At 34.0% G+C, this 68199-nt stretch overlaps 2 protein-coding genes and 1 pseudogene across 3 annotated transcripts; all 3 read right to left on the reverse strand.

The window, feature by feature from the left end:
- Nucleotides 1-4164: 4164 nt before the first annotated feature.
- On the reverse strand, nt 4165-10905 carry LOC116121687 (annotated as a pseudogene).
- A 25708-nt stretch (nt 10906-36613) lies between these two features.
- LOC116121692 (F-box protein SKIP23-like) lies at nt 36614-46643 on the reverse strand. Of its 2 annotated transcripts, none has more exons than XM_031407628.1 (2): nt 45741-46643; nt 36614-36668 (listed from the first exon to the last, which is right to left on the reverse strand). In XM_031407628.1, the coding sequence occupies exon 1, from the start codon at nt 46563-46565 to the stop codon at nt 45771-45773; it is 795 nt and encodes a 264-aa protein (XP_031263488.1). In that variant the 5' UTR covers nt 46566-46643; the 3' UTR covers nt 36614-36668; nt 45741-45770. The 2 variants fall into 2 exon arrangements, with proteins under 2 accessions (XP_031263488.1, XP_031263489.1); XM_031407629.1 differs by lacking the exon at nt 36614-36668 and having other exon boundaries at nt 45733-45903; nt 46032-46643.
- Nucleotides 46644-60003: 13360 nt separating this feature from the next.
- Nucleotides 60004-60627, reverse strand: LOC116121610. Its single transcript, XM_031407549.1, has one exon. It carries the CDS (start codon nt 60568-60570, stop codon nt 60265-60267), a length of 306 nt encoding a protein of 101 aa, XP_031263409.1. The 5' UTR covers nt 60571-60627; the 3' UTR covers nt 60004-60264.
- Between the last annotated feature and the right edge of the window lie 7572 nt (nt 60628-68199).

Below are 68199 nucleotides of genomic sequence, written 5' to 3' on the forward strand. Positions count from 1 at the left end.
TCCACCTCAATTAACCTCTAATAGGGGTGATCACTAGATGTTTACTCGACTATTAACTTCAAGACTTTAAAAGATTAGTTGAAGTACGCACAAGTTAGTTCAGACACCCTATATATATGTTGGCCATGGAGGTAAGGGCAGAAATTAATTTTAAGGGGTAAGTTAAAAATAATGTAATATAAAATAAGAAAAAGCAAACAAACGGATCAAATTAAGAAATATTAATTCAAATATAGGGAGGTTAAAGCAAAAAATCAAACTAAACTAATGAAAAATAAATTTTTGAGTGGGGTCACCAACCCCCACTCATCATAACGTGGGTCCACCCATGCATGGAAGCAAAATAACGAAGAACAAGGATAAAGAATTTACTTACAATGTTCGAGAAGGGTTCTAACGAGGCTAGCTGTGTCTGGTTCTTAGAAAATTTTTCAAAAGAAGAAAAGAAATAAGAAAAGTTAAAATAAAAACCTTGCTCTAGTTTTGAAATAGATAATAAGAAGTGCGGTAAAGACTCATAAAGGGAAGCCACTCTTGGACCGTTGGATGATCACTTGTTCTACTCATCCTACGGCCCCTGACATCCCAAGCTATATATGTTTTCTTTGCTGTCAATCAAGGACTTGGAGCTGGAGGGAGGTGAGTGATACATTTCAAAATATGAGGGGAGGTGTAATTTTCAAAATAAAAAGGATCTGCATAACAATTTCAAAATGAAAAGGTGAATCATAATTTTTGAAATCCCTGTAATTGGTTTCTCTTCATAACTAATTATTTAGTCGGTTATTTTCACTAAATATTCCTGCAGTTTACAAAAATTAATTATTGTTAATTAAATGCATCGAATGAACTCTTGTGCTTGACAGCATCTCCTGATCTCATCACCACTCTGCAATTGATAGATACATGTATAAATTTTTAAGTTTTTTAGTTGTACAAAAAAAAATAATAATAATAATAATTAATTAATTAATTATAATAAATAAATACCTAAAATTTTGAAGCATTAATATTTCTCTTAGGGGGACTTTTATTCTCACGCCTGGAGTGATTGCTAAAACTAGTGCTGCTGTGGAGATCTGCAGGTTGTGCTCTTTATTGATGAGGATTGTCTTTTCCTTTCGCCTGCAGTTTTGCTCGGTGGATTACAAAAGGTGTGGGTAGTCTCATATGTAATCTAGTTGTAGTGGTTCTCCCTGGTTTTTGTTGCCTCTTAGCTGGTGTCGGTTCTCTGCCTAACCTTATTTGCATACTCATGGTTTTTGTCTGGGTTTGTTTGGCAAGGTTGTATATACTTGGGTTTATTTTGCTTTCTTTGTACAGTTTGTTGATCCTTGGGCCTCTCCAAGGTGTTTAGTGGCAGGGGATCTTAGTCTCTTAGGTTGTACTCTTTGATTCTTTGAGTGGTTGTATCTTAGTAATCTTACTATAATATGATTTTAAATTTTAAAATTTGATTTATGAGGCTTGAAAAGGGTTTTTGTGGGCTCAAATAACATCACTCTTCGTACAAAACCATTTACGCATGCAAAGCCATATTTATAGGCCAGTCCACTGGCCACTGTCCTCATGGTCTGAACACAGGAAGTGAGTAGTTTATATTCCAGCCAGAGTAAAACTCTTTCAAACCCCATATTAAATAATATTCAAACCATTTACCGTGCTTGAAATTGTAGTTGCACCAAGTTTGAGGTTTTCTTTAAAATTTTATTTATTTTGGTTGATCAAACTTAATTTTGCTATAAATTGTTATTTTTCAAACTAAAGAAATTAAAATTTCATCTTAAATATCAGTTCTCACTTTCACATAAGAGTGGTATAGTTGAACTTTTAGGGTGTATTTGGTTCAGGGAATATTATATTACTGAGATTGTCATATTAATAAAAATATATATAACCTTGAAGATTACTGGAAATGTTTAAAAAATATATATTTGGTTATGTTTGAATAAACTGGTAGATACGTTATATTAATATGTTTGGTTGGGAGGAATAAATTAGTGGGTATGTTATATAAATTACTAAATTGCCTTTCGTTTTAAATATTGATTTTTTGAATCATTCTTTTAACCCCATACATTTGAGATTTTGCTAAAACACTATAGCCACATAAAAGTTTAATTTCTAGCAAAATCACCCTCACCTACCTAGCGGCGGCAATGGTTGGAATGATGCACGACCAACCGGATCTCATTGGTCGTGCACCTATCTGGCCAAAAATGGTCAAAATAGATCTGGTTGAAAACAGCTAGATTTATGGCCATTTAGCTAGATTCAGTTAGTCATGCGCCATTTCGACAATATCAATTGGCAGGTGGTGGTGGTGGTTGGCAGGCAGCAATAGTCTTAGATGGCTTGCAATTTGTTTTAAATATAAGAGCATTATTGTCCAAAAACTTAATTAATTAGGGGTAAAATTGTAATGACAGGTTCATGTAAATTAATTTCAAAATATGGGCATTATTGTCCTAAAGCATTTTTAATAAGAGGTAAAATTGTAAAAAAATTAAGATTACCAAGTAATCTCAAAATACCTAAGAAAATGGTGGTATTCAGATTATCACCTATATAACCAATAATAATTACCATTATTTAGAAGATTATCAGAATCTTATATTACTTGATAACCAAACATGATAATATAAGTAATATAAGATAACGTTACCTCAGTAACGGGGGATAACCCTTAACCAAACGCTTACTTAGAAGTATCATGGTTCAGAAGTCTTAAATGAAGAGATAAATTAATTAAAGATATGTTTTTCACCCTTTGACAGTTATGTTCAGAATTCAATTTCTTGATCTAAAAAGATAGCCCCTCACCCCCAACTAATGAAGAATAAAGTCTTCATGGGTACCCTTCTGCAACACAACTAACAGTAAATCTATATCTTTCATTCTTAATTATTTTCAACTGAAAACTTGAGTTCATTGAATGTTATGTCAAAACTTCCCTTATATGATTCAAGTACTTAAATATTAGTCCTTCTAGTTGAGGTGGGACTGTTTTTCTGCTTTAGGGTTGGAATTGGCTTGCTTTTATTTTCGTAGGTAACTTACTAATTGGTCCATCATCCTTACTTGACCCACTACCAATGTATTCATCTTCATTAGAATAATAATATGAGAGTTCTTCATTAGCACTAATCCCATCACCACCATCTTGAATACCATCTCCATCACCTTCCTGCATTTCTTGATAATTTCCTTCATCATCACCTGATGACCTGTCAAATTCATACTCTTCATCAGAACCAACTACATCTTCATGTTCCACATTTCCCAAATTAATAACTCTGGTTTTCTTTTTCTGACCACATGAAGTTGGAACAATTGGATTAGGCTCAAAGTTTTTTCTGTTTGGTATAGATTGGGTTGTTGGCTGAATAGTGTTTGGGATTGGAGTTTCACTTTGATTAAAATTTGCACGGTCAGGTTGTTTGTCAATTGGGAATTACTTACTGTTGGTTGATAACTGTTTGGGTTGGGTGTTTCAGTTTGATTAAAATTAGCAGGCTTAAGGTTGTTTGTTTCTGGTGGCAATTGGGTATCACTTGCTATTGGATGAACAATGTTTGGATTTGGCGTTTCAGTCTGACTGAAAGATGCATTTTCATGGGTGTTTCTTTTTGGTGGGGATGGGAAATTGACAATGGCATGAAGAGTAAACCCAAAGAAAGAAATTTGAGAAGAATAATGAATGGATTATAGGGGCCAAGGCGATGTTGTGACGTCAGATTGCATGTAGCAAAGAAACAGTGTAGGCCATGAATTTCATAAGACTTGCATATCCCTAACTAGGGTTTTCATGGAGAGAAAATGAAGGGTTCTTTTGGCTTATCTTTTTTGACTGATTACTTCTTGGACAATGATCATTTCCTTGTCTTTTTTTAGTTATTATCTATCCTTGAGTTTTAATTATTTTTATCTTTTGTCCTAGTCCAGATTTAATATTTAACTTTCTGATCAATATATAATACATGACAAAAATAATAGAAATTATATTAAATCGTCATATCAATAGAAATTGTACAGGTCATACTTTTTTTAAATTCTTGCATTAGTAGTTTTATGGATTTATAACATATGCTATTAAAGGAATTCGTTAAGAGTAATATATATAAAATCAAAATTTTAAATATATCAATGCATTTTATTCACAAGCAATTAAATAAACATTATGGAGCTGTTAAAATGAAATCTACAATGAAACTTAAAAATAAGCATTATGCATTTGTGTTGAAGCTGCTATTATGCAGCTGAAAGCAATACTGTTTTTGATCATATTGAGGATTGCTCACTCATACAGTTGCGCTTGTCGGATGTTGGTTCAGATCGAGGCGCAGAATATAGGGATCGTGTGTGGAACCACAATATAGATAATCTCCAATCTTGATCCCACTGGTTATCATAGGTATTCCAGGATCTTGGTAATGAGCAATTGGATTTCCTTCCACGTCAACAGCCATAACCCCAGCATTTTTCGACATACGTGGTAACACTACGTATTTATTCACAATTCCTGCAAACTTTCGGATGAACGGATATCGAAATGCTAGATCCCAGAATTTTGTAAGTTCCTGCATGATTGCAGAAAGTGTTCATGACTCAAATGATGGTAAAATAAATTCATTCATGTCAAAAATTACCAACTGAAGAATATTGTTTTACCGTAGCTAAAGCAATCCAGTAAAGACCTTGTCCATCATAGTGAATGTTGTCCGGAAGGCCAGGCAGATTCTCAATAAAATTTTCCACGCATCCTGATTCCTTTCCTATTATGTAATACTTTCTGCATCTTCTCCTGCAAACATTAACCCTTTGAGATAGTAGAAATTAAAACAATATACTTAGGGTCCATTTGGTACAGTTTCTTCGAGTAAAGCATATGGAAGAAAATCTTATTAAAATAGAACTTTTGTGAAAAATTTGTTAGTTATTCTTTGGTTAGAAAAATTTAAAGAGACTTATAGCATTAATTTACGAAAAAGATTTTTTTGCACAAAAAAGTAAATCAAGTCAAACATAAAAAATATTTTATAGAATATAATATCAATATTTTTTAAATTTCAACACTTTAAACAAAGTTCAAAAAGAGCTTATGGGAGCTTTTTTTATAAGCTGTAAAATAGTTTATTTAACATCTTGTGAGCATTTTTAAAATAGGCCGAACGACTTATGCATACCCAAGGTTTGCCGAAACGACAAGTTGATATCCAAAAGGTTTTGAAACGATAAACAGGTACCTTCTGTCATGTGCTGTTAATAGTTTCTGTTTATTCATAGTGAAAAGACTAAAATACCCTTGAAATTTTGATATTTTAGTTTTTTATAAATGTAAAAATTTCTAAAAAACCCCCTAGGTTTACTAATTTAACTAAACACCCCCATATATAAAAAGTTTGTTAAATGACAAAAACACCCCCCACCTGCAGTGCCAGATTCCAGCCACCACCGCCGGAAACTGGCAGGGAAATTGCGTTACGACACAGACCCATCGAATCTGTGTCGTAACGTGTCGATCTAGCATTTTTCGGCCAGATCTGTGGCTGATCTGGCCAGAAAAGGCCAGATCTATGGCTAGCTCTGGCCGTCGTGGCCACAAAACTTCATCTGAGGTGTCTACGGCCAGATCAGCCATAGATCTGGCCAGAAAAAGCCAGATCGACTCGTTACGACACAGATCCGAAGGGGTCTGGATCGTAATGCAATTTCTAGCCAGATTCCGGTGGTGGTGGCCGAAATCTGGTACTACAGGTGGTGGGGGTGTTTTTATCATTTAACAAACTTTTTATAAATGGGGGTGTTTAGTTAAATTAGCAAACCTAGCGGGTTTTTTAAAAATTTATGAAAAACTAAAATATCAAACTTTCAAGGGCATTTTAGTCTTTTCACTGTTAACAAACAGAAATCACTAATAACACATGACGGGAGATACCTGTTTGTCGTTTTAAAATCTTTTGGATACTAACTTATCGTTACAGCAAACCTTGGGTATATTTCACAATGCTTATAGTTTTAAATAAACTCTTTGGCCAGCAGCACCACTAACAAACTACAATGCGCTGACTCCATTTTTAAATGCGAATTTGTTTCCCGATGCCAGGTCTGCTTTAGGGCATTCCCATTTCCCAACACCAACAGTGTAAATAAGTCTAGACACCTATAATTCAATGTCTAATGGTATCAGATAAAGGCAATAGATTGGAAAACATACATCGTTGTCTCGCAAAACACTAGAAAAGTTTGATCTGGTGAGACTGTAACTCCATTGGCAAAGTAGAGATGATGAAGCAACACTCTGGTTCTCTTTGTTATAGGATCAAAACTCAATAATCTGCCAAAGGGCTTACCCTCTAAAAAATCCCATATCGGAAGAGATAAGTTATATTTATATGAAGCATCTGTAAAATATATCATCCCATCTTCAGCAATTTCTACAGCATTTGTCAGCCCGAACTTTTTACCCTCTGCCTCCTCTGTTAGCACCTCAATTTTATTTCCTATTATCCTCAGAAGCCCCTATTGCATAATAGAGATCAACATTTCAAGGTTAAAATTAGTCAAACTGCTAAATAATTCTTTCACTCGAATTTGTTTTGTTAATTATAAAGAGTTATGTTAACTTGTGTCCAGTAGCGGTTAACAAACTGATTATATGGATGCTTTAAAAAATGTGTTTTGTTTTGTTTTATATAGGGGTGAGCACTGGTAGTGGATAGAACCGGAACCGGAATTAGAACCTACCCAAAACCGACATTGTGCGGGTAGGTTCCGATTCCATTTTATTGGAATCAACATTGTGTGGTTCTGATTCCGGTTCCTATAGGTTTCGAAATCAAAACCGAAACCGGGGAAAAGAATCTGAAGCGAGTATCTTGCTTGGAACTTGTTTGTGTTTTGGTTTTGATTGAGAAATTTTATGTGAATTATGATGAATTGATTGAATTCAAGTGTTGCCTAAAGATTAGAGGATTTATGAGTCACATTGGATACAAATGAATAAGTAATCAAAAGTTAAAAACTACTAAATATATGTTTTCTTAATTTGTCAGGGGTGTATTTGTAAACTTTTAAGGTATTTTTGTCATTTTTTAAACTAATAGAGGGGTAATTGTTTTTTACAAGATACTCGAGTAAGGAACCGGAACCTGCATTTCAGGTTCCAGTTCCTTGAATTTAAGAACCAGAACCTGTCGGTTTCAGTTCTGGTTCCTTTTTTTGGAAACCTACACTGTGCAGTTCCAATTCGAATTCCCCCGAAAAATGTAGGGTACTCGAAACCGCTCAACCCTGATTTTATATAAATAAAATGCATCCAACTAACCAAAACCCTTATAGATTAATATTAGAGCACATATTAAGACATTTTTCAAAGAGTAAATGGCTTNTAGACCATTCTCTCCCCAGTTTGGACCCTTTATCTTTCACCTCTTTAAATCTCGCACCAGTCGTCACTCTTCTTTTCTAATCAAACTAACTTTCTCTCTTCCCTCTTCTTCTCTTTCTCTCTAACCAGAGATCCAACTTCAAGTACTTACCCAAGTTGGAAAGGAGAGAAGAACAAAGATGGTGGTTCCCTTTCCCTTTCCCTCTTCTTCCTTTTTTTCTCTTTTTGGTTTCTTTCAGTATTATTCACTACAATTTTTATTTGTTCTTGGTTTTGATTATCCCTTTATAGAAAAACAACGTCTTTTGTTGCATGCTTTCTTTTTTAGGTCCTCATGAATTTTGGTGCATAATATAGGAGGAAGAAGCACAACAACTATGCAGCTGGCAGCGCGTTTCAGGAGAAGAAGAAAGAAGAAAGAAGAAAGCAGAGCCCAGAATGCACAGCTCCACACTGTTTTTTATTAAAAGTATGGACGAATGTAAGGGATAGGCGTCCATTAGTCCATTAGGAATGGACGCCCATCAAAACATAAGGACAATCGTCCAAAATTTATGGATGGTCGTCCCAAAAGTTTTTTTTTTTTTTTTTTTTTCATATTTGGGTCAAGGACGAGCGTCTATTATTTGTGGGCACCTGTTCAAAAGTAATGGACGACCATCCATTATGGATAGACGGCCGTCCCTAATGTTTTACAAATTTTTTAATTGTATTTTAATCAGGGACAAGCGTCCTTTAAATGGGGACGCCCGTCCCTTGTATATAGACGCATGTCCATATAATATGGATGGGTGTCCATGTGAGTTAATGGCCGTCCAAATGTGATGGACAGCCGTTCACTAGAAAAAAATTGTAAAAAAATTGAGACACGCGTTACACATAGGCCGGTACAGAAATTCGGTACAACTTTTTCGGTGTCCGTAGTGTTATTGATCAGATAAAGGCAATAGATTGGAAAACATACATCGTTGTCTCGCAAAACACTAGAAAAGTTTGATCTGGTGAGACTGTAACTCCATTGGCAAAGTAGAGATGATGAAGCAACACTCTGGTTTTCTTTGTTATAGGATCAAAACTCAATAATCTGCCAAAGGGCTTACCCTCTAAAAAATCCCATATCGGAAGAGATAAGTTATATTTATATGAAGCATCTGTAAAATATATCATCCCATCTTCAGCAATTTCTACAGCATTTGTCAGCCCGAACTTTTTACCCTCTGCCTCCTCTGTTCGCACCTCAATTTTATTTCCTATTATCCTCAGAAGCCCCTATTGCATATAGAGATCAACATTTCAAGTTAAAATTATCAAACTGCTAATAATTCTTTCACGAATTGTTTTGTTAATTATAAAGAGTTATGTTAACTTGGTGTCCAGTAGCGGTTAACAAACATTATATGGATGCTTTAAAAAATGTGTTTTGTTTGTTTTATATAGGGGTGAGCACGGGTAGGGGATAGAACCGAACCGGAATTGAACTTACCAAAACCGACATTGTGTGGTAGGTTCCGATTCCATTTTATTGGAATCACTTGTTGGTTCTGATTCCGGTTCCTATAGGTTTCGAAATCAAAACCGAAACCGGGAAAGAATCTGAAGCGAGTATCTGCTTGAACTTGTTTGTGTTTTGGTTTTGATTGAAAATTTTATGTGAATTTGTGTGAATTGATTGAATTCAAGTGTTGCCTAAAGTTAGAGGATTTATGAGTACATTGGATACAAATGATAAGTAATCAAAAGTTAAAAACTATAATATAGTTTTCTTAATTTGTCAGGGTGTATTTGTAAACTTTTAAGGTATTTTTGTCATTTTAAACTAATAGAGGGGTAATTTTTTTTACAGGATACCGTAAGGAACCGGAACCTGCATTTCAGTTCCAGTTCCTTGAATTTAAGAACAGAAACCTGTCGGTTTCAGTTCTGGTTCCTTTTTTTGGAACTACACTGTGCAGTTCCATTCGAATTCCCCGAAAAATGAGGGTACCGAAACCGCCTCACCCTGATTTTATATAAAAATGCATCCAACTAACCAAAACCCTTATAGATTAATATTAGAGCACATATTAGACATTTTTCAAAGAGTAAATGGTTTTTCCCACCCAAGGTTTGCCTTAATGACACTTTCCCACCAAAAAGTTTCATAATATCACTTTCCAACCCAAAGTTATATTCTTTACTACGCAAAGCTGATTTGGCACAAAAAATTCTCTCATCATCGCCATTTGAATATCCAGTCTCCTCTCTACAAAACTCTTCTTATTCTACATGATTTCTCGTCATGTCGCATGCAAAGTTAGGGTTTCATATTCTTAGCTAATTTTTTATTGATTTCGACGAGAATATTCAATTGGTCACCACATTCGATCTATCGGCTTCCATCTACAAAAACCCTCTTCCTTGACTCTTGGTAACTTGTCAACTAGTTGAGAAAGTGAAGTGTATTTTGGGTATTCACAGAATATAAACGTGGGATGGAAAGTGGTAATTAAAACTTTTTGGGTGGTGGAATTATTAAGGCAAACCTTGGTGGGAAAAATCGTTTACTCTTTTTCAAATGATTAATTCAACCTTATCCGAAATATGGACCACGGTAGCTTTCTCAGTTTTGCAAGAATTTTCTTCTTAGTGGATCAAAATTTGTTTGATAACTTTTACCTATAATAACGATTTTCATTTATATATGAAACAGTATTTAAATATTAAAAATACTAAAATGAAATTTATTTTCTAAATTTTTTTTTTTTGGATAAATCACAATATTTTCATAACTTTCAAATACAAGTAACAGTTATTCGTACCTTTTAAAAGTACAATCCAGACTATAAATTTTATCCTAAGTTTTCGGAATCGAATTAATTTCACTAAGTTTCATATCATCATATTATATAACATATTTTGAAAGTAAAATCAGATCTTAAACATGTTAATATAAAATAAATATCATTCATCACGAATAATAATTTTTTCAAAAACAAAAGTGAAAAATAAATAATTACTGACCTTGTAAGCATCAGCAACGATGATTCGTATTTCGATGAGCGAGTCCAAGCGTCTCCCGCCGTGTTGATCCATTTCTCACACCGAGTCAGCAGCCGAGTCGTTGAGCGTGACTCGCTTGATCCATCCATCTCCACAACCTGTGTAGATGATGTTAGACCGAGAGTCATAAACAATATCTTCAGGTCCCCGGAGGACTCCCAGGCCCACGAGTTCTGCTCCTTGCAACATGCGATCATTACGCTTCAACGCTTTTAACGGCGGAGAAGTGAGGTCGTGGACGGGCATGTGGGCCGGCTCGAAGGAGTCGAGTTGGTAGAGCAACATGACGGCTATTACAAGAGCCATGGATGAAAACACAAGGGTCGAACTCCATGATAATCCCGTGGCGTTTTGGTTTTGGTGTTGGGTAGAGGAATCTGAGTTGGGGCCCGAGTTGGACATTGATAAAGGTGAATAGCAAGAGGTTGACACTTGACATAGATGTATGACATAAAATTTTAAAAAAGTGGGCTTGAACCAGGAAGCCTTGAAAAGGATAAGTTATGGTCTTAGTTTTCGGCAAAATATCTGAAAAATATACACTACTGCCCGCTGTTACAAATATATAAATTGAAAATGGGGCTTAATAGAAATATAAATTTTTATTTACATTTTTGTCCTGATTAAAATTGAAAATGGGGCTTAATAGAAAACAGGTGGGGTCTATTTCCCATCACTCAAGGATTATTATCCTTTACCTCCCCGAAGGTTTGGGACGTACCCATCCGAGATGTAATGAAAATTGTCTTTCATCTCCCTGCACATTTCTCGGACCTCTCAAAAAAAGCTAAAATTTCAATGTTGCCCTTCATTTACCCATTTCCTTCATTTTTTTTTTTTTTTTTTTTCATATCTTCATTTACCCAAGACTTGCTTTGTATACAAAATATTTTTGTTTTGGCGTACTTGAAATATGATTTAAACAAGAGTAGATGACTTTTTTTTTCACCCAAATAATGATTTAATGACACTTTTCTATCCACAAACTTTTAAAATACCACTTTACTATCCAAATTTATATTCCGTTTTCGATTCTGACATCGTTGCGACCCCACACCACCACCATTATTTTCTCCGATCAACATTCACCAAAACCCAACAAACCCTACTCCCGTTGACCTCATTAATCACCAAAAATCGAGCAAGTAAGATTTACACAACCACCATTCTCAAGTCAAATTTTGATCAATCCTAACCACTAAAAAACTCAACGGCCTCCCCTTATTAAATACTCTAATAGCTTGAACCGAGTTTACTCTCTATTTAATGTCTGAATATAAATTTAGATAGTAAAGTAGTATTTTAGAAGTCTGTGAATAGAAAAGTGTGTTATTAAATCATTGTTTGAGTGGAAAAAAGTCATTAACTGTTTAAATAATGATTGTTAGGAAGACTAACTTGACAATTTGAAGGTAATTAATTAAGGGATGAGATCTTTTAACTCAGAAATTTAAGTTAAAAAATCTCATCCCATTAATTAATCATTGATTGTCAAAATGGATATATAAACGTTGAATTTAGTTATTTGTGTTAGGATTTATTTAATTTGTTTTATAAATGTCAATTTCTTAATTGACTTGAGTGCACTCATACTAAACCGCCCATGTAACTAACAGCTCACTTAACTCTTTGCTTCTTCAATAGCGACAGAAAAGAAAATTAAATTTGAGAGACGAAATCTAAAGGGAAAAATATAATGCAAAGAAATATATCCCTAAGAAATGTATTGAGGAAGAAACAATAAGGAAAGTCATTAATAAACACCACTATTTAAAGAGAGAGAAAAAAAGCATTCTTAATTTCCATAAAAATAACAATAATATTAAATGTACAAACAAATCTTACAAACTTATTATATTTATTTTTCTATTTATTTTATGTCACATCAGTTTGTATACAAATCTTTATAAGACTTGTTTGTACATATAGCATTACTCTAAAAATAAATGTTTTCAGTACGTATTGAGTTTAAAAAATCTTATTTTTTATACTCCCGTTATTATGTACTTTCTACATATTATATTTTATTGGTTTTATGTTAATTAAATGATTATTGTGTAGTAGTACATTATAATTTATTTTAAGGCTGGCAAAATTGAACACGACACGAGCTCATTAGTTAAAAGCGAGTTCAGGTTTAGTTTTATTGGCTTTGATCATTATCAAGTCAACTTTTTTTTTTTTTTAACAAAATATCTGGATTAATTTGCGTACATTTTGATTAATATTTATAAATAACTAGTATAATATCCCACCGTTATGATTACCTATTTAAATCTTGAGAGTTAAAGGGATTCGAACCTAAGACTGTGTGTCTTAACCACACATATCAAGTCAACTCGTTGGTAACATATTTCATATAAGGTGGTGTACGGATTTAGTCATAAAAAACGTTTGGCCCGTTTGACTATTTAATTAAATATATTTATTAATTTTAGTTAAAAAAACATTTTAAAAAGTATAATATATAATATGTGATATTTTGAATATTTATTTCTTGTTTTAAAAATTTTAGCATAATTGCTCTCAGATACTTTCTAATTTCTATCATCACTAAACGCTAAAGAAAATAGTTTCATTGTCTCCAATATTCTTCAGTCATCATCAAATTTAGAACAGGTATATTGCTTTTTAACTTTGACTTAAAAATTTATAAAAATTAACGTGAAGTTGCGTTAAATTGTAAATTTTTTTTTTTTTTTTTTGTGCTGATATTGAGCATAAGTCTTTTTAGCCTAACAACATTAATTGTTATGAAACAAAATTACATAGAACCTATTAAGGAGTACAGCGTAAAAATTTCAATTTCAATTTTGGGATGATTTTATGGAAGCCCTATATCGGATTGCTTGAATAACTGGTATGGTATATGAAGAAGTTGTGAAAGCTTTCCATCAGCTTGCAAGGCATTTGGAATTTTTATAAAAATTTTAAAGTTTTTTATAAAAATTCCGTGTTCCCAAAAAAATTACATGTTGTTTTGGCTTTTGAGTTCTTTGCTTTTTTGTTTTTTTTTTTTGTTGGGGGGGGGGGTGTGGAATTAGAATTTTACCAAAGGTTTTGGCTACAGCAGCTAGTAGTTTTTTTGGTATCTTATTTAAATTTTATTATACAACTTTTCTGCCATTAACAAATTTAAAAAACATTATAGGTTGTTTTGAGGTTTTTTTCCTCGAAAATTTTGTTTTTTTTATTTTTATTTTTTGAATTGTTTAGATAAATAATTTTTTTTCCCATGTGATTAAAATTTAAATATACAAGAGTTAAAAGATAACTAAAAGTCAAGGATGAACAAGGAAGTAATCGGTCCATTGAAGATACGCCAAAGCACTCTGCATTCTCTCTCCATAAAAACCTAGTTAGGGATAGGGCTGGAAAAAAAAAACCGAAAACCTAACCGAACCGAAAAACTGGTTTTTCAAATTAACCGGTTTGGTTTCGGTTTTCAAAAATAATTAAACAGAATTTTCGGTTCGGTTAACGGTTTAAGGATAGTATTAAACCGGTTTTGAAAAAAATAAAAATATCCCTTATTTTTTCCCCCCCTTTTTCTTGGTATTGTCTACGAGACTTGTAGTCTGCTACTCTGCTTCTCTGCGCATTTTCTTGGGTTTGGTTCTCCACGCAAATACTTTTTTTCTTTCACTATTTTCTCTTTCTTCTTCTTTTTTCTCCTTTCACTACTTTCTCTTTCTTTTTTCAGTTTTTCTTCACATTTTCATCTTCTTCTCTTCCTCTCCTTCACCAGCTTTTTTATCTTTCACTATTTTCTCTTTCTTTGTCTTCTTTCTCTTTCTTTTTTCAGTTTTTCTTCACATTTTCGTCTTCTTCTCTTCCTCTCCTTCACCAACTTTTTTATCTTTCACTATTTTATCTTTCTTCGTCTTCTTTCTCCTTTCACTGCTTTCTCTTTCTTTTTTCAGTTTTTCTTCACATTTTCGTCTTCTTCTCTTCCTCTCCTTCACCAATTTCTCTTTCTTTTTCGTCTTCTTCTCCTTTCACTTTTCTGTTTTTTTTTTTCTTTTTCGTCTTCTCCATTTCTTCTCTTTCACTGCTTTTTTGTTTAGATTTAGATAAGAAGCGAGAAGAGAACATCATGATTGGACTTCAGCCTTCTTCTTCTTCATCGTTTGGTAAAGCATAATTTTAATTCAAGTAAAAAAAAAAAAAATTAGAAAAAAAAATGGGCCAAAGTGGAGTGTGACTGAATTGGGCCGAAAAAAGCAGCCTATAATTCATAGTTGGGCTAAAAAATGCAGGCCAATATTTAACCGGTTAACCGAATCGAATTTTAGGTTCAGTTCATAACCGGTTTTAAACCGAAACCAGACCGGTTTTGGTTCAATCATTTTTTTGAACCGAAAACCGGTTCGGTTCAAGTTTTCGGTTAACTGGTTTTTTCCACCCCTAGTTAGGGATCTTCTAATCTTATCAAATTCATCAGGACTGTCACTTTGTTACGTTCAATCCGACGTCACAACGTTGCCTTGACCCCTCTCTCAACCTGCAAATATGCAAGTAAACACAACCTCATCCATTGATCCTTATGATTTTATTTTGTTTCTTTGGGTTTACTCTTCTGATTCTCAGTTTCTAAGTAACACGTGCTCATATTTCTGATTTCTTGTTAAAATTGGGTTTTGCATGGTTAATCTGCTTCGATTTCTGTGATGTTTTTGCTTTTCTCTTTTTTTTTTCCTTTTTTTTTTTTTTGAAAAAAAAATTGTTTAGTGACTTGTAAGTGATGTAATATGGAATGCTGAGGATAATCATGCAAGAATCAAGCCATAAATATGGATAATTGCAGATATTGTGCTATTATTGATTTCTTGTGATATTGTGTAATTATAACAAATTGATTATATTTCCTTTGTTAGTTTCCTAGCCACTGTATAAATTCGTGACTCTGAACATTACATACAATTCAATATACACAAAATTCATAATCTCTCCTAGTAGCAGATTCATAAATTTCTGTTAGGGTAGGCTAAAATAAAAACTAATTGCATATAACATTCATATTTTCCCTCTTTTCTTCTCGGCATTCTTCAACAATACACTTGCCTCTTTTGCCAATCTTCTATTCTCCTTAGCATTCTTCAGCAATACAATTGCCTCTCTTGCCACTCCCTGTTTAGATTCTAACATGATATTAGAGCAAGCAACTCTGTCTCGCTTCTACCAAAACAACCCCCTCTAGCCAGTTTTCCAAAATCTGCAAAATAAGGCACTCGGATTAGTTTCTATGTCTTTTCAAACAAACAAAATTATCAGTTTCTCTTCTCTCATGGATCCAACCAAAACCCCACCAGCACCAAAACAAACAATATCCACAACCACAAATGAACCAACAAATCAAACCCATCACAATCCAAATTATGGATCAACCACAAACTCAGACCCAAACAACCAAACAGGCCCAAACAAGCAATTGGCCCAAACCACCAAACTGACCAATTCCTTTCGGATTCATGGGTTAGAATCTCAGCCCAATGAGTCAGAATCCCTACCCGATTTTCCAGATTGTTCGAACTGCCACCAATCTGCTAGAACCTGGGGATGCACATTACTTGTCGGTGTTTGATGGCTCCAAGCTCATGCTCGTTAAACAACCCTTGACCGAATCAAAGAACTATGCAACATGGGCTAGAGATTTCTAGCGAGCCTTGATTATAAAGACAAGGAAGGGTTCATCGATGAAACCCTCCCAAAACCAATTGAACCACACCTCATCAAACACTGGAATCTGTGTAACACACTTGTTTGAGCATGGATTAGTAACTCCTTGACGTAGGAGATTGCTACTAGACCACCCAAAATAGAAAACGACCAAGAGATGTGGACGAATATTCGCGAGATGTATAGTCAACTGGGCCTTGCTATTGAGATAATCTGAATATTATGTGATCTCTTAATTTTGTTAGTTTTAGGATACTAATAATGTTCTTGATATCTTGCAATCTCCTAATTATGTTGGTATATTGTAATTGACATAAGTAGGAGATTCCATAGATTGTATCTCCCCTATATAAAGTCTGTAACTCTCAGTGTAAAATCAATGAATTGAAAATACAATTCTTCAAACTTTCATGGTATCATAGCCACACTGTAATCTAAAAAAAAAAAAAAAAAATTGCTCATTGTAGAGCAGCAGCTGGAAAAATCACCGGCGAGTAACCATCCATCTAATCGTCGTCAATCCAAGAAAGAGAAAACGACCATGATCAATTAAACCTGCCAACCAAACCTCCAACTTTGGTCACTAGAAAAGCACCATTTTGCCCATATCAAACCTACCAAATACATATATCTGCCATATCAACCATCTCCAATAAAAACCAATCACCAAACCACCAACTTTGTCCACTGCAAACACCACGAAATACCCAGAAAAATCCTAATCGAAAACTAAGTCAACACCATTTGTCAGAAAAAGTACCTAGAAAAAAGAAACACAAATCTCAATCTTCATCCAAACAATTCCATTCCTTTCAACCATCAAATTACCCAATTGCTATTGAGAAGCTAATGCCAAACAACTCTAGAAAAATTATAGCCATCAAATCCAGCCACCAAACAACTCACATCACCCAATCAACACAAGCAAATCAAAACTCAAACCCACATTCCAATACTCCTACCATCAAATCCAACCGCAAATCAACCATATCAAACTTCCCAAACCAAACTAGCCCATACCAATCACCAAGAAACACCATCATGCTGCTGTCGCTGAGCCAAACCTAACAAATCAATATTTAATCACCACTAAACAAAGAAACACCATCATGATGCCATCGTCGTCGTTAAGCCAAGAAGGGAGGAAGTTGCGATCTAATGATTTTATTCATCACTGATTTACTAAGAAACCCAGATTGGAGTAGAAGCTTGTTGCTAAGAAACCCACATCCATAGCCCAGCTAAAAAATCACCTCAAATCAAGAATCTGTCATCGCCGAGAAACAAGGTTGACATTGCCACTTATCGTTGAGGAACCCAGACGAAAGTAGCTACTGCTCGCCACCGATCTAATGTCAAACCGCAGGAGTCAATAGTTCTCAGCTGACCACTGCTGAGAAGGGAAGCCCGTTAGTTTGCATTTCAAAGCCTTTGTGCGTTTGTGAGCTTGTTTTTTCTTTTAATAAATAAATAAAAAAAAAAAAAAAAGTCAAAGAGTCAAAGTCAAAGTACAAAAAAGGTTTTAAAAAAAAAAAGTAAAAGATTTGTGGAGAAATTCTATGCAAAAACCCGGTTCCAAATTTTGCTAAAACTTTAGTAATGGTAGCTCAAAATGAGAGTTAGCATGCACAGATGAAACCCAACAAGCCCAACAACAACAAGAAGAGAAGTTCTATTACTGCTGTTGTGGAAAAGGAAGAACATGCCAAACAATCTTCATCATTTGTAACCACAATTGGAAATGATGGTAAGTCTTTACATATGTGTACATCTATTTTTAAAAGTGCATGGATAATTGATTATAGTGCTACTGATCATATGACATTTGATTCTAGGCATGTTTCTAACCTTAAAACATTCTCACAAAAATTTGTTACTATTGCTAATAGCGAGTCCACCTGGGTCATTAGGGAAGGATCATTAACCCTAAAAAACACTTTATACTTAGATCTTGTGTTAGTTGTTCCATCTTTGAATTATAACTTTTTGTCAATCTCCAAATTGACCAAAGTTTTATCGTGTGTGGTGATTTTTTAGCCTAAATCTTGTGAGTTTAAAAGCATTCAAACAAAGCAAATGATTTTTTGTGGTATTAGATAAGGGCAGTTATATTACTTGGGATTTAGAATCATACGTTCGGTCGGTGTTCCAATAGGCTTTGATATTGTTTACTTTAAAGGGATAAATAAATAATCATACATTGGTCATGGCATCGATGCCTCGAACATGCTTCGTTTGGTTACTTAAAGAAATTTTTTCCAAGTTTGTTTTTAAAAAAACGATGATAACTTTCGCTGTGAGTTTGTGAATATTAAAGAACATCAAGTCCCCCTTCCATAACATAAACAAAAGTCAAAGTCCTTTCATGCATATACATTTGAATGTTGGGGGCCATCACAAGTTATTTAGGTAGATCTCGTGTTTGTTCTTTTATTGTGATTGTACAGGATGACTTAGATATGTCTAATGAAATCCAAAGGGGAGGTTAATTTGTTATTTCGAGATTTCACAAAATGGTTCATACACAGTATAATGCATAGGTTCAGATCCTCCGAAGCGACAATGGAGGAGATATTAAAGTTCGGATCTTCAGTAGTACTTGGTCGCACATGGTATATTCATCAAACTACTTGTCCTAACACCACCCAACAAAATGGTGTTGCTGAGCCAAAAAATCGACACTTATTGGAGGTTGTTCATGCCTCATTAATAGAAGCTTGCATGCCGTTGGGGAGAAGCTCTTCCTTCTATAGCCTACCTAATCAATCGGGTACCATCTAGTTCTATTAGGTTCTAGACATCTTTTCGGGCTCTTGGTAAAGCAGTGAATGCTCCAATAGTCCCAAACTTACCACCTCATGTTTTTGGTTGTATTGCCTTTGTTCACCTTCATAAACATCAACGTAACAAATTATTCCCTTGTGCATTGAAATGTGTTTTTGTTGGGTATAGTGCTCATCAAAAGGGGTATCAATGTTATCATCCTCCAACTCAACAAACGTTTGTGACGATGGATGTTGTCTTCCATGAAGAATTGATGTATTTTTCTTCTGAGTCTGAACTTCAAGAGAAGTATTGTTAAAAAGAAAATCAGACTCTTGACTATGTTGTTCAAGACGCTATTTAAGATGTGGAAGACTATGAGTCACAAACTAGACTTGTTGATAGACAAGAAGATGAAGTGAATGATGAAAATGTGGAGGTGGTATCAAACCTGTCCTTAGAAACTTCACAGTCTAAGCCTTTCATTCCTGGTATGTCACAACCATCATTTGCTAAGAATGTTCCTGATTTAGAGTCTAAACCAATTGAGTCTAAACCAATTAGGAAATAGTTATCACCACATAATACTAGAGGGATTTCCAAACCAACATACAAACATGAGCTATCTAGTAAGGCCAAATACCCCATGAGTCATTATGTGTCTAACCATCTTCTGTCAGAATCAAATTTGTCATTTGTGAATCAATTATCTTTTGTATCTATTCCTAATAGTGTGCAGGAATCCTATCTAATCCAAAATGGAAAGCTGTTATGAATGAAGAGATGAAATCATTACAAAAGAATGAGACTTGAGAACTTGTTGATCGTCCACCATGAAAGAAGATTGTTGGATGTCGATGGGTTTACACTTTAAAATATAAAGCTGGTGGTATGATTGAAAGATTTAAAGCAAGACTAGTAGCAAAGGGGTACACCTAAACTCATGGGATAGACTATACAAAGACATTTGCACTCGTAGCTAAAATCAACACACTACGTGTCTTGTTATCTTTGGCTGCAAACCTGGATTGGCCATTACAACAGTTCAATGTGAAGAATGCTTTCCTACATGGAGAATTGTTTGAAGAGATCTATATGGATCCTTCACTAGGGTGTATTCTACCAAGAAAGCATAGCCAAAAGACATGTAAGTTAAAAAAGTCATTGTATGGGTTAAAACAATCTCCAAGGGCATGCTTTGGGAGGTTCACCAAAGCTATGAAGTTTTTTGGCTACCATTAGAGCAATTTAGATCATACACTGTTCCTTAAAAAACAAGGAAAGATTACTGCATTTATTGTATATGTGGATGATATGGTGGTTACAGGAAATGATCCAAAAGAAAGGAAGGCTCTACAAAAGTACTTATCAAAAGAATTCGAGATGAAAGACCTAGGTTCTTTGAAATATTTTCTTGGAATCGAAGTGTCTCAACTAAAAAAGGTATCTTTCTATCACAAAGAAAGTATGCCTTGGATGTGCTACAAGAAACTGGTGTGTCAGCATGTCAACCAGCTGATACACCAATTGAAGAAGGTTTGATATTAGGAGTTCAGATTGATTAAGCACCAGTTGACAAAGGGAGATACCATAGACTTGTGAGAAGATTGATGCACTTATCTCACAATAGGCCAGATCTTGCTTATGCATTGAGTAGAGTCAGTTAGTTTATGCATAATCTTGGAGAACAACATATGAACGAAGTTACGTGCATCTTGAGGTATTTAAAACATGCTCCTGGAAAGGGAATCCTATCTACCAAAATTAAGGATTACCAAATGTGAATGCATATACTAATGCTGATTGGGCTGGAGCAATGGATGATAGATAATCTACTTTTGGTTATTTCACTTTTATATGTGGTAATCTAGTAACGTGGATAAGCAAGAAACAAAATGTTGTGAGATAAACCAATATTTGCCCTAGTATTTTGTTATGTATTTAGTTGTTATTTGTGTGTTTTACCTTAAGCATATGTTACTTTGAGGTGGTTTTTACTATTTTGAAGGAACATGAGCTTTTCAAATGGATTTGGAAGAAATCATGCAAAATGGGTCAAGAATTGGAGTTGAAACAAGGAAGTTATGGCGCTTTGAAGATGAGATTTGAATCTAGAATTTCCTTGAATTGTGAACGTGCTTCAGTATTTTGATCATAACTTGAGCTGTATAACTTAGAATTGGATGATTCTTATGGCGTTGGAAAGCTGATTCAGAGAGCTATAATTATTGTGTTGATGACTTTGTCAAATTCCGAAGATATTAGGTGCGTTGGAGGATGATCAGCGCATCTTTTGGGAATTCAAACGTGAAGTCAATTGACGATTGCCGTAGCGGCAATTGTGGTCGCTGCAGCGAGCGTCCAAGACCCTTAAGTGCATGGATTTTTGTTACTTTTACCTGATTTATTATATTTTTTTATTCCCAATCATACCCTTAAAAACCCTAGGCTATAAATACAAACTTTTAACACAAGAGACCAAACTGGTGTGGATTTTTTGGATACTCTTTTACGTTTTTGAGAGTGTGTCTTTAGTGTGAGAAAATTGTGAGTTTTCAACAAGGGAGAGAAGGAGAGGATCAATCTACTTCAATGCCTAGGGGATTTCTTTTTAGTTAGATCTTGTTTTGCAATATGATTAGTTTTTCATTCATTGAATTCATTGGTTTGAGTTTGATTATGAGCAACTAAATATATTGTAGGAGTTTAGTTTAAATATCATGGTATTTGGTGATTTGTTTTATGAAAGTTTTAGATTGTTTCTTGTTTAATTGTTCTTCACGATCTTAATTATAATTTGTTGACTGGCCAACTACTTTTTATAATTAAAATTGAGAATTATGGTTCTAGTGATCATCTTGCCTTGATTAAGCTTTACTAAACAAGAGTTCAAATTGAATACATGATCATTGTTTTGATTTGGATATATGGTTGTGTGATTTCCTTGTGCAGATTACGATTCATTAGTTAACAACTATCATAGAAGTTAATTAGTTGATTATAAACGGAGAATGAACATGATCATTGAAATTCACTATGGCTTAGTGGAAAAATCAACAATCTGAACTTAGGATTTAATTGTTTTATTTGCCAAATATTCTAATACATGATTGAGAAGTTAGCTAAATATCTACTATCAATCCCATTGATTTAGTTCACATTCAACAGATTGCATTCGTTAATTTTAATTAATTTACATTTTTATTTTAGATTAATCTTATCAATCTTTTGGTTAAAGTGTTTAGGATTTAATTAATTGTTCAATTTAGTTGTTAAATAAAATAAATTAAGAATTTAGACCACTGCAATTCTGTGAGAGATTGACCTTAGGAGTATACTTATTGCTAGCTATTAGTAATTCATGCGCTTGCGAATATTAAATTTGCACATTATTGTGGCACGTTCAAGCATTGAAGCAGAATTTAGGGAAATGACACTTGGGATTTGTGCAATGCCGACTCAAGGGGTAGGCAAGTGAGGCACCTACCTAGGGCCCCCAAAAAATAGGGCCAAAAAGGGTCTAATTTTTTATAATTTTTTTTTTTTTGAATATATTACAAAAATAAAAATAGTGTATAATTTCTTATTTAAGCCAATCCAAGGGGCCCCCAAAAAAATAAAAAAGACCTAAATTTATTATAAACTTTTTACATATATTCCCACCCAAAGTTTGACGAAATAGCAAGTTTGTACCTTTAGTTTCATATATTCTAATTTACACCCCTAAATTAACACATTGAATTTCTTTTAACAATGAAACGCTAAAATGGTCATTTACATGTCTCAAATTACTCACCTCCAATTCAATCATAAAATTCGACATTCACATAAATCATCTCCACCCCCCTTCCGCCATCGACCATTTGGAGCTGATTTTGATCGATTTTCTCACCAAAATCGACCGAAACAATCACTTTATCATTTTCTAATGTTTTCGCAGCCTTGATGTCCTCAATTTGGCCAATTTTTTACAAATCTCGCAACCTAGCTCCATTGCGTGCGATAGCCATTTCCGACCCTTTCAGTGTGTACCTAGCACGTTGGCCTTCCCCAACACCACCATCTTCCTCCTCTTAACCTTCTCACCAAAACCCTTATCATACCTCATTTGTTTACTCTGCCAATTGCCGGCCGCCGATGCCTTTTGGGCTGTGAATTCTCAAGTCTATTCTAGTTAATCGAGGCATTAAAAATCACCCATTTCACCACCCATTGCTTCTCCAGCATTTTCTCTACAAAACGCCCCACCAACCTAACCCCATTAGCCTGCTGATCGTCATCCACCCCTCCTAGAGATTTTGCATCTCAAAAGGCAAGAAAATAAATTTGAAATAATTTTTTTAATATATGCTTATTTTATTAGAAGGCCCCCAAAATTACTTTTGCCTAGGGTCACAAATGTTCTTGAGACAGCCTTGGATTTGTGAAGCTTTGTGGTTAAGACTTCTCTTGCAAGATTTGGGCTATCAACCCAATCAACCAATCCAATTATATTGTGACAATAAAGTAGCATGTGACATTGCTCACAAGCTAGTTCAACATGATCGTACGAAACATGTTGAAGTAGAATGATTTTTCATCTAAGAAAAACTGGATGAAAAGACTATTGAATTGCCCAAGATTCGATCAGAGGATCAATTGGCTGATATTTTTACCAAGGTTGTCTCCAAACGTATTTTCTCACAAGGTTTAGACAAGTTGGGTATGTGTGACATCTATGCATCAACTTGAGGGAGAGTGTTGAGATTTCTTGAATATTATGTGATCTCTTAATTTTTTCAGTTTTAGAATACTCATAATGTTCTTGATATCCTGTAATCTCCTAATTATGTTGGTATATTGTAATTAACATAATTAGGAGATTTCGTAGATTGTATCTCCCTTATACAAAGTTTGTAACTCTCAGTGTAAAATCAATGAATTGAAAATATAATTCTTCAAACTTTCACTCGCAAAGCTTTTACTTTGCGATAAACTCTCGCCGACATCAAGCAACACAACCTTATACTTTAATCGCCTCTTGACGATATGAAATGAGCTTGATGCAGTTGAAGAACCGTTTGAAAGGCCATCAACAATTGTTTAACAGATCAAACGGGTATGAAATTCCAATATATCATATTATATATTATATCAAATCTTGTTCAATACAGCCTAAGTACTTAACGAAAAAACTACATAATTGAGTTTTTAAAGGAATCACTGATTAACCATATTTACAAACAAGTTATGCTAGTTACTACTCAATATCTTAATTAAGCACATTATCAAAAGTTAACAATTGGAATCTCTTTGTATTTACTTAAATTAATTAGCGCAAAAACCTGTTTCAAACCCATTTAGATTTACATTTGCTCGAATGATCCAACCGTATAGAATTGCTTTGCATTAGATGAAAACTCAAACGTTACATGCTCACATGAGAGTAAATATCAATGAGCCACTTAACCATGATTTTACTTGCTTGTTGATTTTTGTTTCATTTTACTATTTAAGCAAAAAAAAACTTTTTTACACTTTAAAAATAATCATGACTTCATTTACAGTATATGATATAGACAACAAACATCAATATGTATTATCAAATAAGTCATTGCTAGGATTCCAAAGGGATATAAAGTTTGAATAGAAAAATATTTATGCTGAATCAAAGATATTTATATGTAAAACATCTCCCAAATAAAATGGTTAGACAAATCAATATATGAAGCCACAACTTTCCAGTAAAAACTTGCGGGAGGACGTTAATGAAGCTTAGAATTCAGATGTGTCTTAGATAGGATTGTTGTATTAAACAAAGCCAAGTGACATGTGATTTTCTTTTATAACAAAACAGATTTTTTTTTTGGAATTTATATTTTCTTCACATTAAGAACATTGTAAATTATGAAATCTTCCAATCCAAGTCCAACAAAGAAACTATCTAATTAATTTTTTAAAGGAATTGATAGGAACCCAACTAGAGGAGAGGCTAGGAAGGATGGAGTAGCAGGAAGATATCCTACAAGGACTCAGCAAGCTCTTGCATGGGCAAAAGATTATAACATGGGGCGTTGAGCAGCAGAGTTATAAAAGCAAAGTTATTTTTATGTTATTGTCATTAGTTTTGGTTAATTAATGTTATTATTCCTTATGTTGGGCATTAGTTGGATTATTAAGACTTTATTATTTTATGGTTATTTATATTACTTCATCATACTAAGGAAGGCATGCAAGTTTTTCTACAACTCTTCTCTCTCGCTACTCTCTGTCTCTCTCAATTGCTTTGGAGGTACTACTCCCTCATATAGAGTAGATCATCCCGTCATTTGGTGCTTTCATTCCTTATGGCTGAGGGCACGTGTCTTCGCTCCTTGGATGAATAGGTTACCCGCCTTTCTACTGGCTAGGCTGCACAAGATACAAAATTGAATTCCTTTGAGGAATTTATGAAGGAACTTGCAGTAAAATTAACTGTGCTTGATGCTAAATGGAAGCAGTCCTGCGCCTGTTATAACAATCGTCCTCAAGGACGTTGTCCAGTGGTGATGCTGATTCCCCGCCTGGTTCTAGTGCCCAACCACTTGCAAATCATACCACCTTTAAGCCTTTTCACTTGGAAGTTCCCTGTTTTGCGGCACTGATCCGAAAGGCTATATTTTTAAGGCACAATGATTCTTTGAATACCATGACACACCACCAGCACAACCCCTCATCGTTTCCTCATTTCATATAGACAGACTTGCTCTCTCTTGGTATCGTTGGATGCACGCCAATGGTTAGCTTCCTTCTTGGCGGTTTTCCTGCATGCTCTATAGCTTCGTTTTGGCCCTTCTAAGTTTGTGGATTATCAGAGCTCTATGCCAGATTGGTTTCGTTAATAATTATCAGTCCTCGTTTGAGGAATTGTTGACGCAAGTCTCTGGTCTCTTGAAATATTTTTTGTTAAGTTGTTTTGTGTTTGGCCTGAAGCCAGATATTCAATAGGAAGTTCGGTCTTGTTGTCTGCAATCCCTCACGCAAGTTTTCGACCTAGCCCATTTGCAAGAGGATAAGTTAAGGGATTTGAGGCAGCCAATACGACATCTGTTTGCTTCTCGCTCATGGGCTCATCTGAAAGCCAACGACAGCTCATTGCCTCTATTATTACCGACTCCACCTACTCCTCAATGGATAAAGGTTCTACCTTTTCCACAGCCATCTTCTGTTCTAGTGAAGCAACTAACCGCGGCTCAAATTCAAAAGCATCATGAACGGGGCCTTTGTTTTAATTGTGATAGATGTTTTCATCAAGGGCATCGTTGCAAGGCCAAATTTTATTTGCTGACAGTGGTCAATGACTCCAAGGAGGAGATTGTGGCTGAGGATCAGGAGACCTCTAATCTGGTCGAGGAACCAAAAGTGGCAGCTATTATGTTTCACGCCCTCATAGCTAGGGGTGAGCACGGGTAGCGGGTAGAACCGGAACCCGGGGTAAGAACCGGAACCGGAACCGAAACCTACCCAGAACCTGCACTGTGCGGGTAGGTTCCGGTTCCAATTTTTTGGAACCGCTACTGTGCGGTTCCGGTTCCGGTTCCGGTTCTTGCATGTGGAGGAACCGAAACCGGAACCTGTAAAAAGGATACCCTGTTTGGAACCTGTAAGGGGTACCCAGTTTGGAACCTGTTTTGGAACCTATTTGGAACCTACTTTGGAACCTGTTTTGGAACCTGTTTTTGGAACCTGTTTAGAACCTATATTGGAACCTGGACTATAATGAAATATTTGTGAAATGTAAATAATGGGGGAGTTTCTATTATTTTACATATAAAAAAATTTAAAATAGAAAAAAGTTAAATTTTTAGAATAACCTAATTAAATAAATATAAGAATACAATTATACTTATTACATATAAATTACACCATATTAAAAGCTTTAATATATTATAATACATTAAATTAAGTTTTGATCATAATTGAATATTGGAATTATGATCCAATTAAAAGTGTTTTATATTTTTAATGTTATTAAAGAATAATTTTGAATAAATAATATATTTGATTGAGTAATAATATTTAGTTATTTACTTCAATTATCAAGTTCTAAGTATTATTAAATAAATTAGTAATTAATTAATTATTATATAGATAAATTGATAACATTAATAATTTAATTACTAATTAAATATCATACTTAATTAATATAACATTACATTATAGTTAAATGATTACTTAATTAATTATAATTTTATAACATTACTTAATTGATTTATAGTATAATTAATTATAACATTATATTAATTGATTACTACTTAATTAATTGACTTAAAGTTATAACATAATTAAATAGTTAATTAATTGACTTATAATTGAAATTAATTAATTATAGCATTACGTTATAGATTATAGTATAATTACTTAATCAATTACAACATTTATTATAAACATTAATACAACTTATTAAATGATTAAAATTTAATTAATTATATATTACACTAAAATTTATAGTATGATTACTTATAGTTAATTTACTATAAATTACATTATAGTATGATTATATAATTAATTAACATTACATATTAAATAATTACTTAATTGATTATGTCATATTATAAATATTAGTAATTACTAATTTACTACATAAACATTAGCAATACTTAATTAAATGATAAGAAATTTAATTATTATAATATTATCTTATAAACATTTCATTATAAACATTAATTAAGCATTACATTATGGTTAAATATTACTCAATTAAATTATAATATTATTATATTACATTATATATTATGATCACTTACTTAATCATAGTATTACATAGTTAACTGATTACATATTACATAATTAGTTATGAATTTATAACATTACATTATAAAAATTAGTAATTTACTAATTTACTATATTATTACATTACTAATTAAACGATTAAAAATTTAATTAATTATAACATTACCTTATATTTAATAAATATACTCTTAATCAATTATAACATTTCATTATAAACATTACATATTATCAAATGATTTGAAATTTAATTAATTATAATATTAAATTATGAATTTATAGTAGATTACTTAATTCATTATAACATTACATTACACTATTATAGTATGATCATATAATTAATAACATTACATAATTAAATGATTACTTAATTGATTATGAGTTATATAGATATGTTTTAAACTTAGTAATTACTAATTTACTACATAAACATTAGCACAATACTTAATTAAATTATAAGAAATTTAATTAATTATACATTACTTTATAAACATTTCATTATAAACATTAATTAAACATTACATTATAGTTAAATATTACTCAATTAAATTATAATATTATAATATTATATATATATTATTATCACTTACTTACTTATAGCATTACATAGTTAATGATTACATAATTACTTAATTAGTTACGAATTTATAACATTACATTATAAACATTAATAATTTACAAAAAATATAAAATATTAATACATACTTAATTAAACAATTAAAATTTAATATAACCTTACCTATTATTTATAATATATCTAATCATTATAACATTCCATTAAAAATTAGTATATTATAAGATTGAAATTTATTAATTATAAATTAAATTATAGATTTAATATATTACTTAATTCATTATAACATTCATTATACTATTATAGTATGATCATATAATTAATATAACATTACATAATTAAATGATTACTTAATTGATTATGAGTTATGATATATGTTTTAAACATTAGTATTACTAATTTACTACATAAACATTAGCACAATATTTAATTAAATGATAAAAATTTAATTAATTATAACATTACCTTATAAACATTTCATTTAAACATAATTAAGCATTATATTATAGTTAATATACTCAAATAAATTATAATATTATTATATTACATTATATATATGATCACTTACTTAATTATAGCATTACATAGTTAAATGATTACATAATTACATAATTAGTTATGAATTTATAACATTACATTTAACCTTAGTAATTTACTAATTTACTTATATTACATTACTTAATTAAACGATTAAAAATTTAATTAATTATAACATTATCTTATATATTTATAATATGATTACTTAATCATATAACATTCTATTATAACCATTACTAATTATCAAATGATTTGAAATTTAATATATTATAATAAATTATAGATTTATAGTATGATTACTTAATTCATTAACATTACATTATACATTATAGTATTCATATATTAATATAACATTACATAATTAAATGATTACTTAATTGATTATGTTATGATATTATGTTTAAAACATTAGTAATTACTAATTTACTACATAAACTTAGCACAATACTTATTAAATGATAAGAAATTAATTAATTATAACATTACCTTATAAACTTTTCATTATAAACATTATAACATTACATTATAGTTAAATAATTACTCAATTAAATTAATTTTTTATTAACATTATATATATGTATCACTTACTTAATTATAGCATTACATAGTTAAATGATTACATAATTACTTATTTATTTATGAATTTATAACATTACATTATAAACATTAGTAATTTACTATATTATTACTTACTTAATTAACGATTAAAAATTTATTAATTATAACATTACCTTATATATTTATAATATATTACTTACCATTATAACATTCCATTATAAACATTAGTATATTAATCAAATGATTTGAAATTTAATTAATTATATATTAAATTATGATTATAGTATGATTACTTAATTCATTATAACATTACATTATAATATTATAGAATGATCATATAATTAATATAACATTCTATTAAATGATTACTTAATTGATTATGAGTTATGATATTATGTTTTAAACATTAGTAATTACTAATTTACTACATAAACATTAGCACAATATTATTAAATGAATAAAAAATTTAATTAATTATAACATTACCTTATAAACTTTCATTATAAACGTTAATTAAGCATTACATTATAGTTAAATAATTACTCAAATAAATTTAATATTATTATATTACATTATATATTATGATCACTTACTTAATTATAACATTATATAGTTAAATGATTACATAATTACTAATTAGTTATGAATTTATAACATTACATTTAAACATTAGTAATTTACTAATTTACTAATTATTCATTACTATTAAATTAAAAAATTTAATTAATTAAACATTATCTTTATATTTATATATGATTACTTAATCAATTATAACATTCCATTTATCAATTAGTATATTATTAAATGATTTGAAATTTAATTAATTTAATATTAAATTATAGATTTATAGTATGATTACTTAATTCATTATAACATTACATTATACTATTATGATATCATATAATAATAAACATTACATAATTAAATGTTACTTATTGATTATGAGTTTGATATTATATTTTAAACATTAGTATTACTAATTTACTGCATAAACATTAGCATAATACTTAATTAAATGATAAGAAATTTAATTAATTATAACATTACCTTATAAACATTTCATTATAAACATTAATTAAACTTACATTATAGTTAATAATTACTCAATTAAATTATAATATTATTATATACATTATATTATGATCACTTACTTAATTAAACTTATATAGTTAAATGATCACTAATTACTAATTAGTTTGAATTTATAACATTACATATACATTAATAATTTACTATACTATTACATTACTTTAAACGATTAAAATTTAATTAATTATAACATTACTTTATATATTTAAATATGAATACTTAATCATTATAACATTCCATTATAAGCATTAATATTTATTAAATGATTGAAATTTAATTAATTATAATATTAAATTATAGTTTATAGTATGATTACTTAATTCATTATAACATTACATTATAATATTAAGTATGATCATATAATTAATATACATTACATAATTAAATGATTACTTAATGATTATGACATTATATTAAACTTAGTAATTTCTAATTTACACATACTTAATGAAATTATTATAATTTTATTGATTATAACATTAATTATAAATTTATGGATGATTATTTAATTATTATAACATTCTATTATAAACATATTATAATACTTAATTAAATGATTACAATTTAATTAATTAAATATTACATTATAATAAATATGTATATTACTTAATTAATTATAACATTACAATTTACATTGTAGTATGATCACTTATTTAATTATACATTACTATTTCTAATATTAAATTTACTAAATTATATGGTTATTTTATAATACCCAATTGACCTTATAACTTAAATTAATAAATTATAAATATTAAATAATTTATTTTATGTGAATTATATGATAATGGTTTGTGTTTTGGTTTTGATTGACGAATTTTATGTGAATTGGATGATTGATTGAATTCAAGTGTTGCTTAGAGATTACAGGTTATGAGTTACATTGGACACAAATGAAGGAATAATGAAAATTTGTTAGGGTGTATTTGAAACTTATAAGGCGTTTTTGTTATTTTAAACTAATAGGGGGTATTGATTTTTTATAGGTACCCTGGAAAGGAACCGGAACCTGTATTTTAGGTTCCGGTTCCTTGAATTGAAGAACCTGCACTGTGCGGTTCTGGTTCCGGTTCCCCCGAAAAATGCAGGGTACCCGGAACCGCTCACCCCTACTCATAGGGCAACGCAATCCTAGTACAATCCGATTGCATGGGAATATTAGGGGCAAACTGACGGAGGTATTGGTGGATAGGGGGTCTACTCACAACTTCTTATAGGAGCGGGTTGCTATTCATTTGGGTCTCCCTATTGTTTCTTCCTCCCATTTTCAAGTGCTCATTGGTAATGTGGATACTTTGAGTTGTTCAAGAGTGTGCTCGGGGGTTGCCTTGGAGTTAGATGGTCATTTCTTTCCTGTTGATTTGTTTGTTCTTCCAATCTGTGGGGTTGATATGGTGTTAGGGGTGCAGTGGTTAGCCACCTTGGGGCTAGTTGTTATGGATTACAAAGCCCTCACTATGTCCTTCACTTGGTTCGGCCATGCCTTGACCTTGCAAGGTAAACAATCACAGAGTGTAGAACCCTTTCACTTGCACCAATTGGAACGACTTCTTCGGGTACATTCAGTGGTTGATACTTATCACCTTTACAGTTTAACCAACCACTCTCCTCTCTTAGTTTTTGATACTCCCTCTAGGTTGCCTCCTCAACGGCCTATAATCATCATATTCCGCTCCGGTCAAGTGCTAAACCAGTTAGTGTGCGTCCTTATCGTTACCCTCACTTCCAGAAAGGGGAGTTGGAGCACATGGTCCATGACATGCTTGCTAGTGGCATTATTCGACCAAGCCGAAGCCCCTTTTCATCCTTAGTCTTGTTGGTGAAAAAGCGGGATGGGTCTTGGTGATTTTGTGTGGACTATCAGGCTCTTAATCAGTTGATAGAGCCAGACAAATTCCCAATCCTTACTGTCGATGAATTGCTTGATGAATTATTTGGCACAACAATTTTTACCAAAATTGATTTGCGTTTGGGTTACCACCAGATAAGGATAGTAGAGTCTGATATTGAAAAGATGATTTTTTGGACCCATGACAGCCACTACGAATTCGTGGTGATGCCTTTCGGCCTTACCAATGCCTCAACCACTTTTCAGGCTGTCACGAATGATCTTTTTCGACCATACCTATGGAAATTTGTTATCATCTTCTTTGACGATATTCTGGTTTACAATAAGGGGGAGGCTAAACATATTGAACATCTAACTGTGGTCCTTAATTGCTTACAAGCTCATCAATTTTATGCCAATCGAGGAAAGTGCTTGTTCGGGGTTAGCCGAATTGATTACTTGGGCCATATTGTCTTAGGCGCAGGGGTTGAGCCGAATCCCTCCAAGATTCAAGCCATGGCAAGGTGGTCAACTTCGACCAATGTTTGCCAGTTGAGGGGGTTTTTGGGTTTGATAGGGTATTATCGCCGGTTTGTGCATGGGTATGCTCACATTGCAGCACCACTAATGTCCCTCCTACAAAAAGATAAATTTTGCTGAACTATGGAAGCACAACAAGCATTTGACAACCTGAAGTGTGCCATGACTGAGGCACCTGTACTTGCCTTGCCGAATTTTGCTGAGACTTTAGTGATTGAAACTAATGTCTCTGGGCAAGGTATTGGGGCGGTACTCATGCAGCACAAGCATCCAATTGCCTATTTTAGTAAGAAGTTATCTTCGAGGATGGAACGCACCTCTGCGTATGCCAGGGAATTATGTGCTATTACTGAAACAATTGTGTGCTGGCGCCAATATTTGTTGGGCCGCAAGTTTATCATTTGTACCGATCAGCAAAGCCTCTGCAACCTCCTTACATAGGTAGTTCAAACCCCTGAACAACAAACTTATTTGGTTAAATTATTGGATTTTGATTTTGTAGTGAGTTATAAGCGGGGAAAGGACAACATCACATTCGATGCCCTTTTGCACCAATTTGCTGATGAACTACCTTCGGTCGAGTAATCTTTTTTAGCCTTGTTAGTTCCTACTTTTGAAATTTTACAAAACATCTGCGACAGTTTAGCAGCAGATGCTCATTGTGCGACTTTACTAGCCGACTTTCATAGCAACACCATAGGGCCTCCTGGTTATAGTCTTCATGACAGATTATTGTTTTATCATGGTCATGTGGTGGTTCCAACAGTGGGATCCTTGAGGCAACAAAACTTCTCATGGAGTTTCATGCCACACCCTTGGGCAGTCATAGTGGTTACCGAAAAACTCTAATTACACTGGCTTTAAACTTTTGCTGGTGTAATATGGGCAAAGACGTCAAGGATTTCATTCAAGGGTGTCATGTGTGTAATCAGGCCAAGTACCAAGCTTGCTCTGCTGGGGGCCTTCTACAACCCTTGCCTATACCAGCTCAGATTTGGGAGGAGGTAGCTCTCGATTTTACACGGGGTTGCCTTTGTCATCTGAGTTTTTGGTCATCTTAGTGGTGGTAGATCGCTTGACCAAATATGTGCATTTTGGACCCTTCCGCCGTGGGTTTACGGTAGCCAAAGTTGTTACTTTGTTTGTTCATTTAGTTTATAAACTCCACAACTTACCTAAGACAATTCTCAGTGATTGGAACCTTGTCTTTTGGAGCAACTTTTAGCAAGAATTGTTTCAGCTCAATGGCACCACCCTCTTCCACAGTTAAGCTTATCATCCGCAAACGGACGGCCAAACAGAGGTAACAAATCAGTTCCTTGAGTAATACTTGCGCTACTTTGTGATGGACCAGTAGGATAAGTGGTTGGATTTCCTTCCCTAGGCAGAATTCTACTATAACACTTCATTCCACACTTCAACCAGAACCGCACCTTTTACTTCTAGTGTATGGCAGGAAGCCTCCGGTGATCTGACCTTATGTGCTGGGTGAATCAAATGTGGATGTAGTAGACTTTGAACTTAGCTCCCGTGACCGCATTTTGAAAGAGTTAAAGGAAAACTTGGGTCACACTCAGCAACGTATGGTTAGCCAAGCTGACAAATGCAGGCAACCTATGGAATTTGAAGTGGGTCAGCAGGTGTACCTGAAATTGCACCCTTATCGTCAACTATCGGTGAGTCTCGAGCGGCAATACTATGGACCCTTTGCAATTCTAAAGCGGGTTGGCAAAGTTGCTTACAAGTTGGCTTTGCCGGAAGGGTCCAAAATATAGCCCGTATTTCTTGTGTCTTTGCTAAAATCGTGTTTGGCTGTTCCGACAGTCACACCCTTGCAATTACCTCCTTTGGTCTACCGAGGACAGCCACACATCACTCCCCTCGCCGTGCTTGGCCACCAAATTGTGTCATGTAAGGGGGTTGATGTGCCACAACTGTTAGTTCAATGGCATGGCCTACCGCTAGAAGACACCTCTTGGGAGGATGCTGCAGCATTCAAGGCTATCTACAGGAAGTTGTCTCACAACCTTGAGGACAAGATTGAAGTGGAACAAGGGAGTATTGATAGGAACCCAGCAAGAGGAGAGGCTAGCGAGGATGGAGTAGTAGGAAGTTATCCTATAAGGACTCAGCAAGCTCCTGCATGGGCAAAGGATTATAGCATGGGGCGTTGAGTAGCAGCGTTATTTTTATGTTATTGTCATTAGTTTTGGTTAATTGATGTTATTATTCCTTATGTTGGGCATTAGTTGGATTATTAAGACTTTATTATTTTAGGGTTATTTATATTGCTTNATAATGGATCAGGGGCATTCCTGACTCTTTCTTCTGAATTTTAATATTAAGAATTTAAACAATCTTAATAAGATAGACAAGAGAAATGTCAAAACGGTGATTGAAAGGGATCAATAACCTTTTGGTTATTATTGTTATTATTATTATTATTATCAGAGTTGATTATGTATGTCATAAAAAATTCCTCCCCCAAAAATGACAATTTTCTTCTATCATTAATTTTATGTTGAAGTTCTTATTAATTTAATGGATTAAGTAAAACATATGTTATCCACTAATGATGAAAATTCTAATGAAACATAATAACATGAAGTAATTTGTTATTTTAAATACATATGATAATTAATGGAAAATTGTATTTACTCTTGTTGTGTGTGATTTTGTCAGAAAGCCTGCAGATCCTAGAAGCTCGCAAAATTGTAGTCTGACCCAAAATTAACACAACCCAAAATAACTAGACCTAGATTCAGTACGATCCAGAGTAAGCTTGACCTAACTAAAGCTCATCACAGCGACCAATCTTAACAGCTGTTAGATAGATCAAGGATAAGCTTCAATCTTTGATACTTCGGAAGAGATGAGATCCATATTGTTGGTAGCGTGATCTTAGCACTCAATTGTTGAAATCATGAGACTGCATACCAAGTCTGATCGCAATCCAGATTTGTCTCTCTTTCCTTTATCAAAAACTTGTATAAATACCCCATCAAACTATGAGAGAGGGGTTAGCAAATTAGTATAGGATTTTACATATTCTCTTGTAAGCTCTCAAATAATAAGAGAAAAAGTGGACGTAGGCTTAAGTATCAACTTGCCGAACCACTTAAAAAAATTATTTGCGTTCTTTAATTACAACATTTTTGTATTGCATTGCTGATTTTCATAAAGTCACACACACATCTAATCTGATTCTACTAAGGTCAATCAGATCTCTCTGGTTAGTGTGAATTCTCGTATCAACAACTCTTAATATGTTTTTTGAGTATTTTACTAGTAGTCGACGAAAACTAAAAATATTAAAATGTTATCAAACCATTATGACATGTAATTGAAGAGTTTTTAAGTAAAGATTTGGTATTTATCAGTCACAACTTAGTCCTGAGGTTTGCTAATCACAGGGATTAAGTAAAACTTTACTAACAAGTACTAAAACGTTACTTAAAATTCCTACAAGCGTCAAGCTTACTTCAACCAAAATTTAGGGATGAAACTGATATTTTTCCAACTGTCTTTTCCCTTCTTAGGAGTATTGCGTCCTTATCACGTATAGAAAATTGTATGTGGACTTGATTTCAACGTGATTCATAATGGGAATAGAGTTTCTAAACACCAACCAATCATTTAACAGCTGACAGCTGGGCACATGACGTTTTAATTTGGCAACTCTATGGACTTTACTGGAATCTTTAAACTAATTGTTAATGGAATCTCAATATTTATTTATATAAATCACCAAGAAATTTAGTTTGATGATGATTTCAGATTCCACTAGCGTAAAAAGTAACATTTAATATGCACTGTCAATTCAATAAGATATTTATATTATTTCTATGATCGTCGGAAAAAAACTTATACTCCATAAACATTAAGCCAATATACATAAAACACAAGAAGCTGACAAATAATATTTACAAATAGCCGATGACATTGGAGACGAATCAAACCCAAGCGTTGGTTATAAGCTTCAAAGCTCCTGGAGCCGCAGCAGAGTTATGTTTCTCAGGCTTAATCATGTTCGAAGTCGAACAAACTCATGAGTGATCGTCTCACAAGAAACTGATGAAAGGGTTTTAGCCAAGACACCATACAAGTCCATTTCACCAGTACTTGTTTTCTGAGTGAAGAAAAGTGAATTCGGTAAGCCTCCGCATAGATATCAACTGATCCGTAGAAAGGATCCAACAGCCTCGCCAATGAAGCCCACTGAAAGCAGAAGCAAAATTGTTCTTCAAGAAGTCCTGTTCTGCTGTCTCAATCATGATCTCTGTCATGGTGATGGTTCGTTTTTTCAAAGGAATGATGAGAAAACAATGAGAAAGTGAAAGACAATACTTTGTTGCTTGAAAAGATTGGTTTACTGAATGGAACGAAGAGAAAACAGAAGAAAATAAAGAGGAAACTTTCTTTCTTGAAAACAATTATAGAAACGAGAGTTTGATCAGTTTATTGTATAAATAGTGTGTATAGTTGGTTAGAGATAATCGTATTTGACAAGGAATCGAATTCATAGTTCCCAAATTTTAATTTGAGTTCAATTTTTATTGGAAATTATCTGTTAGCTGGCATTCTGTTTTAAATATCTCATTATTTAGTTAATTAATTACTCGATTTTAGCATTATGTTTCCTAGTTTTACTAGAATATAATAAACTCAAAAGATAAAAGGAAGACACCAAATTACTAAAAACTGTTGATCAAGACTACATAATAAATTATAACAACTCAAGATTGCATGTACACCGTTTCCTAAACACAAAATTACTCTAAATTAAAGTTATAGACAAGTGTACATTATTAAATTTAATTATTAAATCCAATTTGTCATCAATAATGAAATGATTATAACCTTTAGCTTTTTAAGAGTTTTTCTTTCTCATAGATCATGTTGCCATCTTTTTTGTTTGGGTAACTGGTAATTATATAAAAAAAATAGAATTATAAATTAGCGGGACGAATCCAAAAAAACACGACCTAAACAGAAGAGACGTCGCCTAACAAAAGAAAACAAGGGAGCCAGAATTACACACTTACACACCCCTTAAATAGCACCAAAAAAACCGGCCAGGGATGGATAACCAATCTTTTCACTTCTTAGCATCACGATTTTTTTTTTTTTTTTTAAATTACACTGTAGTACACCAAGTTATAACATCTTTTTTGGGTAAATGGAAATAGTATAAGAATGAAAGAATGAAACCCAGAAGGGAGTCTCTATAGATAAGAATAAGAAAATTCCTAGGTTTTCACTCATTAATATTAATTAAAGATAATTTTTTCAAAAACTTGCAAAATATATCCTAAACTTAACCAACGTTAGAGAAAAGATAAGGATCAGGGCATTCCTCACTCTTCTTCTGAATTTTAATAGTAAGAATTAAAAAATCTTAATAAGATAGCAAGAGAAATGTCAAAAGGGTGATTGAAAGGATTAAGAGCATCTCCAATTGTGCTTTTTTTAAATAAAATCTTTCATATAAATAAAGAATATCTTATCAATTTCTAATATAATAACACAATTTTATTTTAAATCCAAATGACTCTTTAAATTTAATGAAGATGTTTATTTTCAAGAAAGATTTAATAAGAGAGATAATTAATAATAAAAACATAGAAACTTATAATTTAATTAAAATTATGATAGAAAATGAAATTTGACTCTCTAAATGTGGAGAGTCAACTACTTTTTAATTTAAATTTAAAGGATAAAAGTTTGTTGTACTAGTTTTTATAAATAAACTTTTATAATAAAAAGTTTAGTCATATAAAGAGTCTTTTAAAGATGTTCTAATAACTTTTGGTTATTATTATTATCAAGTTGTTATGTATGTCACACAAATTTCTCTTCTATCATCAATGTTCAGATGAACTTCTGTTAATTTAATGGATTAAGTAAAACATATGTTATACACTGATGATGAAAATTCTAGAAACATAATAACATGAAATAATTTGTTATTTTAATAAAATATGATAATTAATGGAAAATTGTATTGATTCTAATATGTTTTTGAGTCTTTTACTAAAAATATTAAAATGTATTAAAACCATTATGACATGTAAAGTGAAGATTTGGTATTATCAGTCACAACTTTGTCCTGAGGTCTGCTAATCACAGGGATTAAGTAAAGCTTTACTAACAAGTACTAAAACGTTACTAAAATTCCTGCAAGAGTAAACTAGTTAAACGAAAATTTAGGGATGAAACTGTTATTTTCCAACTGTCTTTTCCGTTTTTAGGAGAATTGTCCTTATCGAGTACCTAAAAAAACACAGGGAACCAATTTTTCCCCTAATGTATGTGGAATTGATTTCAACCTGATTCATTTTGGGATAGACTTTCTAATCACCAACCAATCGTTTAACAGCTGACAGCTGCCACAGGACGTTTTAATTTGACAACTCTATGGGCTTTACTGGAATCTTAAAATTTGTTAATGGAATCTCAATATTTATTTATAAAATCACAAGATATTTAGTTTGATTATGATTTCAGATGCCGCTAACGTAAAAGGGAACGTTAAATTCAGGACCCTTGGGTTAATAAATTACCCTTGGCTATGTTAGCTGGCATTATGTTTAAATATCTCATTATTTAGTTAATTAATTACTCGATTTATCCTCGATTTTAGCATTTTTAATCCCACTCTGATTATAATTACCTTTCTTCTTTATCTCAAGAAGTTTCCATGAAAAGTTTGTATATAGATCTCTATTTAATACATGTTTCCTAGTTTACTAGATATAATAAACTCAAACAGATAAAAAGGAAGACACCAATTACTAAAAACTGTTGATCAAGACTACATAAATAATTATAACAACTCAAGATTGCATGTACACCGTTTCCTAAACACAAAATTACTCTAAATTAAAGTTATGGACAAGTGCGCATTTATTAAATTTCTTAAAATTATTAAATCCAATTTGTCATCAATAATGACGTGATTATAACCTTTAGCTTTTTAAGAGTTTTTCTTTCTCATAGATCATGCCATCTTTTTTTGTTTGGGTAATTGGTAATTATATAAAAAGTAAAAATTTACAAACAAAGCAGGATGAACCGAAAAAGTACGAAGGGACGCCGCCTAACAACAGAAAGCAAGGAAGCCAGAATGTACACCCACACAACAAGTTTTTTTACTTAACATCAAGTTTTTTTTTTTAATTTTTATTTTTAAATTACACTGTAGTACACCAAGTTATAACATCTTTTTTTGGGTAAATGGAAATATAAAGAATGAAAGAATAAGACCCCAAGAAGGGAATAGATAAGAGTAAAGAAAATTCCTTGGTTTTCATTCATTAATATTTAATTAAAGATAATTTTTTTCAAAACTTGCAAAACATATCCTAAACTTAACCAATGTTAGAGAAAAAGGTGAAAATTGTTATTGATAACATAAAAATTGAGCTGAAGTGTTATTATGAAATCATATTGAAAACTTGCATTTTAGCCTTATACACATGAGAATTCAATGTTATGTTATATGTTTTCTTAATGAATGAAGACATGAGATTTATGTAAAATGATGAGTTAAAGGTATGTATATTGATGATAGTAGTTTTCAAACCACCATATATAGTATCCATCCCCCCCATGATGTTGCTGGGTTGGATAGATTTTTCCCTAGTACTAGTTGGATGAGAGATTTTACGGGTAATTGAGAGGTGATTTGGATATGTATATGTATATCATGAATTTAAAATTTAAATTTATTAATGCAAGTGCTATTGTATATGAAATGTTTTTAGAAATGATTTTTTTAGAGAACATGAGTATTGATTTGTTACCATAAAAGTTTTCAAAATGAAACTTTTGTAGTGAGAGATTTCAGCATTGGTTATGAAAAATGGTTTATATTATAAAATGTGTTTATGAAAATGAGATTTTATGAGCATAAATGTTTTATTGAATATTGAAATATTTTGTTGCATACTAACCTATTCTCCACTCACTGTGCATTATGGCTTACCCCTCATTTTTAAATGTTTTTCTTTTCCATCCCTACCCCGATCAAGAAGGATATCGTGCAGAGAAGTAAATCTCAGTCAAGGTTGAGTCACACAACTTCATTTCATCATATGTGTCATAGTTGTATTTTATTTTCCGTTGCAAAGTTTATGTTTCTTTATCAAGTATTTATTTCATTTTTTGGATTGTAAAAGATATGAAAAATTTTGATATTATACGTTTATTTTGTAAAAGTTCAACTGCATCTATTTATTTACAAATGATATTATATTTATTTGTTTTAATTCATTAACAGGTTTCATAGTTTTCCCACGTGCCACATCTTGGTCACTCGAGTCTTATGGGTGTGTCCAAAGCTTATAGGACAGGGAGGGTTGGGACGAATCATGTCATCTGTTGTCCCTTAAACAAATCTGGGCAAGCAAAGTCTCTCCCGTTCATCAAAATTTGAGGTTCTTAGAATCTAATGGGAACTACATTCTGTAATTGACTCTCCAATAGGTAATTAGCAGCTTAACTTTTTTTAATTCTTTTCCTTTTTTTATTTGTTATTTTCTTGCATATCAATTCAACTTTCCTTTGGTGCTATTGAACTTAATTAACTCCTCGTCATCAAAAAGTTGCATTGATATCGAACAAAAGTCTTGCAAAATAGACTAGATAAAATTAACGAATTATAATGTGTTCCAAACTAACCATAATCATAACTTGTCAAATTGAATTTGGAAGTCTCAACCCGATGGGAAACTCTTTTCTGTCTCTTCTTCATCACTGCATGTCTGACTCGGTGCCAACAACCAGCTCGAACATCATAGCTGCGACTGGTATCGGGTTCTCCAAGAATCTCCGAAGCGTTGGTTATAAGCTTCAAAGCTCCTGGAGCCGCAGCGGAGTGATGTTTCTCACGCTTAATCATCTTTGCGAGTTGAACGAACTCATGCGTAATCATCTCACAAGAAACTGATGAGAAGGGTTCTTTGAAGCGAAGAACACCATACAAGTCAGTCTCTCCTTGAGTACTGAAGCGAAGTGAATACGACATGACTCCGCATAGAGTTCAACTGATCCGTAAAAAGGATGCAACAGCAGAAGCACATAATTGTTTTCATATGATGATGATTAAGTATGTTAAAAGAAAACAAAAATCTATATGTATATCTATCTCTTGTGAAGGAAACAAAAGAAAAAAACATATAAATTACATAATACTTAGAAACATAATTGAAATAGGTCAACATTCATATCAAATAAAAGTACCTCTTTCCAAGAACTCTAACCCAACCTTAACCATAATTGAAACTGTGTCAACATGATTAAGAGAAAAACAGGCAAGAACTTTTCTAGTAACTCATTGTCATCAAGAAAATTACATTCATATCGAATAAAAAGCCTTCACAAATAAACTACGTACTCATAACTAATTAGAACAAAGTACTTCTCTCCAAGAAAAACTCAAAACCATAACCCTAGACATAACTTGTCAAACTGTATTTAGAAGTCTCAACCCCTTGGGAAACTCGTTCGCCTACTGCCCTTCCTCTCTTCTTCATCACTGGACAACTCGGTGTCAAGAAACTAGCATTATCTCTCCTCTTCATTAGCTGAGGCGATGCTGGTAAACCACCACTTCCTGTCTTCTTCGTCACTGGCTGACTTGGTGCCAAAGAAATAGCAGTTCCTCTCTTCTTCATCACTGGACAACTCGGTGCCAAGAAACCAGCATTATCTCTCCTCTTCATTAGCTGAGGCGATACTAGTAAACCACCACTTCCTGTATTCTTCGTCACTGGCTGACTTTGTGCCAAAGAAACAACACTTCCTCTCTTCTTCAATGGCTGACTCGGTGCCAATAAACCAGCGCGAATATCGTAACTGCGACGGGTATCGGGTTCGCCTAGAATCTCCCAAGCGTTGGTTATAAGCTTCAAAGCTCCTGGAGCCGCAGCAGAGTTATGTTTCTCAGGCTTAATCATGTTCGCAAGTCGAACAAACTCATGAGTGATCGTCTCACAAGAAACTGATGAGAAGGGTTCTTTGAAGCCAAGAACACCATACAAGTCCATTTCACCAGTACTTGTTTTCTTGAGTGAAGAAAAGTGAATTCGGTAAGCCTCCGCATAGATATCAACTGATCCGTAGAAAGGATCCAACAGCATCGCCAATGAAGCCCACTTGAAAGCAGAAGCAAAATTGTTCTTCAAGAAGTCCTGTTCTGCTGTCTCAATCATGATCTCTGTCATGGTGATGGGTTCGTTTTTCTCAATGGAATGATGAGAAAACAATGAGAAAGTGAAAGACAATACTTTGTTGCTTGAAAAGATTGGTTTACTGAATGGAACGAAGAGAAAACAGAAGAAAATAAAAGAGGAAACTTTCTTTCTTGAAAACAATTATAGAAGCTGAGAGTTTGATCAGTTTATTGTATTAAATAGTGTGTATAGTTGGTTAGAGATAATCAGTATTTGACAAGGAATCGAATTCATTAGTTCCCAAATTTTAATTTGAGTTCAATTTTTATTGGAAATTATCTGTTAGCTGGCATTCTGTTTTAAATATCTCATTATTTAGTTAATTAATTACTCGATTTTGGTATTATGTTTCCTAGTTTTACTAGAATATAATAAACTCAAACAGATAAAAAGGAAGACACCAAATTACTAAAAACTGTTGATCAAGACTACATAAATAAATTATAACAACTCAAGATTGCATGTACACCGTTTCCTAAACACAATAAATTACTCTAAAACAAAGTTATGGACAAGTGTGCATTTATTAAATTTCTTAAAATTATTAAATCCAATTTGTCATCAATAATGACATGATTATAACCTTTAGCTTTTTAAGAGTTTTTCTTTCTCATAGATCATGCCATCTTTTTTTGTTTGGGTAATTGGTAATTATATAAATAAATAAAAAATTACAAACTAAGTAGGACGAACCCGAAAAAGCATGACCCTAATCTGGCAACGGACGCCGCCTAACAAAAGAAAGTAAGGAAGCCACAATGTTCACCCAACAACACCCCTTAAACAGCCAAATAAAAAACCGGCCAGGGATGGCTAACCGACCTTTTTGCTTCTTATTACTTAGCATCAAGTTTTTTTATTTTTTATTTTTAAAGTACGGAATCGTACAACAGCTTATAACATCTTTTTTTGGGTAAATGGAAATAGTATAAAGAATGAAAGAATGAGACCAGAATAGATAAGAGTAAAGAAAATTCCTTGGTTTTCATTCATCAATATTTAATTAAAGATAATCTTTTCAAAAACTTGCAAAACGTATCCTAAACTTAACCAACGTTACAGAAAAAATAATGGATCAGGGGCATTCCTGACTCTTAATAATGGATCAGGGGCATTCCTGACTCTTTCTTCTGAATTTTAATATTAAGAATTAAAACAATCTTAATAAGATAGACAAGAGAAATGTCAAAACGATTGAAAGGGATCAATAACCTTTTGGTTATTATTATTATTATTATCAGAGTTGATTATGTATGTCATAAAAAATTCCTCCTCCGAAAATGACAATTTTTCTTCTATCATTAATTTTCTGTTGAACTTCTTATTAATTTGATGGATTAAGTAAAACATATGTTGTCCTCTGATGATGAAAATTCTAATGAAACATAATAACATGAAGTAATTTGTTATTTTCAATACATATGATAATTAATGGAAAATTGTATTTACTCTTGTTGTGTGTGATTTTGTCAAACAGCCTGCAGATCCCAGAAGCTCGAGGAATTGTAGTCCGACCCAAAATTAGCACGACCCAAAATAATTGGACCCAGATTTAGTACGATCTAGAGTAAGCTCGACCCAGTTAAAGCTCATCACAGCGACCAATCTTAACAGTTGTTCGACAGATCAAGGATAAGCTTCAATCTCTCATACTTCGGAAGAGATAAGATCCATATTGTTGGCAGCGCTATCTTAGCACTCAATCGTTGAAATCACGGGATTGCATGCCAAGTCTTATCGCAACCCAGATTTGTCTCTCTTTCCTTTATCAAAAACTTGTATAAATATCCCATCAAACTATGAGAGAGGGGTTAGCAAATTAGTATAGGATTTTACATATTCTCTTGTGCTCTCAAATAATAAGGGAAAAAGTGGACGTAGGCTTAAGTATCAACTTGTCGAACCACTTAAAAAACCTATTTGTGTTCCTTATTTATAGCATTTTTGTATTGCATTGCTGATTTTCATAAAGTTATGCGCACATCGGATCTGATTCCACCAAGGTCAATCAAATCTCTCTGGTTAATGCGAATTCTCGTATCAACTTTTAATATGTTTTTTGAGTCTTTTACCAGTAGTGGACGAAAACTAAAAATATTAAAATGTTATTAAACCATTATGACATGTAATTGAAGAATTTTTAAGTAAAGATTTGGTATTTATCAGTCCCATTAGTCCTGAGGTTTGCTAATCACATGGATTAAGTAAAACTTTACTAACAAGTACTAAAACGTTGCCTGAACTTCCTACAAAAGTTACTTGAACCAAAATTTAGGGATGAAACTGTTATTTTTCCAACTGTCTTTTCCGGTTTTAGAAGTATCGTGTCCTTATCGCGTATGGAAAATTGTATGTGGACCTGATTTCAACCTGATTCATTTTGGGAATAGAGTTTCTAAACACCAACCAATCGTTTAACAGCTGACAGCTGGGCACATGACGTTTTAATTTGACAACTCTATGGGCTTTACTGGAATCTTTAAACTAATTGTTAATGGAATCTCAATATTTATTTATATAAATCACCAAGAAATTTAGTTTGATGATGATTTCAGATTCCACTAGCGTAAAAAGTAACATTTAATATACACTATCAATTCAATAAGATATTTATATTATTTCTATGTATATTATTTCTATGATAGTCGGAAAAAAGAACCCTAAATATAATAACTTAAATATTAATCAAGATTAGGAACAAAAACTTATAATAAACATTAAGCCAATATACAGAAAACACAAGAACCTGACAAATAATATTTACAAATAGCCGATGACATTGGAGACGAATCAATCCACCTTCAACCAAGTGGGTGGAGGCCAGAAAATCTGGGAATAACTCGAAATGCCATAGCTCCATCCGCCATTATCATCCTCCTTGTAGAAGTTCACAACACAGACTGCCGGGTAATCAAAATCCAACCTAGAGAAATCTTTATCATATAAATAAATACAGTTCCTCTTAACCCCAGAAAACTCTTCAGGTGAAATAAAAAATGAACAATCTTCACCCAGAAACACCGCTTTATTTTCTATAATTCCATTCTTTACCTGAGTCCACTCGCGCTTCTCTTCGTCAAGCTTGAAAATATCCACGCGTACAGTGCCACACTCGTCGCCAGAACCCAATCCAAATTTGTTATACTTTTCTAACCAATATTTGTTGATCAAAAACAAATCGTCAAACGATTTTACCAGGGAGATTAATCTGTGATTTGATTTTGTCACCGGAGCTGCCACTTCGAAAAAACTTAAAGATTTAGGATCCACAGCTATTGTACGTCCGTCTGAACCCGTGGCGAAGAATTTCTTCTTGTGATAAATAACATCTTCAAAATATAATCCATTACCTCCAACCTCAATGTTCGTCCAGGTTTTGTTTTCACTTCTCCATAAGCCCACTTTGCCTCCTGTAATTAACGCCATAACTTGGAGTTCGACCTCATCCTCATTAGAAATTACCACTTTTCTGAAACAAGAAAGGTCGAACTTGTTGGACTCTAGTTGAAGTCTATAAACTCTGATTATCTCCTTTACTCGATAATCCAGCAAGTTTAAAGATTTGGGTAACAACTGAGAGAACATTTCGGAACAAAGTTTAAAGACAGGATCCCCGACTCGGACTTTGCCGGAGGTCAATTCTTCGAGTTTGAGGACCCACGTTCGCCGGTTGCTGTGTGGATCGAGGGTTCGCGGAGTATATGGTGGACTGGGCGAGAGAGAGGTCGCCATAGGGGTAAGGTGTGAGGGTTTGAGAAGGAAATTTTGAGATCGGGGGGGGAGAGGGGTGTGGAGAGAGAACTGACGTCGAAATGAGTTATAGATGTTAGTGTATAGGTAGTGTCCCTAGAAACCATTCGTGTTGTCGGTTTCAGAGCATTTTGTCTTGTATCTATATATATCTAATAATAGAAGAAAGGTTCTTCAATTCATATATGTAAATTGACTCCTTTATTCAGTCATGCATTTAAAATAAAGTATGTATATGAATTGTCCAGATGATTCTTTAAAGGTAATGAATATCGAAAAGGGTTCCCTGCGGAAGCAATTAATTTGGGCAACTATATTGTACAGTAGGCATACCGGATGCTTCCAAAGATATCATGAGTTGATATAAGTACAAGGACGAGATAGTCATGTCACTAGGCTGGTATGGATTAACGGTTGGTGAACTGTTTTTCGAACGTGACCGAATAACGACAAATCACTTGGAAAAGCATGTAGTCATGATTTATCGTTTGGTTATATCAGTGCACATGTAGTCCTTTGACCTGAGACATTGTAGTCGGATCCGATATGGATCGTATGGTTCATACGTGTATAATACGAACTAATCATGTTTCGTACAATAAACCTTTTGGTCATGCGTTGTTCATATGGGGAAACGAACGATGGTCAAGAGGGGATCCTTGACTCGGAAATATAGGATCGGGAGTACCGCTGACTCCATCTGGATTCGAGTTCCTGACGAACATCGATAAATGTCAGAAAATTGAATCTCTGGCCAGAGTCTATATTAGTCATACAAAAGTAGTTTGTGATGAAAGTTTCGGACATATTGATCGACAATTCGGTAGAAGATCGAGTTTAGGATTTTGACGTTCATGAATCCACACTCATTAGGATATCTCAATGGAGGGACTTTACCTGCATGTACGTATGACTGAAATGGTTCGATGAAGTATTTCTTCATTGTGGTTTAGGGCTATGGCACATTGCTAGATGTTTACCATAGTCGTTGGGCCTCTGGAGGTTTCCGGATTCATCCAAACCGGCTCACGCTAATCCACGGACCTACATGGTCACACCAATGGCCTGGGAAGTTAGGAAGATGAGAGAGAGAAATGATTATTCGAAGAGGCTAGCACCTTCCGAGGGTAATAACGGGATTTTCTATAGTAATAGTTACATAGAATCATTTGTGACATTTTAAGGGTTAAAATGGTCAAGCAATAATTAATTATATTTAATTATTATATCTTAAAGTGTTAAGATTAATGAGATGAACAAAAATAACCTTTTAATAGTTAAAGGGTAAAAAGGGTAAATTTATGGGTTGTTAATGTAAACTAGTTTAGTTTACATGGGCCCTTGAATAATATTGATTATTCAAAGGGTAGCATATTAAATTCGTGGGGTCCCTTTATAAAATAAGATTTTATTGGGCTTGGAAGTGAAAAATAAATAATTGCAATATTGCCCAAGTATATATAAGTGCAAAAGGTTGCATTTTTGTTCATTCTTGACTAGTTCACAAAAACACAAACCAAAACTCTCTCTCAAACCCAAGACCACTCTCTAATCTCTCAAGGTGGTGTTAAAGTGTGGAGGTTTCATCATTTTGAAGCTAATCTTCATCAATCCAAAGCAAAGGAGTAGGTATAATCTCTTTTCAAGCTTTGTTTGAAAACCGGTTTTAGAATCCATGCTTTCATGCTTTCATTCTCCATCTTCACCACTCTTCATACATGCTGATTCTTTCAACAGACGGCACGGAAAGAGAGGATGTTGATGCGTGTGGCAAGGTGTTTAGCGATGGCGTTGAGGAGGAGTTCGGGGAGAGTGGACCAGTCTGGTTGAGTGGTGTCCATGGGAGAAAAAGGAGAAATGGGTGTTTGTGGGATTTTCAGTTGCTTAGTAGAGTTGAGTTTAGAAATTTGTGATGTTTGTTTTCTTGTCAAAATCGTTGTGTCCTATGTTTACTGTGCACTAAGAAGATTCATTGTATCTACACATTATATGAGTTAGATTTATATTGGTTCGTTTGGATTGGGGATATGGTATTTTTGGAAATAATAAAATATAATAGTATTTACCGTTAATAATGGGAGGGTAATCTAATACTTTCTGCCACCTTGGATTAAAACATTATTAAATAATATAATTTTTATACCTATTTCATCTTTAGTTATATACTATTTTGGACATAATTATCCTTAAATGTCTACTAAATAATAATTAATCTAATCCCTTTATATTTAAGAAATTAGCTAAAATATCCAGCTATAAAAAATTTAAAAGTTAACAAAATACCCTTAATCTCTTAAAACCACTGCTATCCACCAACGTGAGTCGCCATAATGGTGCACGAATAGTAAGATCTGACTAGTTCAAAGCCATGACCGAAAAAGGCCTTTTTCGAGAAACGGTCAAATTTAACTGTTTCTATGGTTGTTTCATGAATAAAGATATGGTCGTGAAAACAAGCACATATCTAGTATTTTTACGGCCACATCTTTGGCTGCAAATGGCCATAGAAACGACAATTTCAATATTGTTCTAACGCCAACGATTGGCGATCGGTGGTGGCTGTTGCGAGTGATAATGGCTTGGGTGAGTGGGAGCGTTTTTATTAATTTATAAACTTTTATTGTATAAGATAATTGTGAAATGTTTTAAGTTAAACAAAATATGATTGGATTTTGAATTGAATAGTCAATATTAAAATAAACACGTTTTTTTCACTGGATTAGATAGGATAGTAGAATAGAGTAGAGTTTGAAAAGTATACAAACAAGGGGTAGGCTCCATTTGTTTAGTTATTCCCACCCTATCATATTCCACTATCCTATCCTAAAAAATAAAAAATGTGTTTGTTTTAATATTCTTCAAAATTCAATTATATTCTATTCAACTTAAAATATTTAATAATTACATTTTTCAATAAAAATTTTAAAATTAACAAAAATACCTCTATCCACCTAACTTTTTGTTGACAGTCGACCACCACCACTGGATGGTGGCTTGAAATCACCGAAATAACACATGATCGATTAGATTTGACCGATCATGTGTCGATATTACCTTTTTTGATCAAATCTATGGCTAGAAATTTGACCGTTGACATTAAAAAAATAATAAATTATTTAAAAATAAAACAAAAAATTACACTTAAAGTTAGTTTGAGATCGTTATAAATTTAAGATTTATAAGCTTTTCAAAGTATAAAAATAAGAATAATCTTTCCTAGTAAGATATATCAAAGAGTAACACTAGTCTTATTAAAAACTATATAAAAAGATAATTTCTACTCTTAAAATTTATGATTGTCTTCTTCTCTCTCTCTTTTTCTCTTCTTTTAAAGATAAAAATTGTCTCTTTGTAAGTGTTACTCGATACCAAATTGAATACTAAATTTTAAACAGTTAATGATGTAAATTTTCAACAGGTATTTTGATACTTTATGGGTGAAAACTGAAAAAGAACATCACGCCAAAGCGGCCAAACCTTGGGTGGGAAAAAACGTCTACTCCCTAGCTGTAATGACCTACTATCAGAATCCATTGAATCTAGACACAATGAATTATTTATGAACCTGGACAAAACAATGAACGTCTTTTCAATTAGAGTAAACGACATGTTCCCACCCAAGGTTTATTGAAATCCACGAGTGGTACCACTGGTTTCATAAATTTCAGATTCTTACCCTTAAATGGATGTCGTTAGTGACGACATAGGGCATATGATCTTTTACCAAATTACCTTGGACCTTTTCTTCTTCATTTCCCCTTCGCTTCTTCGTAGCCCATTCCAAACCCACAGCCTTGTTTTTCTTCTACCCATTCTATTTTTCTTCCTCTTCTTCTTCTTCTTCTTCTTCTTCTTCTCCTCCTCCTCTTCCTCTCTTTTCTTCTTTTCTTGCTCCTCCTCTCTTTCTTCTTCCCTTTTCTCCCTTGTCGGAATAAGCTCCGAGGCGGCTGGATTTGTGGCGGTTTATGGTGGTTTTTGGGTGGGTTTGTGGCTGAGTTTGTGGTGGTTTTTGGGTGGGTTTGTGGTTGTTTTTGAATGGATTTATAGCTGAGTTTGTGGTGGTTTTTGGGTGGGTTTGTGACTGAATTTGTGAGTGATTTGATGTTGGATTTTGGGTGGTTTTGAGGCTGAACTTGTGAGCGATTTGGTGGTGGATTTTGGGTGGGTTTGTGGCTGAATTTGTGAGTGATTTGGTGGTGGATTTTGGGTGGGTTTGTGGCTGAATTTGTGAGTGATTTGGTGGTGGTTTTTGGGTTGGTTTGCTACTGAATTTGTGATTTGTTTGGTGGTGGTTTTTGTATGGGTTTGTGGCTGAATTTGTGAGTGATTTGGTGGTGGTTTTTGGATGGGTTTGTGACTGGATTTATGAGTGATCTGGTGATGGTTTTTGGGTTGGTTTTGTCACTGAATGTGTATATGATTTGGCGGTGGGGCTTTGGGGTTTAGAGGGATTGTGATGGTGGTGGATGAGTGGAAAGGTGGTGGGTGGTGGTGGGACTTCGGGGGGGTTTCGGTCATAATGGTGTTGAAAGGTGGTGGTGAATGGTGATGGCTAGATGGGGTGGTGGTGATGGTGATGGTGATTTCGCCAGAATCAGACGAGTGGGCCTGAAATGGCAACCGTTTTGAGATGAAGGAAAAAGAAGAAGATGGGAGGTGGAGGCAGAGATGAAGAAGAAATGGGAAGGGAAAAGAGAAAAATACAATTTTAGCCTTGAACGGATAAAATAAAGGAAACGGTATCCATTTAAGGGTGGGAATCTGGAATTTATGAAACCAGTGGTACCACTCAAGGATTTCAATAAACCTTGGGTGGGAAAATGTCGTTTACTCTTTCAATTATTAAGTCGTCTCCCACACCCACAACACTTCTTTGTCATTCTTCTTCTTTCTATTGATTTTAGCATCCATGGACACTCCTTCCCCGAACTGGTCCAGTCTCCCAGAACACCTCCTCCACTGCATCGCAAAACGCCTTCACACCCGCATCGATACCCTCCGTTTCCGAGCCGTCTGTAATTCATTTCGATCCTCAACTCCTCCTCCTTCAAAACCGTTTTCTCCCCGCTCCCATATCAAAATTCAATACCCTCTAACTCTCACACCTTACCGCCACGGAGATCTCCTCCTCGCCGAGTCCACAATCTACGCCGTTGAACCCCTCGACGCTTCGCCGCAAACCACTTAAACGTGGCTTCTCGAACTCGAAGAATTGAACTCCGGCAAAGTCCGAGTTGGGGATCCCCTCTTCAAGCTTTGCTCCGAAAAGTTCTCCCAAATGTTGCCAAACTCATTCAACTTGTTAGATTATCGTGTTAAGGAGATAACTAAAGTTTACAGACTTGAGTTAGAGTCGAACAAATTCGACCCTTCGTGTTTCAGAAAAGTGGCAGTTTCTAATGAAAATGTGAAACCCCGTTTTTAATCCTAATACATATTGCGTATTCTGTGTGATTTTATTTTTATGGAAGGGGATTTCTGTTAGTTTTTAAAAGTTTTATTGGGAATGAAATTGCAAGAAAAGGAAGCTGTTGGGTTTGCATGTAACAAGGGGCAAAATCTGGAGGTTTATTTGAAAGAAAAGCTGATGTGGTAGGGGTTTAGCGGGATTCCCTGCAATCTAGGGGCAGAAGCATAAATTTAGAAAGACTAAAAATATAAAAAAATGAAGAAGAAGAAGACGTGAGGAGAGGAAGAAAACGATGGCAGAGCAGAAGGAAAAAAAAAAAAAAAAAAAGGAGAGTAAGGAAGAAGAAGAGCTGCCGAGAGGTAGAGTAAGAGTGGAGACCGAGAGGACGTGTGTTTCTCTACGTGTGCAGGTGCAGCAGATCGCTAGTGGCCTCAACCTCGCGGGATCAGACCCCCTTTTCCGTACAGGTAGATTTTTACGTCTACAAGACACGGCTCAATCATGCTCATGATGGAACCGCCACATGATGGAGCAGCCGCAGCAAGGAGTAGCTCGGTGATCATCATCGATCAATACCCATTGGCTGCTAGTTAATGAGAGCACTCGTGAATCTTTCTGAATTCTGTAAGGGGAAATTTATGCGAAGATTGATATGTCCACAATATCCTTCATTTCAATAAATTAAACAAAGATTTGCATTTTTACTAACCCATGGCCAGTTCTTGAATCAATATACAATAAAACCTCTCTATAGTCATAATGGCGGAATTAATTAATTTTATTACTATGAAAATGTTATAACTTAATAGAGGTGTAGTAACAAAAATTTCTTTATAATTCATGTTTTAGTATTACAGTATTAGGATTTCAATTGATATTTTAATACTATTAGGATTTCGATTCAGCGCTTCAATTGTCCACTTTTGAAACGGATAGAAGATCATGTCTTGAAACCAACAAAGATAAGTGTCCTTGATGGAATTATAAATGCAGTTGTTGTATGGTCAAATTGATGTGAAACCACAAACTATTGCCAATTGTTTTAATCATTACAAAATTATGCAACAAATTGATGTGAAACCACATACTATTGTCAATTATTTTAATCATTACAAAATTAGGATCCCTAATATTGATAAATTGCAAATTACAAATGAAGTGGATGAGGAGAATCAAAGAGTCATTGTAGAATTTAGTGATCAGATTGGACAACTTCATTGCACTAATCGAATGGATATTAATATATTTCTCAATCATCCAAATGAGTAATAAGTCATGTATGCTTTAACTAAAGAAGAAATCACTGCTACAATTAGAGAAAAAGATAAATGAAATGATTATGAGGATGATAGTACGTAAATACAATTTTTTTGTGCCAAGAAGCTCTAAACATACTTGAGAAGCTAGAAATATTTGCCTTTAACAAGAAGATGTTCATACTAGCGAATAATCTAGCCACAAGTTAAAAGATGTGGTAACAATTCTGAAGCATAAATCATTATCTCAAACAACTTTAGATAAATATTTTATTATATCTTAAACCTTTAATGTAACATAGCATATATTTTTTGCAATATAAAGATAATTATTACTATGTGGAGGCAATTTTTCTTAAAAAGAGAATTAGAAAAATTATAACTTATTACAATATAGAGTTTATTTTTATTTATAACTATCCCAAATCAGGAATAGAATTTTTTATGACTATGTAGAGTTTATTCCTATATAAAGTATCATTATAGAGAAGTTTTACTGTAATGAGAAAATTCGTACAAGCGGTCGCATAGCGTTAGATGTACAAGGTGAAGAAAAAACAAAAACACCAATATTTTAAAATGGAACAAAATAAATAATAATATTTTCAGTGAAAAAGTATAGGAATTAATTATTATTTATATAAAAATATTCCTAAAACCATAGGATAATATCTAGGTAATTCACCCATTTTGGATATGTGGTTCGAGAGTAAACGACTTTTTACCACCGAAGGTTTGTCTTAATGACACTTTCCCACCCAAAGTTTATATTCCATTACTATCCAAAGCCAATTCCTACGGAAAATTCTCTCTATCACCACTATTTGAACCTCAAGTCTCCTCTTAACAAAACCCCTTCTCACTGTGGCACTGATTTCTCATCGATTGTCAGCCATTACACAACTAAGATTTCCTATTCTTACTTAATTTCTGGTTGATTCTGACGACGAATATTCAATCGGTCACCACCATTTGATCTACCGACCTTCGCTTTACAAAATCCGTCTTACCCTGACTCCTAATAACTGGCAGAATATCGGCTGAAAAAGTGAAATGTATTTTAAGTATTAACGAAATATAAACTTTGGATGGGAAAGTGTCAAGATTATGAGGAATGGATGTGATCCACCACAAGAGAAAAGTGATCATTTTGTTTGCTTTTTTGTCCTTTCCTTAATCTTTCAATTTTAAAATAGTATTAATGGGAAAAATTTTACGTTTATAAATTTCATATGCAAAGTAATGTGACACACAATACATTAAAGTTAATTACTAACATCACACCAATTTATATGTTGTCACGTTAACATAAAATTAAATCAGAGTAGGATGTAAAATGCAAATAGTTGTTTAACTTGCACTATGAATGGGTAATCTAGTGCAATTGTTTGAGGTTGAGAAATATAAATGTACTAAAGAATTTATGGAGTGGACAGTGCGCTTATAATATGTCAAATTAATGCAGAACCAAATGCTTCTCCACAAGCATGATTTTGTGGGGTTTTGGCCCTTTATGATATTTGTTTTCTCAATCATCAAAATGGGTCTTAACTAATGTCCCATATAGCCTTTAATGCTGAAGGCTTTGTTTTTCATAACACCGCGATGAGGAAAAAAAATATAAATTAGTCATATTACCACCCTCCAAAGAATTATGCCACTTTTAAATTTTGTGTTTCTCCGTTATCTTTGAATTAAACGTGAGTGGTAGTTATTAAATATGTTGGTGCCAAAGTTTCACATCCTTTAAAAAACGAGGGCCTTGTTATATAGCACAATGACACCCTCATTACCTAGAGACCTTTTTTAAGAACAAAATTGTGCAGGCCTCAAGGGTCAAAATTGATAATACCTCTAGGAACCCACTTACCATGTGTGTCCAGATCCGGCTTTTGGGATACGTCTTTTCAGGACAAAACCATGCAGGCACATATAGGATTCACCAGAATTTAAAATGACTCAATTTGGATAAGAATAGATGCATTAAATCAGTTTCCAAAATACATGTTCTGCAGAAAATGAAAATTCCAAAACATCACAAGGCAACTTCAAAAATCCATATAAAATTCAATCCTTCGAGTTTTTACGTGAAATAAATTTCTAAACACTCCTTAAGAAGTCTACAACAACATATCCAAAATTCAGCTTCAAACAAAAACCCAAAACATACAGACAATTTTCGGAGTTCCAGATGGTCATATTTCTGTACAGTAAACCCTTACATAAAACATTTTTGTTTAGAAACAACCTCTATGTTCTACCCACGCCAAATTATTAAAATCAATCTCCCTTTTTAGTTTTGTTTTCATGAATTTATACCAAATCATAGACAAAACAATCCAAAGAGAGTTTTGAATCATAAATCACCAAAAAGAGGAAATATCAAGCTTTACTAACCTCCCATTTGATTGATCTTCCTCCACTCTCCGATCACCGGAGTTTTGTTCGCCAGCGGCCCCTTTTGTAGCCACCTCCGTCGGTCTCCTATCTCCTCTCTCCCTCTATTCTTGGTTTCATCTTTCTCTCCCTTTTTTTTTCTTCTTTTTTTTTTTCCTTCTTCCTCTCCTTCTCTTCTACTTCTTTCTCTCTTCTCTCTTTTCTTTCTTTTCTTTCTCTCCTTTTCTCTCTTTTCTTTTCTTCTTCTTCCCCATTTTTCTTTTCATTGAATGATCACTGTTCATCAAAATATCTGAAAAATTTCAATTTAGTCCTCATCATAAGTGGGGAATGGGTTAGTATGAAATAAAAGATTTCAATATACAATAAAAACACTCATGCTTATAAAATTTCATTTCCGTATACACATTTTATAATATAAGCCATCTTTCATAACACATGTTGAAATCTCTCATGGCAAGACTTCTTTCTGAACACTATTATGGTAAAAGAATAAATACTCATGTTTCTCTAAAACATCATTTCTAAGAAACAGTTCATATACGGATAACATTTACATTTATAAGTTCCCATTTTCAGATAAATGATATACATATCCAAACCATCTCTCAATCACATGTGAAAACTCTCACCCCACTAGTACCCTGGGGAAAATCTGTCATACCTGGTGGGCGTCCCACACGTAGGCAGAGCGAGGGACGTACCTGTCATACCCGGCAAGATCTATCATCGCGTGGGCAGAGCTACTGAAACTGTCATACCTGGCGGACCACTCAACGCCTAGGCAGAGCCAATAAAATCTGTCATACGCATGCGCAGAGCCAAAATCTGAAACTGTCATACTCAGGGGAATCCTGCATCGCTCAGGCAGAGCCAAAATCTGTATCTCTGGTGGATGGGTACTTCGTAGGGTGGTTTTAGCACCACAACAATCTCATGCATAATCTCAAGTAACATGTAAGTTAAGAGTATATTACGTATGTGCTTATAAATCATAAACAAATATCACTTTTAAAAGTCAAAACTCATAACACATTATAATTATAATTAAACCCAAAAGCAAAATAATAATAATAATAATATATGAATATTTCAAATAAGGATAAGACATGCCAACATGTGAGATTTCATGGAAAATAGGGGGTAAAATGCAAGTTTTTAGAATATACTTTCAAAACTAACGAAAAGCACCCCATTCCCTTTTTACCGAGAAAATTATTACTAGCCTCACAATCTCAGTCTTTTCTTTAACATTTTAACAGCCAAAATACCTTAACTCCCAGCATTTTAAAACACCATGGAAATCAATTTTCTCAAAGACAGTCCAACTGGAAGCATACAAGTGTATTTAACCAACCAACTTTTAGTCCAAATACATAACTCAAGCACCTCTCAAAATGCAGTCCAGTCGAGTGCATGCAACCCAAAATATCCAGCCACCATCATAGTTTATTGAAACAACCAAATGCATGCAAGTTTAATTAGCAAGCAAAGTTCATTCCCTTTAAAACTCAAAACAACCACTCTAGAATCTGTCCGAAAACATGCAAAGAAAAAAATAAACCAAGCAAGCTTCACATTTTGCTCAAACCTCATCAAAATACAAAAATGGCATACTAGAAAATAACATACAAGCATAGATCTGAAATTTTTAAGGAAAGTTTTTATTAAAACCACTCACCGTTTGAAGCTCGACCCTTAAGCCGAAAAATGATTGATGTTATGCCTCAAAAGTCAAGCCTATGTCAGCACAATTAATGTCTCTTTGTACCAGTTGCCAAGCCCGTATCTCCAAAGATATTCTCACAAACTTTATCTCATTTCAAAGAGATGAATGGACGAGAGTCTTCCATGTGTCAAGGCAGCTTGCAAAACACTCATTGCATGAGTGCAAATGTGAATAAATGGGCATTTCTCTTCCCGAAGAAGAGAGGCGAGAGGCGGGGTTGAGATTTGAACTTCATTTCATTCTCTCTCTCTGTAAAAACACTGTATTTCTTCATCTTTGTATGCCTTACGGGCAAAATCATAGAAATAGTGAGAGATCAATAAAATAACAATGGATGTAGGAGTCACTTGTTAAGCATCCGAACCACTATAAAAACCCCTCTTGCCAATCTTTTATTTATTTTTCTGCAAAATATATAATCTCAGTTCCATATTCAAATCTCATGGATCCATCACGTGTGTCTCCTGAGTCAGCTCAGCGTTTCCCACGTGCGAGTCGTTGGCGTCCAAAATCAAGCGTCAACAGTTTGGTGGCCCATGCAGGTCCGATTCCCGAACCTACATCCAAGTTCCTTGATGGCGTGCTCAGATCTCAAACTTGCGTCAGAATTCTCCAATCATATGGCCAGATCGCAGATCGCACATGTTAGAATTCTCCAATCGCGTGGCCAGATCGCACGCGTCAGAGTTCTCTGATCGCGTGGCCAGATCGTAGATCGCACGCGTTAGAATTCTTCGATTGTGTATCAGAATTCTCTAATCGCATGGCCAGATCACAGATCGCACGCATCAGAGTTCTCCGATCACGTGGCCAGATCGCAGATCGCACGCCCATGCTGTCATGATCCTCAGCTTCAGATCGCGGATCTTTAGCTTCAAATCGTGTGTTCAGATCGCTGATCACACGCTGAGATCACTGATCTCTTATGCTCTTAGTTAGAGCTCATCATGATCTCTCAGGTTGAGCTCGTTTTGACCTTTTCAGGTTGAGCTCGTTTTGACCTCTAAGATTGAGGTCGTTTTTCTCATCGAGTTCGTTTTGACCTCAGATTGAGGTCGTTTTGACCTCTTAGATTGAGGTCGTTTTGCTCATTGAGCTCGTTTTGACCTCTTAGATTGAGGTCGTTTTGACCTCTCAAGTCGAGGTCGTTTTGACCTTTCTAGGTCAAGCTCATTCTGACCTTTCAGGTCGAGGTCGATTTGACCTCTCAAGTTGAGGTCGTTTGATCTCTCAGGTTGAGGTCGTTTTGACCTCTTAGATTGAGGTCGTTTTGACCTCTCAGGTCGAGGTCATTTTGATCTCTCCGGTTGAGGTCGTTTTAACCTCTTAGATTGAGGTCGTTTTGCTCATTGAGCTTGTTTTGACCTCTCAGGTTGAGGTCGTTTTGACCTTTCCAGGTCGAGCTCGTTCTGACCTTTCAGGTCGAGGTCGTTTTGACCTCTAAAGTTGAGATCGTTTTGCTGATTGAGCTCGTTTTAACCTTAGGTTGAGGTTGTTTTTCTCATTGAGCTCGTTTTGACCTCTCAGGTCGAGGTCATTTTGCTCCAAAGTTGAGCTCGTTATGACCTTTAGGGTCGTTCCTACCAGATTTCTGGTCGTTTTCCTAACAGATTTTTGGTCGCTCCTAACAGATTTCAGTTTGAGCTCTTAACAGATTTCTGGTCGCTCCTAAGAGATTTCTGGTCGCTCTTAACAGATTTCTGGTCGTTTTCCTAACAGATTTCTGGTCGCTCCTAACAAATTTATGGTCGTTTTCCTAACAGATTTCTGGTCACTCCTAACAGATTTCTGATCGTCTTCCTAACAGATTTCAGTTCGAGCTCTTCAGTTCGAGACTGCAGCAATTCAGATCAAAGACTTAGTTTCTGAAGCGCGATTACGCACTTCAAAAACTGGGGGGCTTCTGTTATGCCTCAAAAGTCAAGCCTATGTCAGCACAATTAATGTCTCTTTGTACCAGCTGCCAAGCCCATATCTCCAAAGATATTCTTACCAATTTTATCTCATTTCAAAGAGATGAATGGATGAGAGCCTTCCATGTGTCAAGGCAACTTGCAAAACACTCATTACATTGAGTGTTTACGTGTATAAATGAGCACTCCTCTTCCCGAAGAAGGAGGCTGGGCTGAGATTTGAGCTTCATTTCATTCTCTCTCTGTAAACACTGTATTTCTTCATCTTTGTATGCCTTACGGGCAAAATCATAGAAATAGTCAGAGAGCAATAAAATAACAGTGGATGTAGGAGTCGCTTGTTAAGCATCCGAACCACTATAAAAACCCCTCTTGCCAATCTTTTATTTATTTTTCTGCAAAATATATAATCTCAGCTCCATATTCAAATCTCATGGATCCATCACGTGTGTCTCCTGAGTCAGCTCAGCGTTTCCCACGTGCGAGTCGTTGGCTTCCAAAATCAACCGTCAACAATTGAAATCTTCTAATAATGCCCCCTCTTGCCTCCCTATGTACAAAATTCAATAAATCCTCCATACATAAGTCCCCACATATTTCCCTTTTATGACAATAATCACTGAGAAAACTGTGTAACTATGAAAATAAAGAATGAGCAGAAAGAGTAATAAGAAGATGAGCTTCGATTCTTTTTTAATCAACTTCATATATAGATATGCTCGAAATAATACAGTTTATTTGATCCTTACAAATGCTTGACCCTCTAAAACATAAAAGAGAGGAAACAAATTACATTAACAAACGAAATAATAATAATAATAATTAATCGTTACAGCCCTCTAGCCAGCATCTGCTCGTAGTTCTCAATGGATTCAAGCCTTTGAATCAACAGTTGTTTCCTGAACTTCTTGATGAATGCCTCTGCACTTTCGTTTATGTCCATGGATGGCTTACCCTCTAGCTTACTTCTTGTGGTCGTCATTGTTGCTGCAGGTTTCTTCTCCACAACTTGGGGCCTCACACCTCCATTATTTTTATTCACTCTCAAATCACTTGTATCTACTTTCTCTTCCGCCACTGCGGAGCTGCAAAACGGATGAGGAGGTGGCGGCATCGAGCTAATATTATTCTTCATTGCAGATGGCTTCTCCTCTGGCCTGAAAAGGTTGACTGTAGCTTGGTTTCTTTTAGATGGTTTTTGCATTCTAGCTAGGGTAACATGGTTGTGTATTTATATAGGAGAAGAAATAATTGAAGTCGTATTATTTTAATGCATTATGGGGTGTGATTCCACGAGTCTTGTTGATTAGATAGCACTCCTCAAATCAAATCAAAGATAGCCACAAGATGAAATTAGATTCTTTCATTCTTAGCCAACGGATAAGCTTAATCTTTAGAGTCAAAACTCAAAAGCGTTTATGCTTTCTGGGTAGAGCTTGTTTTATTAGATTTATCTTTATTTTGTAATTCTCTATGCACAAGTAAGAGTAAACGACATGTTTCCACCCGAGGTTTACTTAAATCTCAAGTTGATACCATCAGTTGCATTTATTTTAAATTCTCATATTAAACTAATACTGTTAGTGACTGTTGAAGGTGGTAAAAAACGGTGAATGAGGTCGCTAAGTGAAGGTATTAGTTTTATAGAGGAGATTGTGGAGAGTCCAACGATAGTCTTGGAAGTGATTTTGGACTTCGGAATGGGCCAAGAAAAGCTAAAAATTGTCGGCTTAGATGCCGCTAACGTGAGCCTTTTTTGCTAACATGAGCCTTTCTTGGCCAAAGAAAGAGCTGGCATACTTTAATATGCTAACGTGCGTCTCACTACAGTGAAAAGTTGAGAATCTGTTAAAATAAAAGAAACGACGTTATTTTAAGGATGAAAATCTTGAATAAATGAAATCAGAAGTATCAACTTGAGATTTCGTTAAAACCTCGGGTGAGAATATATGGTTTGCTCGCACAAGCAATAACATAGTACTAAGTCAAAGGAAACAATCAAATAAAGGTAAAGTAAAACCAGGTTGGCCAAAATGACACAAAAAGGAAAGGCCGATTTGCTTAATGCGACAGTTTTTGACTTTGAAGAAGGCAAACCTAACCATAAAATTACCCACACGCAAGTGATTGATAGAGAAATGAATTGAAACGCGCGGCTGAAGAGAGGGTTAGGGCCGAAAGTTGGCAAATTAAGTCGGCATTGTTGGCGAGTCAAGCAGCAATAATGGCCAGCTTTCAATGCAAGGACAAAGTATACCACATGCAAAATAGTATAATATTATATGTTTGTTGAAATGTCATAAAGACAGGTATGGATTAGAGTTGGCATCTTTATATATACCAAACTAATACTCTGGGGTCATTCACACTTTCATCCTAATACTCTGGGGTATATAGCATTTACCTTTAATATTATGAGATACGAACAATTTAGTCTAGTTGGGTGAGCCTTTTCAATAAAAAATCTGTAATAGCCTAGTTTTATCCACATGTTATTAGAAATGAATAAATGTGAAAAAAAAGTAAATTATCGTATTTTACTAATTTATAATAAGTATTCATAACCATTATATCCAACTTTTTTTACTTTTTTTTTTTTTTTTTTTTTTTATAATACGTGAATAAGACAACATTTTGATCCCTGTTAATAACATTTTGATCTTAGAGATTTGCTACTGACGTCTGACAGGGATCAAAACGATAGTAAAATATTCTATAAGACTAACGGTACCTAAGTCAAACCTTAGGGACGAAATTGTTTTCTTTTTTCTCCAAAAAGGCAAAAAATGGTATTAAATTAGTACTTGCCCATGTTACGCTGAGTAGGCTAAACTAAAGAGTGGGCACAAAATTAGTTGAGCATCATGTTCGAGAATTATAAAATTGTTTTTGTTCACATTATGTTAAGAAAATGTAAAATAATTAATTGAATTGTGTTTAGTCAGTTTTTAAGGCAATAAACTGTGTCTAAACTTGATGTGGAAAGTGTAAATCGTTTGTAAAAATTGAAAATTCAAATTTATATTTAAGATTGAATGAATTGAACCAATTATAAATTTTCGTGATATATATTTTATAATAATTCATGTGATTGTTCTTCATAACATATTGAAAGTTAGGCTCTTTTCCAATTATCATCAATCCAACTAATTATATTCGGTTTTACAAAATCCATAATATATTTTTTATTTTTTGGATTGGATTTGGGTTTGATGCACAATAACCCTTCCATTTCATCTTAACTTAAATTTGAATAACTTTATGACTAATAATGAAAAATTAACAAAATAAATAAATAAACAATGTTAGATTATGAGTAGTAAGTTTTACTAAAAATTTGACAACTAATACAAGGAAATTTTTCTTTTTTCTTTTTGACAATCGAAATGTTCGGACCACCTTGCATACATCTCAACTAATCTCTGAGGTCCAACCCGATAGGCTTGGTGGGGCTCAAACGCATGATCTTTAGGTAACCCACCCAGATGGCTAGATTCTTGTCGTCCGACCACAAGTCTAGTGGTTAATGAATGTTTTTAGTTAAACATTTGGAAACATTAATAACTTTCTTATTCTCTAGACTTTAAAAAAAAAAAGCATAATTGTTATGGCTCCAAACAAGCATGCCAAATATCTGAGGAAGCTCCCTTTATTTTGAGCAATGTTCTAAAAATCAGACAAGACCGACTAGTCAGACCGGTTCGACCGTCGACCGAAGTCCTCTCAAGTCCAAATTTCCAATTTTATTATTCACCCAAATCCCTAATCTTAACGCCGACGAACAAGGGGTTATCAAGTGTCGATGTTAGAGGGGTTTTGTAGAGTAAAGGTTGTGGTTCAAGAGGTGGTGTTAGATTGAATTTCGGATGCTAGAATCAGTCAGAATTTGGCCAGAAAAATCAACCCAATACACAAGTCATGGTTGGCGAACTGGGGATTACCAAGTGCCGGGGTTAAATGGGTTTTGTAAGGTGGAGGTCGATGGTTCAAGTGGTGGTGTTGGATTCAATTTTTGACGTTAGAATCGGTTGAAATTTGGCTGGAAAAATCAACCCAATCGTGACAGTGTTCACGAGTCACGGCCGGCAAACTGTCACGACCGAGGGCTACCCTCTATCTTGCCATCTTCGGGCTCAAGGGCTTTCCCTGCGTGCCAGACATGTCCAAGGTATTATTCGCTATGGGTCCTTGTGGCCATGCCTCCTTTGGACCCTCACGACTTTGTTTCGCTTAGTGGCCTCTCCACCTTGTGAACGCCTCCCTCATGACTTGAACCTTAGACTTATACCTTGGCTAAGTAACATGAGTACCATTGAGCTATATAGCCAATCATGTATGCATCAACACTTAGCTTATTAGCATTAAGACAGTCCTCTTCTAGCTCTAGATGACGCGCGATATCTTCTAAAGTTTTGATGCCTTCATTGTATGTTAGGTGAATTTTCATATGTTCCCATCTATGGGGCAATGATCTAATAACAGCCTGAACCTATTGTTCATCTATCAAGACATGACCTACATCTCTCAGTTCACTTATCATGTTTGACATATGCCTTAAGTGTTGTCTCATTATACTATCAGACCTCTTCTTATAGGTGTCAAACTTGATTATAAGTGACTGGAGTTTGGTAATGGACAAACCTCCAAACTTTGCAGCAAGTGTGGACCACATGCCCTTTGTTGTCTCATATTTTATACAATCCCTCATTAAGTCATTGTCCATGATGCTCAACAACGTGATGCGAGCAGTGGAGTTCTTTTTCTTCCAAGTGTCATAGGTTGCACAGTCCCTTCTATGTTGTACCGTGTTTCCGTCCTTAGGCTCTTTCATGGATGCATATTAAGAGCCTCAAGAGTCTCTTGCTCCTCTAAAACATACTGTATTTTCATGCTCCATATCTCATAATTTTCACCATTAATTTTTCTCCTTTATTAAGTTCAACAACAATGTTCTTAGCTGCAAATGTCATTTCTAAAAACACATACACATATAATTATGCACATCATTCAATGCTCATAACATATATATATATATATATTCTCTTAACATCAATTAATTATATCAACAATAATCTCATATTAAATTTAGAATCAACAATTCACTTTTTGTCAATAATCATCATCTAAAATACTAATATTTAATCATCATTTATATGATTAATTGTGTAAGGAATTCTTATAAAGTTACAAAAACTTAAATTCGTACTCAACGATAGGCACGACAATGGGGCGGGGTGGGGATCTCATTCACCGTACCCCTCCCCGCCTTCAAAATCACTCCCCACCCCCGCCTCATCCCCGTTACATGGATGACAAGAATTCCCCTTCTCTACCCCATGGAGAATGTTGGAGGCTTGTCCCTGCCCCGTTAATTTTACATAAACATAAATTAATTTGAACATTACCAAACACAATAGTTAATTCTTGTTCACATGACAACTATTTAAATTAATCGCTTAAACATAGTTAATTCTAGAGGTGGGCAAGGGACCGATCCCTTGCGGGCCTAGACCTGGGCCCGTTTGGGACTGGTCCCAAATGGGACCAGTCACTCATGGGTCCCAAGCCCATGAGAAAAATCAGGACCTAGACCAGGCCTTAGGCCTAGTCGGGACTGGTCCCATAGGCCCAGGACCGGTCCTAGGATCGGTCCCATGGGGTTTGGATAATTTTATTTTCTCCCCTCAAATTTTTTTATATTTTGGGGGCAAAACAAAATTTTATAGGGGGTTTTTAGTATTTTTTAGGGGTTGATTAGTAAGTTTCTAAAAATTTAATTAATTTTAAAAAATAATAAATTAATAGTTAATTTTAATTTTTAACATAAATGTAATATTCACATTTCACACATTCACGCTTCACAAATAAACAATTAAATAATTTTTTTTATTAAATTATTCATCTTCAATTTCATCGTCAACACTAGTTACATTATTCAAATCTGTATTCCTAAAGAGTTCGAGTAGTTCGGGATCTTCAGGGTGCTGTTGTTGTCTTCTTTCTGCATGAGTCCAATCCCGTAAACACGTTATCACTTCAATCATCTCATCGGTTAAAGAACATCTTCTGTCTTCAACAATCCGACCACTCGTTGAAAATGTTGACTCGGATGCAATTGTAGAAACCGGCACAGATAAAATGTCACGTGCCATTTGGGATATAATGGGGAATTGACTTTCTTGTTGGTTCCACCATTGAAGAATATCCATGTCAAGTTGCTCCTTCATCGTCATAAAGGTCAAGTCCACCTGTAGGTAGCGAGTCATCTCATTTGGTCTATGTATGTACGAGCTGGAGCTAGAGCTGGAGCTTCCGCTACGTCCCACATACGCCCACTTGCTCGACCATTGAGGGGGGGCTACATCAAGGTCCTGATCGCCTCTCCCAGATGTTCCACTTCCACTTCCACTTCCACTTCTACTTGCATTGTATCTGTTCTCATATAAAGAAAAAAGCCTATCCAATTTGTTTTTAAAGTCAGTCAAATAAGACGTATAATCATATTCTAAATAATGGCCTAGCTCAGTAATTACACCGTTAACTACGGATAATTTAAACCTAGGATCTAGAAAAAGGCCTAATCCATATAAGAATGGAATATCTAACCAATATCTCTTATATTTTTCTTCCATACTTGAAACAATTTCACTAAAAATGTTATCATGTCTATATTGATAAAAAGTTTTAGCAATTTGAACTAAAATATCTAACACTAAATTAGTAGTTGGATAATAAATACCACTTAATGTATTAGTAGCATCATAAAAAATTTTAAGAAATGAATAAAAAAGTTCACAAACCGCCCAATCATCATAGTTGACAACTTCCTCTGGATAGTTCTTCCGGTTGACGAAATCTGTAATTTGTTTCGCGGTTGGCAAAGCTTTTTCCAACATCAAGTAGGTAGAGTTCCAACGGATAGGCATGTCTGTACATAACTTCAAAGGTCGAACCGGTGGGTCCTCTTGCTTACAATATTTGACGTACTCCTGCCATCTTTTATTGCTACCGCCGACGATAAATCCGATAGCTCTACGCACCCTCTCAATCCTTGAATGTATAGCATCTAAACCTGCTTTAACTATCAAATTGATGATGTGACAAGCACATCTCTGGTGATAAAATTTGCCTTCACCAAGCGGATCCAATTTCTTTTCAAATAAAGATATTGCCGCGGTGTTAGCAGCTGCATTATCAAGCGTTAGCGCTACAACTCTATCAGTTAATAAATATTCTTGCAAAACTTCAAGAATCGTAAAATAAATAGTTTCAGCACTATGTTTTTCATATAATGGTTTAAAACCTATCAATTTTTGTTGTAAACCCCAATTATGATCTAAGAAATGTACTGTAACAGTTAAAAAATCGGTTTTTGATCTACAAGCCCATATGTCTGATGTAAGTGCAATAGATATATTCCTAAAATTTTGAAATTCGTTTTTAAGTTTATTATTTATTTTGTTATAAAGTTTTAGTATATCTCTTCTACTTGTACTTCTACTAACAGGGGTATATGCTGGACAAAATGCAGTTTTAACCATATTAACAAAAAAAGGATTTTCAGATAAACAAATGGGAGAGTCCGTAGCAACTATATATCTTGCTATTTCCTCTCGTGCAACATGTGTATTGTATTGCCATGTTGAGAGAGTTGAGGATTGTGGATTAAAATTAAGTTGAGTTTGAATTTGTCTACCTGATCCGCTTGAAGATGCATTTATTTGGGGATGCTTCTTCTCTACGTGTCGTCGCATCGTCGAAGTCCCCTTCTCAGCCCCAATAATGGTTCCGCATAAATTACATATCCCACACGATTCTTCCCCCTCCCCATTTGTCTTTGGCCGTTTTGATTTGGTGAAGTATCGCCAGACATCGGACACGACCCTCTTTGACGGTCGGGGGGGTTGGGCTATGTCCGTGCCCGTTGACTCGCAGCTCACATGTGTTTGGCTACACCTCGTCCCGGCCGAATGTGGTTGTGGAATTACAGCTGCATCCTCTGGAGGAAATGGTGAAAATGGATTGAAGGCTTCAATTTCTTCGGTGGATGGAACGTAAAACTCATTTGGGGAAGACATTATAAATTTATGATAAAATAATAAATAATTAAAATGAAAAGAAATTAAATAATAATATGAAATTATAATGATATTGAAAAATAGAAAAAAATTTGAATAATATAAATAAATTATAAATATAAATTGAATGAGAAATTGATTGGAGATTTGGAGTAGAGAGATTGAGAGAATGAAAGAATGAGAGATTGATTGGTGTGAAAAAAATTAAAGGTTTTAGGGTTATTTATAGTGTAGTTGTGGGGGGGAAAATGAAAAAAAAAACTTATAATTATAAGTTTATAACCGTTGGTGTGAGTTGTGACCGTTGGCAGCCAACGATTATAAAAATTTTTATAACCGTTGGCAGCAGCCAACGGTTATAAAAAGTAAATTTTTTTTTTTTTTAATAAATTTTGTAAAATTTTATTTTAGTCCTTATAATTTATAATTATTTTATGGGGTTTAAATAATTTTACAAAGGACTAAAATGATAAAAGGTAAAAAAAATTTGGGCCCAAGCCCGGGCCTTGGAGGAGGGCCCAGTGGAGGGCCCGGGCTCTCCTCCTTAGGCCTCATCCCGTTTTGGGACCAGGCCTCCTAGGACCGGGTTTTGATATTGGGCTTTTGGGCCCGGTCCCAAATGCCCAGCTCTAGTTAATTCTCATTCACATGACAAACACTTAAATTAATTGCTTAAACATAGTTAA

The sequence above is a fragment of the Pistacia vera genome, unplaced genomic scaffold (genome assembly GCF_008641045.1).
Source record: "Pistacia vera cultivar Batoury unplaced genomic scaffold, PisVer_v2 Contig127, whole genome shotgun sequence".
NCBI classification, from domain to species: Eukaryota; Viridiplantae; Streptophyta; class Magnoliopsida; order Sapindales; family Anacardiaceae; genus Pistacia; species Pistacia vera.

What these genes read in the sequence shown, in the direction of transcription:
- LOC116121692 (XM_031407628.1), bottom strand. Translation starts at nt 46,565, where the DNA reads ATGTTCTCTCAGTTGTTACCCAAATCTTTAAACTTGCTGGATTATCGA.
- LOC116121610 (XM_031407549.1), bottom strand. Translation starts at nt 60,570, where the DNA reads ATGAAGAATAATATTAGCTCGATGCCGCCACCTCCTCATCCGTTTTGC.